The sequence below is a fragment of the Delphinapterus leucas genome, chromosome 7 (genome assembly GCF_059928025.1).
Source record: "Delphinapterus leucas isolate spDelLeu-1000000601 "Yukka" chromosome 7, BTC_Dleu_Yukka2, whole genome shotgun sequence".
In the NCBI taxonomy this organism is placed as follows: domain Eukaryota; kingdom Metazoa; phylum Chordata; class Mammalia; order Artiodactyla; family Monodontidae; genus Delphinapterus; species Delphinapterus leucas.
In genome coordinates, this window is record NC_143135.1 from 94,483,266 (window position 1) to 94,548,282 (window position 65,017).

Consider the following 65,017-nt stretch of genomic DNA (forward strand, 5'->3'; position numbering starts at 1 on the left):
CCTGCACACCGCAACTAAGACCTGACACAGCCACAAAAGAAAGAAAGAAAGGTCTGTCTCTACCCGGAGTTAAAAAGTGGAGCTGTGCAGCCTTCAAAGCATGCTCACAGGAAGACCCCACAGCAAGACAGGCATCAATATCTCCATTTTACAGATGAGGAAATCGAGGCTGCAAGAAGCAAGTGACTTGCTAAAGGTTAAGCAGCCACTAAATGCAGAGCTCGGACTCCAGCTCAAGTCTTCTGCTTCCATATTCTAGCACCCTGCTGAGGCACGTCCTCAGAAGCCAAGCCTTTGAGGGGACCTGGGACTGGCTGGAAAAAGTGTAAAAGGTACGGGTGCTCCCGAAGCCCCTGGCCTGTGATATGCTGTCCTCTGAGAGCATCTCCCCTCTCTGGGGCTCAGATTCCACTGTTCAGCAAAGGACGGTACTAGATCAATTGTTCCCAAATTCAACTAATCAAATGCACATATGCGCGCACACGCACACGCTCACTCACAATGGGGACAGGGAGACAGAGAGAAAGAGAAATTCCAGATCCAGAAGCAGGGATCTGTATTCTACATATCCCAGGTAATTTGAAGGTAAGCAGCTCAGCATGGGTCTTTGGACTGGCATTTGGGAAACACCAGACTAGAAGATCTTCTATGGGTTTATGTTCTGTAGTTTCATAAACAATTTCCACTCAAGCTTGTCAAAATACCTAACACAGTGACCGGCACATACCTGATATTTAAATATTCAACATATATTTTGCTGAAGTATACTGAAAAGCATGCAATCAAACACCCAACCCAATGAAAACCTTGGTTGACATTGCTTCATCCCACTTTGCAAACTCTTCTACACTGTTGGTGGGAATGTAGATTGGTGCAGCCACTATGGAAATTCCTTTAAAAATTAAAACTAGAATTGCATATGATCCAGCAATCCCATTCCTGGGCATATATCCAGAAAAGATGAAAACTCTAATTCAAAAAGATACATGTACCCCAATGTTCATAGCAGCACTATTTACAATAGCCAAGACAAGGAAGCAACTTAATGTCCACCGACAGATGAATGGATAAAGAAGATGTGGTACATATATACAATGGAATATTACTCAGCCATAAAAAAGAATGAAATAATGCCATTTGCAGGAACATGGATGGACCTAGAGGTTATCATAATATGTGAAGTAAGTCAGATAGAGAAAGACAAACATCATATGATATCATTTATATGTGGAATCTAAAAAAGAGATACAAATGAGCTTATTTACAAAACGGAAACAGACTCACAGACATAGAAAACAAACTTATGGTTATCAAAGGGGGAGGGATAAATTAGGAGTTTGGGACTAACAGATATGCATTACTATATATAAAATAATTAAACAACAAGGACCTACTGTATAGGACAGGGAACTATATTCAATATCTTGTAATAACCTATAATGGAAAAGAATCTGAAAAAGAATAGATATACATATACGTATAACTGAATCACCTTGTCATACACCTGAAACTAACACAACATTGTAAATCAACTATACTTCAATTTAAAAAAAAAAGAACGTAAAACTTTAAAACATCCACATTGCATTTCTGTAGCACTTTACGGCTTACAGATCTCCTTTACACACATGATCTCATTCAGTCTCTTTAATGGGCATTGTGATCCCCATTTTACAGATGAGGAAATTGAGGTTCAGAGACGCTAAGGGACTTGCCCGCTGCTGCCCAGCCAGTCAGTGGCAGAGCCAAGCTCCTAACCCAAGCCTGTGTTGCCCCACCTCCAATGCCTCTTCCACTGCACTATTCCTGCTTTTGCTTGTTTCACTGCGTGGTTTGAGGGGAGGAAAAACATCAGATCTAGAAGAGAATGAGTCCTCCAAAACTCCCTGGAGAGGGCAGTTTAAAAGCCCAGGAGCCCCCCTCCCTCTGCCTGGGCCCTGACTCTGCCCTCCAGAGGGGACATCCCACTGCCTGCACCCTGTAGTCTCTGGTCCCCTGCAGATGCCTCCATTCCCAGGTCTCTGCGCAGGGAATCTGGTTATCTGCCTCCCCTAGCATCACGGGACGGGATGGGGGTGCCGCAGGCTCAGATTCTCCACCACACACGCTGCCCCTCACCCCAGGCCATGTGTCACAGTGAAGCTGGGATCTGGGCTCACTCCCTGCCCCAGCTTTGTCCTTGTGTCTGTGTGTCCTCTAAGAATCACTGGAAGCAACAGACAATGACCTCTGACCCAGCCCCCATTCTCAGCTGAGGGGGCCGAGGTCCAGAGAGGGGCCCGCAGAGTGGAGCTGCCCATTTCCCTGGCCTCCAGACGCTGGGCCCAGCTTCTTGCATCCTCCACGCAGTCAGTTCCCTACCACCTTGTCTGTCCGGCTCTTCCCCCGTTCCAATGCACACACGCACAAATGCACATACATGTACATGGACACTCACACACAATCTCTCGCACACCCAACACACACACAGAAAGTTTTTCCACAGACCCTTCCTGGCCCCAGCACAGCAGCCATAGAGCACCCTCCACTGGTCTCAAGGGAGTGGGGGAGCCCATAGCCAAGCTGGCAGAGGGCCCAGGGGGCGGGGCCTCCCAGGATGGGCCAGACCAAGTCCCCACTGTGGCCCAAAGGGTGCTGAGGAGGGTCTGGGGCTGAGGGTGGACTCAGGAGCCCCTGCCTCCTGGCCGTGAACAGTGTCCTGAGAAGAATGCACTGGATGGTAAAACATTATGGTCAAGGGCTGGGATGCCTGCAGGGGTCCAGGGAAAGACAGCAGCATCCAGTGTCAGCACTGGGAGAACATTCGAGAAAGTAATCACAGCAGCCACTGGTCACCGAGGACTGGTCAGGAGCAGGAACTCCACGAGTCAGACATTGTTTCTCCATTTCAGGAAACTGAGGCTCAGGGGGGACTTGCCCACAGTCCCATAGTCCACAGCTGGCCAAGCCAGGGCTCACATCTGGGCCGGCTGATTCCAAAGCCGCTGATCTTAACTGTGATGCCAGGGACAAAATGCCGACTGTCACTGGGACAGGCCCCTGGTAGCCCCCTCCCCGTCCACGCTCCATGAGCTCCACCCGGCAGACACACTACCCAGCTACCTGCCCAGACTGCAACGCCCAGCAGCTCTCCCTGCCCCCTGAGAAGCAGGGCTGTGGTAGGTCCAGCTGTGGGTAATCACTCATTCATTCCTCTGGCCAGCCAGTCATGTGCTCGGTCAACAATAAACATTTTTTGAGCACATGCTCGGATGGGCGAGGCGCTGGGGATTGCTGGGTAAACCATCAGACGCCACCCCAGCCCTCATGCGGCTTGTAGGCCGTGCAGACAGACATAAAGGGACGGTCAGAATGCCAGGAGTTATGGGGCCCCCAGCAGGTCCCCTGGGAGGAGGGCGTCTGAGGGCTGAGGCCACTCCGGGATGATGTGAGTCACTGCGTCAGGAGCAGATGGTCCACGGACACGAGACCTGAAATATTACTTACTTCGGCAGGGGTGGTGGGCACTCAGCTCCCGTGCAGGCTGGGTTGGCACAGCTGTGTTACTGATTGATAGGCCTTTCAGGAAACAAAGACCACGAGAGAATTCAACACGCTCCTGGCCCTGGGCCAGGCCAGCCTCATCTCCTTTGCTTTGTCAAGTGTGTCTTTTTGTCTGCCTTCATTACTTGCTGGGCGCCTCTGTTTTAACTACTAGGAGGGAGCGAGTGTATATTTGTGTGTGTGTGTGTGCGCGCGTGCGCGCACACCCAGCCTCCCTGAGCGCTGCTCTTCTGGGGGCAGCAGGTAACAAGGGGACCAGCTACAGGTCCCCACTTATCCCTTCCCAGAACCCCTTGGCTTTGAAGCCAACACCTGGGATTTTTGTCCTGTGTTTGCTTTTCCCAAAGCCAAGTCCAGAGGCAGCCGAGGGCCATCTCACGGCCACACAGCGAGCTGAAGGCAAAGCTGGCAGTGATGCCAGTTCCCTACCGTCCGCAGCATGGATGGCACTGAGCTGCAGGCGAGGCTCCGGGGCCTCGAGCTGCTGCCCCCGCCCGGAGCTGCCCGTCTTCTACGCCCGCCTCACCACCTCACCTGGGGAATTCCTCTTGGTGACACCAAGGAAGGCCTTCAGGGAAGCAACAGAGAATTTCTTGGAAAGGGAACCGAGTTTAAGAGCTCTGGAGACCAAAAGCAGCCAGACCGCCCCAGGGCCTGGGGAGGGGGCTTGGGGGATCACGCAGGTTCAGGGCAGGCAGCCTAATAAGCCCCCCAAATAAGCTGCTGAGTCAGAGCCTGGGGAGCCACCACCCCTGCATGCAGTGGGTTCGAGTGCCTTTCAGGTAGGAGGCCCTTCCATACCTGGGAAAACCCCTCACCCTGCTTTCTGCGGCCGCCTCCTTAGGTCCCCCCAACCCCCAGTGTCAAGCTGAGGTCAGGGGCACCAAGGTCCCAAGTTCTAAACAGGGTTTCTTCCCAAGCCCTCAGTCACTCAACTGCAGACGACATTGAGTGTCCCCAGTGTGGGAGGGGGACACCGAGGCCAAGGGGAGCGTTTCTTCTAAGGCTGGCTCACTCGGGCGCCACGCTGGCTCTCCCAGCCCAGCCCCGGGCTCCGCGCTGCCCTCCCAAGGCCCTGCAGTGGGACTGCTGTGGTCCCGGCTCCAAGGCCCAGGCCCGATCCATCTTCCCAGCCAGGGACTCACTGCGAGGACAGGACAAGGCTGGGCGGCCACGGCATTGGCCTCTGATCTCCCCTGGCCGAGTGTACGTCAGGAGGACGATGAAGAACGAACGCCTGGCAAGGAGCGGGTCACTGCCGCCCGGAGGCCCTGCTGAATTGCAGTTCAGACCTCAGCTGCCTGGGGCCGCGGATCAACAGGGAGGCCATTAATCTCTCCAGCAGGGATGAGTGGGAGGAGGGCCTGGGGGAAGGCTCAGCACCCACCTCTGCCCTGGGCCCCTCTTCAGCTCAGCGCGCCCACTCCCTTGGGTGAGATAGGACCAGTGGCGTTGCTGCGGGCGGCGGCTGGGGGGTCTTGGGGCCGCCCTCTCCTTACCCACCTCTCTCTGGGTCCTGCTCATGACGTTGATTAACTCAAACTATGTGGGCGAAGGTCTCATAATCACCCTAAGGTGAGGAAGATGTGCAGATCACAGAGGGTCTCTCCCTTCCAGGAGTGAGGGCTCGAGATCCCACAGCCAAGAATTATCCCAGAGCAGGGCAAGTGATACACCTGAGGGGTGTGCAGACGGAATGAGAAGAGCTCAGGGCTTTCCTGGGAAACCAGAGCCCCTGGCAGACCGGGAGTCCCCTCCTCCCAGCAAAGGTTCCACCGGCCCTTAGACTGAGTTGAAAGCCTGTTTGAAAGGGATTTGGAGTAAGACACATGCTCCATCTGGTGGTGACAAAGGGAATTGCATCCCCTCAGACTAAGGCTGCTTTTGTTGCTGCTGTGTGATTAAAAGTTAATTCATTCGATCACTTCCCAGCCTTGGTTGTTATTTGTGACTTAATCTGTGTATGAATTGTGGAAAATCCCAAAGTAAAGTGAAAGTTCAGTAGCTCCCAGTCAACGTGACCTTAATGGAGTGGGAAGGGAAAGTGTTGATGAGGGGCTCCGAATGTCACCTGGATCTGTGGTTTCCACAATGGCTGCTCTCCTGGGAGCTGGTTAAGCATCACCTGGCATGGGCCCATCCCAAGGTTAATATTTGATAGTTCTGGAGGGGATGCTGGGTAGCTAGTGCTTTGAACAGCACCCCAGGTTCTGCAGGGTGACAGTCTGGAACCCAGTGGAGCCTCATGGTTCACAAGGACAGAGGGCTTGCAGCAGGGGCAGAGGCGGAAATGACTCACTCAGGACCATTTCCCTCCAAAGCAGCTGGAATTGCCCTCTGGGTTGGCAGCTCAGGGCCTGTGTATGGAACCTTGTAGAAATGTGACTCCTCTCCAAGGCGCTTACTTCTCCTCAGGCAGGCCGCAGGCCTGGAATACCCCTCTTCTCATTCACCTTGCTGCTACATCCAAGAAGCTTCAGGAGACCCCTCCTCCCAAAAGCCCCGCTGGCTGGACCTGCCCCATTCCCGTTCATTTCTCTCACTGTCGTGGATGGCTCCAATGTCTTGTGTATGGAAATACTGAATTCTATTTAAGGGTTTGGCCTCTCAGGATTTATTTGTCATGGGTGAGCCCACATTCGGAGCAGGGTGTCACAAAGACCTTAGCTCTGAGTTGTAAGAATCAGGCTTTCCCCTCTGTGTCTCCCTGGAGCTTCTCCTCCCAACCCACGGGGTCAGTGAGAAGGACTCTGAAGTGGGGGGGCCAGAGACCTGGGTTGTAGCTCTGGCTCCGACACAGGCTGGCAGGGTCGCCCGGACAAGTCACTGCCTTTCTCGGGACCTCAGTTTCCCTTGCTGAAAATTGAGGATTGTTCATTTTATTCTTTAGGGGCCTTTGGTGCTCAAGCATTCTGCGAGTCTGCGAGGGCTGGTGGTCCAGGCAGGAGCGGATTATGACAAAGAGCTCAATTCTCAAGCAGAATGCTGCCTACCCTGCCTCTGGTCCGCAAACACGCCCTCCCTGTTTGCTTTAAACTGTGCCAACTTGCTGCTGTCTTGGGTTCCCAGGCCAGTCCCGCCTCCTTCCCTGGCTGCTCCAGGACCCAGATGAGTAAACTGGACACTAGGTGGTGCCATGATCCCACCATCCCGTCCAGCCTCTCGCAGAGGCCTCTGCAGGGAAGGGAGAGAGAGGGAAGAGGGGCTCCTTCCAGGGCACAGAAACTGCCCAAGGGGAGCAGCGTGCTGGGCTGCCAGGGGGCCCCAGGCAACAGGAAGTCAGGCGCTGGCGGCAGGGCAGGCCTGACACCATCCTGGGTTGAAGCTGTCCTGGGTGAGTGCCTGCCAGAGCGGACAGGGGGCTGGAGGAAAAGGTTAACAAGGGGCCCACCCTCACCGTCCACTTTCTGGCCCCTGGCCCTGGGGTTAACCAAGTCAGCACCCAAATAGGTGGATGAGGTTAGGTCCAGCTGAGGCCCCCTGGCCCCACAAGTGGAAAAGGGGTGGCCGGAGCTTAGCACCAGGGTCAGGAAGGGGATAGGAAGAGAGCGTGTGCTGAGGCCCCCGCCCGGACCCCTAGACCCACCCACCCTGGCACGTTGGTGCACCTGGGGAAATGGCAGAGCACATAATATGGCCACAAACAGCTACAACGCTGGCAGCCCAGGGCATGGCTGCAGCTTCTCCCACTGGAGAGCTCCAACAGCCCTACCCAGGGCCTGGGTCGATGATCAGGCAGCTCCAACAGACCCAGCGGCTTTGAACCTGTGACCTTCACCTTCCCGGCTTTCTCTTTGCCTGGCATTTGGAAGGCAGGCTGAGCCCTCTGTCCCTGGGGTCCTTGGCATCGCTAGGAAAGTCCTAGAGGGGATGGTACTGAACTTCTTGCTTAAGTAGGCATGGGCACCTGAGCGAATAATTGAAAAACAAGGGACCGGGCTGTATGGACTCCGACCTGGAGGAACGGATGGTGGCAGTTACAGGAGAGAAGGAGGGAGGGATGCAGGCCAGGGAAGGAGCCATCTCTGAGGCCGGCTTTATTATCAGCACGGGGTGGGAGGAGGCGATGCCCACCCAGGGGTCATGCGGAGCCCAGGGCTTCCTTCAGCCCGAGGGCCTGGCAGTCCCGGGTACAAAGACCTATACCTCAGGGAGGGCTTCCCAAGCGGCCCCGGTGCAATGGTGGACACGACTGGCTCTGCAAAGACAAAGAGAGGATTGGGGCTGTGAGGGGGCAGAGGTCGGGACTCTCATTTCGTTCCTTATTCATCTTACCTCTCCCTGGCATGTCTCGGCAGCCTCCCTTGGCTACACGTGCCACGCCAGGCACTTGGCCATCATTTAAAAACATACGAGGGTGACAGACGCCCGGCTGATGGATGAAAGACCCTGACGTCCTTCCCAGCTCGTCCCCACCTCTTCCTTATTACCCACAGCCATCCCCGGCCACCCCCTTGCCTGCCCCTCGCAAACCTACCTCTCATTACAGCTCATCTTCGTGAACTTGCCTGGGATGGAGGAAAGCAGACAGGTAAGTTAGGGGGGCGGTGAGTTCAGGGGTCCCTGAAGTTGTAGACCCTCCTCACAGGCCTCAGTGACCAAACTCCTCAACCTGCTCCTCCCGCCCCCGCCCCGCCCACCCCATCAGTCACCCAGGCAGGCACGTACCGGTGCTTCTTCCTGCCCCCGCAGCGGAATCGTCTGCCTTAAAGAGAGACAGGAGGTTAGTTTTCCAAGGAGACCCTCTCTGCCCTGGAGGACTCGGCTCTGTATTCCCTCCTCCCTCCCACCTGCCTGTACCGCTTGGTGTCTGCCTTGGAGGCCACAGTTGACTGTCTCTCTCTCTATATAGGGCTGCACCATAAGCAATCAGAAGCCCAAGTCAGTCAATTGGTCAGTCAACAAACACTCACTGCAGTGGCTCCGTGGGGGGGCTGTGAGCGCCCTGAGAGTGGTGCTGAGCCTGGGCCATTGTGGTGCCCCCTGTGTGGTGCTGGGCATGCAGAGGCTGCTCAGTAAGCTCTTGGAGAAGAATGGCAGGAAGTCCAGAGCCAAGACCCCTGCTCCTGCCCATCTGCCTTCCACCTCCTACGTGCTCAACACTGCCACCAGGGAGCCTCCAGGGGAATCGGGGAGACTGGCCACGTCTGCAAAGCGCAGCCGTCAGGAGGGGGGCACCACCCATGGATGTGTTAGGATCGCAGGACACAGAGGTGTATCTGCTACATTCTCTCTCTTCCTTTCATTGGTGTGTTTCTGTGTATGTTTCTTCTGGTTGCACCTGAACAAGGCTCCTGCTGTGTGCCTGCTGGGGCTGGGGCTGGAGCCAGGACCCTTTTCTCCCCTAGAATGCCCCATGCCTACGCTGGATCCTTCTGAGTGCTTTCTTGGCTGCTGTGTCTTTGGCTGCCAGCCCTAACCTTCTGAGGCAAGTGGGATCATCCCCATTTAACAGATGAGCAAACTGAGGCCCAGAGAGTAGAGGATCCATGGTAAACTAACAGGGACGCCTAAGGCCTCTGGCTGCCAGGCACGGTTGCCTTCCGGCAGCAGGCAGGGGGTTGGCGGGGTGTGGGGGGGGCTTGCGGCTGAACCCGCTCTGCTTTCAATTCAGCTACGGAACCTCAGGCAGCTTGCTGCACCTATCAGGGTGGGCCTGGTTTTTCATCTGCAAAATGGTGACATTGGTGGCCATCCCTCAGTGTTGCCAAGAGGATTAAATGGGCCGAGATGTAGCTCAAGCCAAGAAAGCGTCCAGATCTGGGGGAGGGGGTGTCCAGTGGAGGCTGGTTTCCTCCCTTCGCCTGGCTCCAAGTGCACTGGAGCTTCCCTGGGCCGCTGGAAGCCAGCTCTCCCATCTCCACGGCCTTCCCCCCAGCATCCACTGGAGGGCTCCCTGGAGGAAGAAGGAACCTCCTGGGTGGTCTGAGGACCAAGCAATGGGGCATCCAAGACTCCTCTTTCCATCAAGGTGGCCATCCCCCTGCGTGGGGGAGGGGAGGGGATCCGAGAAACTCACTTCCCCCTTCCTGGATCTGGGAAGGGGGCGAGAGGGCTCTCCCCCGCCACCCCGCAGCCAGTGCGCTCAGTGATGTGTCCCCATCAGCGCCCCACTTCCCACACGAAGGCCCCACTTACTGAGGATGATGATAAGCCCCACGATGAAGGCCAGGGCAGCGAAGATCAGGCCCCCGTTGCGGACAGTCTCATAGTCTGAGGGAGGAGAGGGCAAGGAAGTGGGATGAGTGATCCCAGACCCCTCCCTGCAGCCAACCTGGCAGCAGCCCTACAGTAACTGGCAAAGGTGGGGGACACATAACCCAGGCCTGGGAGAGGCCAGGAACCGGGGTTACATGAGTGGGGGGGGGCTCAGGAAGGGTGCGGAGGAGGGGCCCACCAGGCTCACCATAGGAGAATGGGTCCACGTCCTCCTTGGGGCTGCCACCTGAGGAGAGAGCCAGAAGTGGGTGAAGGGTGAGTCACCGACGGTGGTGTGTTTCAGCCACAGAAACTGTGGAACTCCCATCCTTCCCATCCCAGCACCCTAGGGGTCCAAGGGTGCCAGGCGAGGCTGGTGGAGAGACATCCACGAGTGGGGGCTGGTGAGTCCCCACTGTCCTAGGCAGCTCCCAACCATCGGCTTGGGACCAGATACTGTGCCTCCAAAGCAGGGACCCACGATGCCTGTGGAGGCCTCTGGCACCTCTGGGAGGGGCTGGTTCCTTCCTTCCCTTGCTTCATACAAAAGTAAGAAAAGACCAACAGAGGCATCTCCCATAAGACTCACCAGCAACCTCTCTCCATATAACTAATCAACTACAAGGTACTTGGCAAATATTTGTGAAGTGAACGGATGAATAAATAAATAAATAGAAACTTAACGTTCACTGAACAGAAGGAGGAAACTGAGGCCCAGTTTGAAGACTTGTCTAAAGTCCCAATAAAAGTTGGAGGCAGACCTGAGTCTTGGACCCATGTTTCTAGATTCTTCTCTCCTACGTTGCTATCCTCAGGAGGAAGCAAATTTATTTCAGAAGCATTAATATATTGTGCTTACCATGTGCCAGGCTGAGGCTAACAAAGCAGTAGCTCATTTAACCACTGTAACAACCCTATGAGGCATTAATATTCTTCCAATATAATCCATGAGAAGATGGAGGCACAGAGGGGCAAAGCAACTCACCCACAGTCACACAGCTAGAAAAGGGTCGAGCTGGGAATGAACCCAGGCAATTGGTTGTTAAGAATCTAGGTGCTTAACCCCTTTGCTGGGCTGCCTGGCACATGGTCAGGAGGAAGGAGACATTTCAAGGCCAAGTGGTTTGGTCCAGTCTCCAGCCCCGAGCAGGTATCATGGCTCTGCTTCCGGCCCTGTAAACTGAGCACACTCACTGTTGGGCATCTGGAGGGCACCTGGCCAGAGCTTTTCTGCCACGGCTAGGGGTGGCCCCTTTTCTCTGCCCTACTTGAGCCCCTTCTTGGCACTAGGGCAGCAGTGCCCAAGGTCAAAGGAACGCACCAGTCGGCACCTCCCAGACTGTGCTGAACTGTGCCTGGGCCGTGGGGCCTGGTGAGCCCAGCTGTCCTGGCGGTACACCCGCCCTAGGCCAGGAGAGAACAGGCTAGAGGGGGTCTGCTCCTGGGCCTGTAGGGCCTGAGGCCAAGGGAGCCTATGGGGGGCCCAGGCACCCATCACCATGCAGAAGACCTCTGAAGTTGTCTCCCCAGATTCGGTTCAGGTCTTGTTCAAGGTCACATGGGGCGTTAGTGTCAGAGCCATGAGCAAACTCACAGCTCCCCTCGCCATACCAGGAACCCGTCTCCTCCCTGACCACCGCATCTTGAGCCACTGGATGAGCCAGCCCTCACCCAAAGGCCTCATCTTTTCTAGATCTGGCTCTAAGACCACCACAGACAACAGAAGGCCCACTGGATTCTAGGCCTGATCACCCTCGTTCGCAGGATGACTTCTGGGCGCGTGTCCTGAACTTGGGGGCGCTCACCCCAAAGCCAGCCTGAAAAGGCTGAGCAGAGGGGCCCACTCCTGCCCCAGCCAGCCTGACCCCCATCTGCCTGCTGCTCTGAGCTTAGATAGTCCCAAAGATACATGGAACCAGGACGGATGCATGCCAGAAAGTCAAGATAGAAGCTCACCACTCCCCCCACCCCAGCAGCTCCTACTTGGCGCCCAAGGTTCCACCATTCAAGCTAGATTTCTTTGGAGTTAAGGCAGGATCCTCTTTTAAAAGCATATTTTCTTAGCGGGAAGGCTGGCACGGGATGAGGCAGGGGCGGTGGGTACTCTTGGAAGGCAGGGGTGCCAGGAGACAGAAGAGTGGGGTCCTGCTCACCCTCCAAAGATGGTCCGAGGCACCTAATGTTTTACATGCACACACACACTCACCGTCATCTGTCGACAATCCTGCCATGTCCCCCCTCAGACGGGCACGTCCCACTGCCCTCTTCCCGCGGCCTCTGCTTCGGGGAGAGTGCCTGGCTGTGGGGTGGCCAGGGATGGGGGGGACATTAAACATTAACAGTGCCAGGTAATATTTACCCTGGTCACAAGAAAGGCCCTGCTGTGGGTAGTGGGGCTCCTGCTAAGGCATGAGGAGGCGCAGGGGCAGCAGGGGCAGGGAGGAGTTGGCTGGCTTTCCAAACCCTCCCCAAGGAAATTTCCAGAGAAGTGCCGGGGACAGATCAGCCGTGGTGTCCTTCCCCCAGCCCGAGAGGTCACGGCTGGGGCTGTGACAATAGGGAAGTGGGAGTTTCGAAATATATTCCGTGTATACTACAGCCTGGGGGGCAAGGTCGAGGGTCCCATGGAGACCCCTGACCCTAGCAGCTGCCCACCTCACCCACCGCTATGGAGATCGCTGTTTCGGCTGATGGGTCTTGTCTGGCACTCAAGGCTCCTCTGCGGTGGTCCCAGGGTACCCGGCCCCTCCCGCCTCACAGCCCACCTGAGCCCCCCATGCACGTTCACACCTCCAGGCCTTCGCTGCCTGGGAACGCCCTTTCCTCTGTTATCTTCTTCATCCATCCAGGCTGCATCTAACAGCTCACACCTCAGTCAGTGTCATCCCTAACCAACCCCTCGTCTCCTGCAGCCTCCGGCACTCTCCTTCTCCAGCCGTGAAGCACAGCTTCCGTGCCAGTTTCCCACCGTTACACGGTAGGCTCCCTCGGGAGGGACCAAGCCCTGCCACAGGGAGAGCGACTTGTTTTCATGATTTGCAAAACACGTTCCTATTAGTTCCTTGCACTTTGTGTTATTTCCCCATTTTACAGATGAGTCATCTGAGGCACAGAGAGGGTAGGGCCCTGGCTCAAGGGCACACAGCGGTGAGAGGCAAGGTGGAGACTGAGAGCCACATCCTCAGCTTTAGGAATCAGTTAATTTCCCACACTTCCAAGGCCTCCTCCCCCCTCTACTGTGACCCCACTCACCTTGGGGACCGCAGCGCTGGGTATCCCATGGATGCTCACATTCCTAGCTGAGTTCTAATCAATCGAATTGGCTTCCAGTAGAGGCTGATGCTCAATTGTAGCCAAAGGGCCAAGGTCAGCAGTCAGTGTCCATCAGGGGTGGGTTAGTCCTTCAAAAGGACTCCATCTATTAATCTTCCTGGAGCAGTGGCAGTGGGATCAAGGTTTGAGTTCACTTCCTGCCTCCTCCACTTGCTCAGTATATGGCCTGTGTCAAGTTACTTAACCTCTGTGTGCCTCAGTCTCCTCATCTGTAGAATGGGTTGTGATGAGGAGAAAGTGAGATAATGCAGTAAAGGGTGTGGCAGGGGGCCTGGTACACAGTAAGTGTCATTATTGTTACTGTCATACACTGTCAGACCCAGAAAAGCCAACCACCTTCCAGCAAAATGAACATGAGGGTGAGATGGAAAGAGGAAATGTCACGGCATGGAAAGAGGAAATGTCACGGCCTGCAGACCAGGAGCCGAGACACCCATTCAGCTCTTCTGCTTTCAGGGCCAAGTGATGAATATTCATGAAAATACAACAGAGCTAACCTTTGGTAGGGGCTGAGTGTGTGTCAAGTTCTTGCACGCATTTTCCTGCCGAATGCACGTTTGCTCCATTCCACAGATAAAGAAACTGAGCTGGTCATTGACTCCACAATGACCCTGAAGGTGGCCAGGGCAGCACCATGATCCCCACTGGGCAGCCCAGGAAGACTGAGGGCAGGGAGGTTGAGGGATTTGCCTGAAACACCCAGTCAGGGACAAAACCAGAGCTAGAAAGCCCCCATGGCTGTACTCCCAAAACTCCTGGGGCCCTCCACACAGACACTGGTACCTCCTTATTATACATTATCTTGGTATCTTAGTACATTTTGTCTATCTTTGTAAGCCACTGTGGATTCTTTCTGGAGTATAAAAATAGGTAGAAAGTTGATAGATAGATAGATGATAGATAGATGATAGAAGACAAGAGAAATAAATCAGTAGCTACGTTTTTAACTCTATATGCAAGGCACCGTTCTAAATACTTTACAAAAGTTAACTCATGTAATCATCACAGCAGCTCTATAAGGCAAGGAAGGCATTATTATCATCCCCATTTTATAGATGAAGAAACTGAGGTACAGAGAAGTAAAATAACTTGCCAGAGGTCAGGCAGCTACGAAGTGGGGGAACCAAGCTCTGAACCCAGCAGTCTGGCTTCAGAGTTCCTGCAGGTGGACAGACACACAGATGGACACACAGACAGAAAGGGGGCTGTTGCACAAGTTGCCTTCCCAGCTCTTGCAGTTCAGAGATGCTGGGAGCAGAGATGACGGCACGCCCAGGACCCATACCGAGATGCCCTTGTCTAGAAATCCCGCCTCTCCTTGTTCCTGCTTTTCCTGTACTCCTGGGGAGCTGGGGGTGCACTTGAAAGTGATGGGGTGGACACCTGCGTCAGAGTCTGAGAAGGTGGGGGGATGGGGTTCAGCGGACTCACCCAGGTACCACCTGTCCATGGCAGGAGCTGCTGGCTGTGTCCTCAGTGGAAGAGAAAGTTATGAGGTGCTAGTGACCCAGGGCCTGGATGGGAAGAGTGGCCCTCTCTCCCTCCACACCCGAGCCGAGCTCACGGGCAGGAAGAGACAAAGGCAGGGAGGAGGCACTAGCAAGGGAGCCCTCATCTCGTGCCTGCCCGCCTGCTTGCCGGGGCAGGCTGGGCCAGGATCCATGTGAGAGTGGGGGAGATTCTCTGACCTCCAAGGTGACCTGAGGAAGGGGGAAGCTGTGAACCACAGCAAACAGTGGGAGTGGGACGGCAGAGCACTGGGGAGAGATGCCACAGCCAGCAGCCCCCGTGCAGCCCCAGGTGTCTGCAAAGGTCACCAGGAGCCAGGACGGCACTGGCCGGGGCCACAGCCCGTGGAATCAGAGCCCTTGCTCTCCACCTGCCCCTGAGGCGGCTGAGGGAGACACTCAGGGGCACGTGTGGGTCCCCCCGGGGCCTTTACTCAGCGACACCTCACTGCTCCAGCCCAGTCAGGCCTTAGCCCTGATGATCCTGCCTTGAGGGCTTGTTCTCCAGCTAGGAATCCCCTGGGACTGGGCAGAACTGCAGCAGGTCCTTGGAAGCTGCCCTGGGTGAGAAGGGAATGTGTCCAGGCCATGGCCCGGGGCACCAGCTGCAGCCTCCTGTGTCACCCCGGGACCTGGGCAGAGATGGGGAGCCGCTGGGGCTGGGAGAGGGAGCCGGTGTGTGACCCGCCCTTCCTCAGCTGGGAACCCCCACTTAGCCCCCAGTGACTTACCTGAGGCTATGATGTCAGATCCCCCCAGCGGCCCAGCAGGAGATACCAGCAGCTTAGCGAGGCCTCTGAGGGGTGCTGGTTGGTGCCACAGCGCGGGGAGGACGGAAGACAGCACTTCCAGTGGGAAGGCAGGTATGCAGGGCCGGCCTCCCAGCTGGAGCCAGGAGCCAACCATGGGAGCAGGAAGGCAGAGCAGCCCCTGCCCTGGCTCAGCCAAGACCCTGTTCCCTGGCCGCTGAGGCCCCTGACAGGACCTGGAGCAAGGCCTCTGACCAAGGGGGAAGTGGGGCGGCGGGGGGATGAACTGGGAGATTGGGATTGACACATATACACTATTGATACTATGTATAAAACAGACAGCCAATGAGAACCTACTGTACAGCACAGGGAACTCTGCTCAGTGCTCCGTGGTGACCTAAATGGGAAGGAAATCCAAAATAGAGGGGATATATGTATACGTATAGCTGATTCACTTTGCTGTACAGTATAAACTAACACAATATTGTAAAGCAACTATGCTCCAATAAAAAAAATAAAATATAAGTGGCCACAGAGAAAGAAAAAAAAATAAGCAGTCTGTGTGGCTCACTGGGACCACAGGATCGTCCTCAGGTCCCTTCCTTGTGGGTCGCCCTGCTCGGCCATGCCAACACAGACACTGAAAAGCAGGGTCTGGCAGGTGCTGGTCTGGCCCCAGACACTGACCCTTGGCTCTGGTCAGATGACACCCACCACTCTGTCCCTCCTTAGCAAAGCTTCCTGCCCTGAGGGGGTGACTCATGACACCCCTCAGAGCTGCCCGGGCTGGAAAACACTCTAGAAATAGAGACAGGCAGGCCTGGAGGGGGTTGTCTGACTGGGCTGAGATCTGTCCTGGGGGGCCACCCCCCCCAGCAGGCAGCCCTGCCTCCAGGCTCCTCGTCCCATCCCCACGAGGCAGGGGCCCACCTGCCCGGGGACCCAGCTTCTCACAAGACCAGGCCTAGTCACACGTTCCCAAGTGGAAACCTGCGTGCTCACGGCCCAGAGCGCCAAGCAGACATTCCCCAGGTTGGGCACTTGGAGAGGTTCCTAAATCTTGGGGCTAGATGGGCCTTTAGTCCCAGTCTAGTTACCCGTCCAAAAATGTCAGTGGTCTCAAGAGTGGAGACCTCAGCCAGAAATACCCCCATCACACACACACACACACACACACACACACACACACACACACATTCCCAGACACTAACGCTGTGAAGAAAGACATCTCCATCCCAAATGGAGACCCTGCATCATAGACTAACCAGAAAGGACCTCCAAGGTCATCCCACCCAACGCCCTCACTTCACTAAGGGTTCCCTCTCCTGCTTACACTCTGAGGGCTCGGAGTGTAAGCCAAAGCCCTTTCTGTGTCCTGGAAGCCCATCTTTATCTGGCTTCTAGATACAGGGCTGACCTCTCTGACGTCTCCAATGACTTCCCTGCCCCTTCTCCCCACTCCAGCCATACTGGTCCCCTTTACGGTCCTCTAATCCTCCAGACACGCTCCTGCCTCAGGACCTTCACACGGCTATTCCCTCTTCCTGAAGACTCTTCCTCCAGAGGACTTCCTGGCTGAATTTGCTCAGGTCATTCTTCAAAGACTGACTCCAAAGACCCTTCCTTGCATCCCCGCCTAGTATTTACACACCCACTCTGCAACATTTCAAATTCAGGGTTATTTTTTGTAGCACTTACTATATCTGATTAAGTACATATTTTCCTTATCTTGTTTCTCATTTCTCTCCTAAGTAAAACTTAAGCTCCAGGAGAGCAAGGAGTTTTGTTGGTTCTGTTCATTCCTAGATCCCCAGTGCGTAGATCAGGGCCCGGCACTTAGTGGGTCCCTAGTTTCGTTAAATGAATGGATTAGTTCCAGAGGTGAAATAATTTTGCCAGCTGCACAGGCAGACCCACAACTTGCCTAACGCAGCCTCTTCCCATGAAATCGCCTGTAATAAGTAGCAAGAACTAGTTTGTCCCCACGGAGAGACAGCACACCCCACCCCCAGCCGACAGCTTCCCCAGAGTCCTTCCTGGGGAGTTCCCCGGCCCCGGCCCTCTGCTTCCCTCCAGTGCTTCACCTGGAGCCCTGCAGCAATTTTCATAAAAGTGTTCGTTTGTCCCTCCAGGGGAAGCCAGATGTTAAGAGTCAAGGAGGTCCTGCCCCTCTCACCTCACCCACAACCAAGTCCTTCCTTGTCCTGACTGAGGTCATCAGCCTGGCTGACACTGGGGACAGGGACCCCGCCCCCCTCAGAGACACTCTACAGCCTTCCAGGGAGGCCCTGGCTCCTTCAACCTGGATCATGGCCACGATCCCCCGGAGAGAAGCCCAGGGAAGCCTCCCCCCACGCATCTCTGCGAGCAGCACAGGGGTCCCTTGCAGATAGATGCACCCACGCTTAAATCCTGTTGCATCCTGACTCCTCACTACGGATTGCGTGATGCTGGGGAAGGTTACCTCTCCGAGTCCTCTTCTCCCATCTGTAAAATGGGATGATAGCACCTACCTTGCAGGGCTGTCGCAGGAATAGATGTGATGTAGGTAGAAGGCCTGGCCAAGAGGGTCCTGATAAGTGCCAGCTTCACTACCCTCACCCTGAGCTGACCCTCCAGTGTCCTTGTGGACACTTGCGGTAATCCCTTGCCTGGGCTCAGTCGCCAGTGGGGTGATCTTTAAAGCAGGCTCTTGGGGCACCTTTCTGTCCCGGACCCTCAGCATGATCTCTGCCAGCCAACCACCCATCCGGCATCCCCAGCCTTCCCTTCTTCCCCCGAAACCCCATGCAAAACGGCTGTTCCCTGCTGGCATCTGGCCCTACCTCTTGTTCTTCCAGTCTTTTCTGAGATATGGGGGCAACTGGGGTGGGAGCACCACTCTTCCATCCTGGAAAGACCACAAGGCAAAGACCCCCAAGCCCTCCTCCTTTGCCTGTTGTTCCAGGCTAGAGCCAAAGAGGGGCGCACTCTGCTGTTTTCCCCAAGACCCAGAAATCAAGGAGCAATTTGGGAGGTATGGAGAGGCAGTCCCAGCCCCCAGATCCCTCCTTCAGTGCTGCCTGTCCAGAGGGACAGTGTCCTCAGTTGCCGTGCCTCAGCCTCTCCTGTCTTCCCCCAGCAGGCCTCCTTTGTCTCCGGATTCCTCAGCCTTGGGCAACCGTCTGGGGTGGTCATGGTTGGGCTCGTGAGGTAGGGAGTTAACAGACTGGGACATCGGCTGAGCTTTGTCTCCCTGGTGCTCAAGAACCAGCAATGAGGCGAGGGCCCTCATCACCAGTCTCCTTGAGATGGGATCCTCCAGATTCACCTGCCCTGGGTGTGGGGGGCTGCACGGCAGAGGGCACAGCCTTGGACTCCAGGCCCCCAGCCAATCCTCCTGGTGCTGGCTCACAGCTGGAGAGAAGCCAGAAGCCCCTAGAGAGCCCCGATTCCCGGCTCAGGTCCGTCTTCAGCTGCATGGCATGTGTGGTCACTCGGCAGGGAAGGTGGTGACTCTCAGGCCCCATCTGTGTTGCCCAGATGTCCCGAACCCCAAGGAACGCTGTCTCCTATCTCCTGCTGTGGCTGTGGATGCCAGGGTCCCTGGGGTCTTATAAGGCAGGGCTGGGAGGGGGTGGGCCCTAGAGGGTCCATTCCTTAATTGTTGGCTTCAAGATGGCGCAAGCCATGGGGCACACAGGTCCTGGGAGCTGCCAAAGGGCAATGTACTCAGAGTCAAGGTCGCCCAAGTCTTTCTGCTCCCTGAGCAGGCAGGAGATGGGGACGTCCCCTTCTGCTTCTACAGCTGGTGACAAGGGCAAAGCCGTTTGACCCACCTCTCCCACAGTGAATACCCTGGAGAGAAATGCATTCTTGACTTTTCTAAGTCACGTCTGGGTTTGAACTAGAATGGAGGCTGTTTCTCTCCAGCTGCAGCCCTTCTCCTTCCAGTAACTACATCCCTCCCTACCTCTGAAAGGCAGGTCCCAACTCACTACCTCCAGGAAGACCTCCAGGATCAAGCCTGCCCCTTGCCGCTCCCACCCTTCCTCCATGACCTTCTGGATTCCACTGACATGGCCCAAATGGCTCACACCTGGCTTTGTAATCATCTTTGGCATTTATTTCACAAGACTACCAGGTCTGTTCCGGTTTTTTCGAGGACACAGATCATGGGGTCTGTTAAATGTCTGTCTTCACTGAGTCTGGTGCCCATCTCGGATCACTTGGTAACAATTCCATCCATTTTATGGTTCTTGATTGTTCCAAAGAACTCTTGCCTGTTTGATCTGCTTCGTTCTGTCCAACGACTTAGTCAAGCAAGTTTTGAGATACCCATCCTACAGAAGAGGAATCTCCCATGGTATGTGGACAAGTCAAAACTTGAACCCCAGTTTAAAAGACAGAAGGGGAACCCTGCTATCAAAGAAAGAGCACATAAGGAACTGGCTGGTGATATAAATATTAATAACGTGGACAAAAAAATGTTGCCTGCCATATTTTAGGAAACAATGAATGTTGCCCACCATCAAACCATTGGCCACTGCTGGTGACAGTACACCCTGAGGGGGATATAGGGTGAAGAAAAACAGGATACTGGCCCTAGGCAGTTAAGATAAATATCAAAGGAATAATTTCAATGAGCCCAGACTCATACATCTTCCCATACGTAGAAAGGCACTAAAATCCTTAACTTGGGCTGCCTGGTTTTTGTGATTAGCAGTAATCTTTTCATGTTTAGCTGTACATGGTTTTTGTTTGTTTGTTTTTCAGTAAAGACTCCTATATATCCTGGCTTCTCCCTTACCTCTTTGGAACAGCTCCGCAGAGCTATCTGAGAGGCTGTCTTCCACACCATAGTCCTCAGTAATACCCCTGAATAACACATAATTCTCAACTTTTAGGTTGTGTGCTATTGTCGACAATAACATAATATCTACACGTAAAATTTTCAGTGTTTTTATGTCCATCGTGTCACTCTGACCCTGTGAGGTAACAGGAAAGATATTGATAGGCCCACTGGACAGTTGAGGAAACCAAGGCTCCCAGGTGTACACAGGAGCCCAGCTTACCCCATGGCTAGGAAGGACTTCATTTTGCAGAGAAGGAAACTGACAAAGATGCTGGGGTCTGCCCCGGATCACACAGCTGGAGGGAACACAAGGAAATGTCCTGAGCCTCTTTCTGTTCCACCAGGCCACCCCCAAGCCTGGCTGGGAGGCAAGAACCCACTCATCTGGATGATACAGGGGGCCCACCACCTGGCAGCCCCTAACACCCCAAGTCCTTCAAGATACCTGATCGTGCCATCACCTGCTCTGCGATCCCTGCCTTGGAAAGTGCCCCGCTATTGTGCAACCAGGCACGGGGCTGGGGCTGGGGCTGGCTCCATAAAGTCAGCAGCCGGCTGGCTTGAGCTGGCTGATCCTGGCCCCCTGGAGTTCAACTGTGACAGCAATGAATCACACTAATGGTGAGAGGTGGCCGCTCTCCCTCTCTGTGGCCTAGAGATAGGTATTTCCAAGGCTCCTCCCCTGGCTCAGACAAACACACCTGACCTACCCCCCACCATCTGTCTCACTCTCTCTGGGCCCGGGGTGAGGCAGAACTACCAGGGACAAGGTTGGGTGAACCAGACAGAGCTGGACCACTCTCCCACCCTGGCTCTGCCAGCCCATGATCCTGCGGAGGGCAGAACCCTCCTCCCCACAAGAAGAGAAGGAGCCCGCTGACCTTGGGGTGTGCTTCAGCCTGGCATCCCCCTCACCCACCCCTCTCTCCCTGCTGCTTGCACTGTGCCTCTGACTCTCTTCCAAGAACAATTTGGCAAGTTCCTATCCACAACCTGCAAAAAAAAAAGGGATGGGGAGGGCCACAGCCCAGGCGGACAGAGAAGGCAGACTGACCTTTTTTTATGTGGTACTAAGTAGCACCAACAGCTCATGCAAATAGACTTGAAAATCTTTGGAGTGAAATTCATGGGGAGGTGGGGAGCAGCGGGTACAGCCAGGAGGTGAAACGTGCAGGACACCTGAGATCTCTGAGACCCTTCTGGGAACTGGCACAGCACGACAGCTTTCCTGTTCAACCGAGTTACATCTGCTATATTCAGCCAAATCACAAATATAAGTTGTGTGCCTAGAGGCTGAGTGGACAGACGCGGTCCTGCCTGCACGAAATTCTGGCCCAGAAGGAAGACACACATTAAGCAGTGACCCATGCCTGGATTCCGGATTCTTCTGCCCTGGCCCTGCAGTGCTAGACCAAAGAGGAAGAAGCAGCTCATCCACTGGTTGGGAGGTGAGGGGGTCGTCAATTCAGGCCCGGACACTTAGGTCATTCTGGGTAGGTTCTCAGAGTCCATCTTGCCTAGGGGATCCTATCTGCTGGTTATTTTCCCTCACCTTGAACACTTCCAGTGACTGGGAGCTCACTCCAGTTTGGGATCACCGTAGCCTGGGGACTAAGCACTCACTCACAATAGGCCAAGTTTTACCTCCTGCTCACGTCCAGCTGATGGGCCTGGGTCCTCTCCTCTGTGGCACAGGGTCACACTGTCTTGGAGCTGGATGGGCCTGGGCTAGACCCTGGCTTTGACACCAGCAGTGCAAACTCGGGCAAGATCCACCAAGCCTCAGTTTCCTCATCTGTAAAATAGGGATGCCATCATACAGAGTCGTGAGTTCTGAATGAGTTGGTACACGTGAAGACCTCAGCCCAGTGTTTGGCACATAGTAAGTGCTTGATAAATGTTAGCTGCATCCATTCATTCGTTATTGTTATTATTTTGATCGCCAGTTTCTTTGACTGTTCTTTACGTGTCTTGTTTCCAGACCACTCACCTCTCACAGGACTCTCCTCAGAGCACAGTTCAGCTAGTTTATGCCCTGAAGGGACCACCAGGCTCCGGAAGCAGCCTCACCAGCCCCCGGAAGCAGCCTCACCAGCCCAGATGATCCTCTTCCTCCATCTGGATATCAGCCTCCTTAAGAAGGAAGCCAGGCCACGTGTGTACTATAAAGAGCTCTGGAGACAGGCAGCCTGGGCTCAACTCCTAGCTCCTCTACCTGCCAGCCGTGTGGCCCTAGACCAGTTACAAGTTTATCAGAGAGAATCTACAACGTGAACATCTAGCTCAGCGATGATGCTGGATTACCAGCAGGAAAAATAGGTAGGTTCTCAGAGTCTGCCAGAGTAGAGGTAACCATCTTCTATCTATGCTAGAGATGAGAACTACCATTCCCTATTGTTAACATAATTATTATGAGAAAAATCAGAACCTCCCCACTGGACTTCCTTACACTTATTTCTGTAGTTTGTTTTCTTTTCAATAATGAATGTGGGGAGGTACCCACCAACTTTTGTGTGCCTGGGGCCTCTAAGGATCTTCATCCAGCCTTCCTCTGGAATCGCTGCAAAGCCTACCAATTCCCCGACACAGAATGAGCGTTCCATGACTGGGGGGTCATTAGCTTATTCCCAAAGTTTAAGCATGACCAGAGATGTTTTAACCATCATGATCTCTGGGCTGACAATGCCGAGCTTGACCTCAACTATAAGCCTCAGTCTTTTCAAGGACCTGGGGGACCGAGGGCCTAAGCAGTGGAGAAGGAGGACAGGCAACACGGATGTCCCAGGGGTGGCCAGGCGTGAGTGGCTAGACCCCCAAGTCCCTCAGGACCCATGCCTTGTTGAGTCTGCAGCTCCAAACAACTCAAGAAATCTAGGCAGACCCTATGAAGACTTTTTTGAGAACGTAAGGTGTTGCAGGCATTCTTAGGTCAGAACAAGACATAGCCCTTGCCCTCTAGGATTTGGGTCTCACGATAAAGACACATAAGACACGTAGAGGTGGGGGCCACACATGGGCGTCCTCCAAGGGAATCAGCTCACAGCTGTATTTGTTTGCCCAACAGTACTTTTTAAAAAGCTGAATTGGAATGTCTTTGGGAGGATGCTCGAGGTGACCCCAGGTCCCTATGCTCCCCATCTATTGTGTCACTACGAGACAGACATTATCCAACGGGCCTCTACAGTTGTGATCCAAGGCATAGAGCATTAAACATGAAGATAAAGGCAGGAACCAGTGTGACTGGAGCATAGAAAGAAGGGACTCATCTACCTTAAGTCCAAGAAGGCTTCACAGAGGAGGGGGTATTTGGGTTTAGAGAAAGATGAAAGGGTAAAAGGGCTTTGATCATAACCCAAGTAACCCACCCACACCCCTCTTTGTCAGGTCCTTAGGTAGTGGCCCCAGACTTGACCAAAGGGACAGGTGAGAACCTTTCCTTCCAGGCCAGCAAGCCCTCAGTCAAGCCATCGTGATTCCCTTCTCTCCAGGGCATGTGGGAGGCACAGGTCCAGCTATGGGGTGGAGCCTGAACCCACTGACTGGGGGCAGAAGCAGAGGGAGGAAGGAGTGAGGACGAGGGGTGCGGGTAAAGGAGGGGAGAGGAAGGGGAGGCACGAGGATAAACAGGGGAGGAGCTCAGTGGTCAAGCAGCGGAAATAAACCCACCCCCGGAAATAAAACACCTCCCAGCTGGCCCTGCAGCTGCCACCTCCTCCCTCTGACCGAGCACACGGTCCCTTTAGCCCTTCAAGCACCACAGACCCTACAAATATTCAAGTTCTTTCACAGAAAGGAAAGCACCTCAGAGCCACTAGGAAATAAGTGGTATTTTATTCCTTTTCGTCGCTGTTGAGGAGAGGTCACGACACAGAGAACAGCAGTCCTGGTCACAGCGGCACGGTTTGGTTAGTTTCCACGAGAACACGATGAGCGGGAGGGGCGGGGTCTGATTTTCCACTCTCTTCACGAGCTTCACCCTTGTGCTGTTCCCCCTGCAGCAGGGCTGTGCGGAGCCCTGCCGGGTCCCTAACCCGCAGCACTGCCGCTGCACTTGCCGTTCTGGCCGGTGACAGGCGAGCAGAGGGTGCAGGAGCCCCCGCTGCTGCCTGGCCAATGGGATGTGGACAGAGAAGCAAAGGACCCCTGCTCTCCCAGCTGCCCCTCCCCAGAGCACCGGCCCCAGCTGAATGCACCCCTTCAGCCATCACCTGCCAGAGCCCCAGTCCAGGGGCAGGAGTCTGAGTCCAGACGAGCTGGGCTATAGATGGGCATCTTGGGAGCAGGAAAGGCTGGAGAAGGGGGTGGGGTTCCAGAGCCCACGGGGTTATTGCTGAGAAGATATGCAAGGGGCACGTTCCCCAGGGGCGGAGTAAGGTGGGGCAGATGGGCACCAGGGAAGGGGTGTAGCTGCCCGAGGGCAAAGCGGGCTTATCAGCTCCTTGCTGGGAACCTCCCACTGCCAAGAGACCTCAGAACAGACTCGGTCCAGGGACAAGTATGGAAGCAAGGTTCTTATAAAAGGAGTGAAGACGGGCCGTGTAGAAGGATCACGAAGGTGATGTAAACCTTCCCAAGTCCCAAGCCAATCGGAGACTCCGCCCGTGCCCAACCCCTCCATCCACCCCTAAATCAAGAGAAGGAACTGGCCTCTTAGGGACAAAGCAGACTCCCGGGAGTGGAAGGTGATGGGGCCATGGAGACCAGAGACGAGCTGACAGCCACGTGGCTCAGCTCCTGCCCAGGAAAGTGGGGCCAGGTTCACTAAGATACAATGTCATCCACGAACAAGCAGCCACAAAGACCACATCATCAGACAGACACACACACACAGACACACGTCACAGGAGGGGGACGAGACCACAGGCTGCAGGGAGGCAGGGGTTGCATCATCAAGTTGAGGACAGGTGTCGAGGGGTTGGGGAGAGGGTGGGGGACACACAAGTTCTTGGCTTCTCCTGGGGAAAGATCTGTTGCTGAAGTGGCCGGTTTTCTTAAGCATCAGAATTTGCATCTAAAGGTTCAAGCAGCTGCCTTCAGGTTCTGGAGGTTAAAGTGAGAGAGAATTTAAATTAAAACGAAACTCTGGCTTCCTTTCAAAACTCTTTACCTGCTCGTCTCCCAGCCATTAATTAGGACAGACCCTCTGCCCACGGAAACTCCCAAGATGAGACCCACTCTGAGTGCCTTGTTCTCAGCAAATCACGGAGGACGAGCCTGAGAAGCAGGGCCAGGAGATGAAGGTGGAGGAGGGTGTGGAGCTCAGGAGAAGGGCTCTCTCAGGGGGATAGAACCTGGTAGATGTGGAAAGGAAATTGTTAAACCCGGGATTTCTATCTCAGGACACCTCCAAGAATCGCTCACAGTCCTGAGACTCAGGAAAACAGGGTTTCCGAGGAAGTTCTAGTAAAAAAAAAAAAAGACAACTGCTGGCTCAAGGCTCTCTCCCTGGAGCCTTCCCACACCGCTCCCCAGATTCCGAGCTGGCAGCTGCCATGACATAGACAGAACACCGAGCTGCAGCTGGGATGCCTGCCTCCTGGATTGGATCTATGGCCACGTCAAACTGAGGCATCTTTAACCTTCCCGAGGCCCAGCTAGAAGACAGGAGGTAATGAGCCCCACTCTGCCCACCCTTAGGAAAGAATTCAAATGCTCCACAAGTACCCTGTGTTATTACCGTGATGGTAAAAGCTGGTGTATCAGGCATTTTACATCCAGAAATCTCCTTTAACTTACGATTTAGGATAAAGTATATCCCTTATTTGTGTGGAAAAAAAGGCAGAAGTGAGCTGATAGAAGACTGATCCCCGCCACGCCCCAGTATATTTCAGGGTATGTTACAAAGGGAGACGGGCAGGAGCAGAGGGGGTGTAGTGAAATGCAGCACTCAACTACAAAGCTCTGAGCTCGAGTTCCAGCCGGTTACTTACTATATGTATGGCTGCTCTGTCTGACCTCAGTTTCTTCATCTGTAAAATGGGGCTAAACCCTACCTGTCCTTCTTACATCTTCTGGCGGGCTTGAGTGAGTTTGTGTTTGTGGCAGCATTTTGAAAGCTGTAAAGCATTTATTACTTTCCTGCATTACTGTTGATATAATGAACAATGGAAACGGATACTAAATAGAACTAAAAACAGTGCCCCTAAACGTCAAGAACTGATAATGCTGGTATGGGGGGGTCATATACTATTCTCCCTACTTTTACGTAGGGTTGGAAAGTTTAAAAATAAAATGTTAACTTTAAAAAGTGGCCTGAAGGTACTCTCTGAATCATCACTGAAAGCCATTGTCTTTATGCTACTTTGATATTAGGAGTATTCCACTGACTCTAATTCTCTTCCAAGTCATGCCCACGTGGTAGCTAGGATGGCACCCTATCAACTTGACCACTGGGTTGGTATGGAAGCTCTATTTCCCGACTGCTCATTCTGTGTGTGTGTGGTACACCTGGGAGGTTTCAATCCGTCTGCCTCATCACCCTTCAGACGTGAGCCTCCTGAGAGCACAGCTCATAATAAAAGCTGGGCGTGTTGCAAGAGCTAGCCCAGTTCTTCCCTGATGACTCCTCGGCCGGACTTCAGTCAGAACAGTGATGGTGACAGGAAGATGCAGGCAGACAGTATCTTACCTTTGTCCTGAGGGCTGCACTTCAGTTCTCTGCTTTCTGGGGCTCCGTTGCTGGAAAGAGAACCAGAATGGAGGGTAGTACATGAACCCCTCACCCCAGCGGGCCACCCCCTGCCACAGCGATGACTGTGCCTGTCTCTGGGGGAACCTGACCCACACAGCAAAGGTGACTCATGTGGATTTCGAGTCAGACAGACCTGGGGCAGATCCTTGTCCTGTTATTTGCTTGTTAGAGAACCTGGCACGTTCCTTAACTTTTCTGAGTCGCTTGGTTGTAAAATGTGGAGAGTGACGCCTACCCCAAGGGGCTGTGTGCCCATTAAATGAGAAGTGAAGCACTTTGTATCATGCCAAACACTAAGAAGATTCCCTGTAAATAGCAGCCGTCAGGAGCATCAGCCTGTTGGTGGAGGGGAGGGAGTGATGCAGAGCAGAGGCCCCGGGGACCTCCCACTCTGGCGGCACTATGGAAGCACGTCTGACCGGCCAGCTCTCAAGAGACGACGGCACCTGGCAACCGTCCCCGACCCTCAAGCTGTAGGAGAACCCTTGCCCATTCCCTCCATCCCACCTGGGCGGGTGGTCCTGACACTTACCATTTGCAGTGACGAGGTTCTCCACCTGGGCCTCCTCGTCCCCTGGAGCCCTGCAAGAGGATGAAATGCCAGCCCATCAGAGGTCTCCAGGGCAAACCCAGAGAGCATCGCCACTCACCTTGCTGGGGCAGGGCCCTGGGATCCGTCTCCTCCAAGTCATGGTGGATCATTCTCCACCATGGGGCTCATGGGGCGGGGGGAGGCCAGGGCCAAAGGGGATGTAGTCAGGGGAACTTACAGGCACCCTTCAATGTCGGCCCCTGAGAGAGCTAAGTACTGGGAAGAGATGGCCTAGGGCTGCGTGGGGTCTTGGGTTGTGTCCTGCCACAGACTTTGGACTCCTGAGGTCCAGCGCTGCCCTGGGTTACCATGGTGGGCTAATGGGTTGTGCCCTTAGGTGGAGGTAGAGGGTGGGCGAAAGGAAGCCCAACATTCCACAAAGCTCAAAGAACCTCATGAACAGGTGACCACAGGACAGTGTCACAAGTCCTGAAGAGAGGAGACAGATCTCAAGAGAGGCCCGGAGGCCCTCTGCTTCCCTTCTCCCAAGCCCAACTCAAGGGCCTCCAGACAAGGATCCAGCATCTTCTCCCCCTTCCCCCACCCCACACATACATCAGAAAAAAGAAGGATGGGCTAACCCTTGATGTTTTGACCTCTCCTCTGCCCCAAAGACTGCCTGACAATCCTCAAAACTTCCACCTCTACCCCAACACACACAGCCTGTTTCTGAGACAAGAATCCAAAAGCACACTCATTTGGGGTCACACACCACAGGCCCCTCCCTGTCCCCTCTTAGCGTCATCACCCCAGATGTCCACAGCCATGGCATCCTTACCGCGGCTTCTGGTTAAAACCGCACTTGCATCTACGACCTGAAAGGCAAAGAAACCATCCAAGGTCAATGTCCTGGCTTAGCCACAGCAGGGCTGCCCAGTGAGTCTGTGAGACTGTGCGAACAGCAGCCCCGGCTCCTGGGCACTGCACGGTTTGCACAGCTGCATGCGGCGATCCCTGGTTGGAGCAGGGCTCTTCGGCGGCCAAGGTTCAACCGTCAGCAGTTTGGATGGCTACAGCACCATTGTCTGCTTGACCATGTAAACGCAGAGAGCTCCATGCAGCCCAGGCTCACGGGGGGAAACACACGCAGGGGCACAACCCTTGGAGCACTCTAAAGACAGCCCCTGTCTCCTCTCCTGTGACTCCCCCACTCGCGCCCTGATGGGGACGGCAGGGGGACAGCCACCTCCGCCCCTTCGTATCTGTGCTTGTTTTCATCGAGCACTTATTTTGTTCATTCTTCACTGTTTCACTGAGCACCTATTATGTGCCCAGCAGTGTACTAGGCCCTGGAGATAACTAGGAAGACAGACAGCCTCCTTCCCTCTCCAGGAAAGAGAACCGCCAGTCTCTTACACTGTTCGCCACTCACTTCACAGCTGCAGACACTGCCCTTAGAGTGAACAAAGGAACAAACAAACTTACTTAGGATAAGCAGGATCCCCACCGAGAAAAGGACCACAGCAAACACCAATCCCCCGATCCTCAGGGTCTGGTAGTCTGCCAGAGGAACAAGAGTGAGAGATGGAAGAGGGGAAGGGCCAGGGACAGCACGTCCATCCCTCCCCTGGACGGGGCTGTGCCTCCCCCTCCCCACCCAGGGTCGCTGTCCCTGCTCACCATAATGAAAAGGGTCCTTTTCTTTCTCCTGCTCAGCTGCTAGAAAAACAAACAGGTGTGGTCAAGGGGGAGACAGCTACACATCCTGATTCCCAAATATCCTACCTTGTCTCACAGGCCTCACTCCCCACAAAGGAATTCCTGGGAAACAGGGCCCATGAAGCAGAGATGCCCGGAGAAGCACGGAAGGGTGGGCCTGCCTGCCAGGGCCAGCCTAGAAGCCAAAGGCAGGTGCAGCTCAGAGCACCAATCAGAGTCTGCATTCACAGCATCCACATTTATTGCTCCTTTGTATCTTACGTCATCATCAAAAGGCAGGGTCTATTTTCCTCTTGTTATAGGTGGGGAAACTAAGACCACGGAAGGACACGTGACTTGCACAATCTAGAGACTGAGGTACAAGTCTGACTCCCAAAGTTCAGGTTAAAAGTCTACAGGGACCTGGTGGGCTTGAGGGCTGGAGCCCATGGGGAGAGGTGGGCAGGCTGGAATAGGGGCTGTGTTAGCTGCTGCCTTCCAGGACTTTCTTTGCTGACTAAAGGCGGGACAGCTGGTCAGACATGTAGAATCTGAGAGCCCCCCAACCCTAGTGTCCCAAAGGGCCTGGACCTTCCACCAGGAAGGGGTACTTACCATTGGCCAGGACCGCCGGAGCCAGCAGGCCGCACAGGTAGAGCAACACCACCTCCATGGCGTCTGGGGACGGAGGGAGGAAAATGACTCTCTGGGTAGGAGACTCCCCACTCCAACCCTCAGCCCGGCGAGGGCCCCAGTCGGATTCCCACCCCGACTCTGAGCTCTCTCCACACGGTGTGAGGTCAGACAACAGAGCCAAAGCAGCTGACGTTTATAGACTCCTTACGGAGTGCTCTGCACGCATGAGTTCAATTACAACAGAATCAGTTCAACTAGCAGGCACTGTGACTAACCCATTTCGCAGGCGAAGAGGCTGAGGTTAAGGAGGTGAAAGGGCACTCATGGTAGCGAGCAGCACAATCTGGATCCCAACGCAGCTCAGGAATGCCTCTGCCCGGCTGCCTCTCTGGTGCCAAAGTCATGAAACCCGCAAGGGCTTGGGAGATCACATCACCTGTGAACTCCTCTCTGGGCCACCTAGAGATGTGGCCATCTCTAGCTCATTAAGATGTCTGGGACTTTCTGACCTGGTTCCCTACAACTGAGACCCACTGGCGGAAGTTCTTCTTTCTATCAGATTAAATGGGGCAGGTAAGCCAGGGGTTGGGGAGGAAGGCCTGCTGTTTCCTGGACTCTTTAGAGTAAACCCTGAAATGCTGACAGCTCTCCATCAAGGTACCCCTCACGCTCTCACCTCCAGAGTGCCCAGGTCAACTCTTCCTATAGACTTTAGTTCATAATCCTCCAGATAGGTGGTTTGATTAAACAAAGGGAGCACGGAGACATGCTCTCTGAGCATCAGCGCCCTGGTCTCTCCTTCCCCAGAAAGGGCCTAAGACTTCTGCTCATGAGCTCAAGCCCCTGGTCTCTGGGGTCAGTGGCCCCTGGATGGAGGCAGAGGGCAGGGCCGGTTGGTCCCTCCCAAGGATGGATTTCGGTGCAGTTACACACACCTCATTCCTCGGCTTAATTAAAGGAATGTGGTAAAGAGCCAGAGAGGAAAGGGGAATGAAACCCGAAACACGAAAGCCCAAGGCTGCTTCTTCTTTCTTAGTGGGGTGAGGCTGGCAGCGGCCTAACCCCCTGCACACTGTCTAGGGGCCAGGACCGTGCTTGCTCTGCCAGTTCACGCCCTATTCCGTTCCGGCCCCCGCAGCCAGCAGCCCCCAGCTGCCCTTCACCTCCCAGCCAGCAGAGGTCACAAGAGCTCCATCCAGAGTCAGGCCAAGGCACAGACCCAGAACTCTGAACTCCCAATTCAAGGAGCGTTTCTCATAAGGCAGTCATTTGCCTTCAATGCTACTTCATTTAATATTTGTATTTCTTTTAAGTTTCATATTACATTTTATATGTACAAAAATATATGTGGGCTTCCCTGGTGCAGTGGTTGACACTCTGCCTGCCAATGCAGGGGACACGGGTTCAAGCCCTGGTCTGGGAACATCCAACGTGCCGCAGAGCAACTGGGCCCGTGAGCCACAACTACTGAGCCCGCACGTCTGGAGCCTGTGCTCCGCAACAAGAGAGGCCGCGACAGTGAGAGGCCCGCGCACCGCGATGAAGAGTGGCCCCCACTCGCCGCAACTAGAGAAAGCCCTCGCACAGAGGCAAAGACCCAGCACAGCCAAAGATAGGTAAATAAATTAATTAATTAAATTTAAAAAATATATATATAACACACATGTAATGAAACATAAAGGAAACACCCATTAAGTAACTTAAGAACTAGAACTTTATACATACTGCTACATTTACTTCTATTTTCCTCCAACCCATCCCTCTGCTTTACTCCCAAAAGTAAACAGTACCCTGAATATATATTTTTAATCAGTCCCTTGCTCTTCTTCAAAAAAATAATTTTTAATTAAGATACCATTCACATACCATGAAATTCATCCTTTTAAAATGTATGATTCAATGATTTTAGTATATTCACAAAACTGTGCAACCATCAGCACTAAGAAACATTTCATCGTCTCAAAAAGAAAGCCGGTACCCACTGGCAGTCATTTCCCATTTTTCCTTTCTCCCAGTCCCTGACTGGGAGACTAATCTACTTTCTGTCTCTATGGATTTGCCTATTCTGGACATTTCATATAAAAGTATAATAAAATACATGTCCTTATAGGTTCTCTGAGTTTATTCTATTGTTTTTTTCTTTAGATTTATCTTATGTTGGATGCCTAGTTCATTAATATCTAGCCTTTCTTGTTTTCTAATATCAGCATTTAAGACTATATAACCAGGGCTTCCCTGGTGGCACAGTGGTTAAGAATCCGCCTGCCAATGCAGGGGACCGGGGTTCGACCCCTGGTCCAGGAAGATCCCACATGCCATGGAGCAACTAAACCTGTGTGCCACAACTACTGAGCCGGTGCTCTAGAGCCTGCAAGCCACAACTACTGAGGCCCACGTGCCACAACTACTGAAGACTGCACACCTAGAGCCCATGCTCCACAACAAGAGAAGACACCGCAATGAGAAGTCCACGCACCGCAACAAAGAGTACCCCTGCTCGCCACAACTAGAGAAAGCCCGCGCACAGCAACGAAGACCCAACGCAGCCCTAAATAAATAAATAAATAAATAAATAAATAAAAAGACTATATAACCCTCTAAGTGCCACTTTCACTCCAAATATAAGCTTTGAAATGTGGCTTTTTGATTATTGTTTAGTTCTTAGTACTTTAGACTTGCATTATAATTTATTTGACCTGTGCATTAAGAAGCATGTTTTTAAAATGTCCCAATGCATAGTGATTTTTAATTTGCCTTTGTTACTGACTTCTAACAAGTGCACTGTGGTCAGAGAATGTGGTCTGTAGGATATAGATACCTTGAAATTTACTGAGGCTTGCTTTATGATCTAGTATATGGTTATTTATTTCAAAAATTATATTCTATGTAATTCCTTCACTGTTGGGAAGAAAGTTCTAGATGCCCATTAAATTAAGATTATTAATGGTGTTATTTAAATTTCTATATATTTTCTCAGTTTTTGACTGTGTGACCTTCCAAAAACTGAGATAGGTGCTTTAAAATCTGCCACTGTGAGGAAGGATATATAAATTTATTCCTGTGTCTCTCACAATATTGTAACAGAAAGTTTAAAACTGTTATATTGTCCTGTGAGTTGGACCTTTTAGGATTATATAGGGATCCTGTCTTAAATTCCATTTTACTTTCTACTTGTCTGTGTCTTTATGCATTGTATCTTACCATCTTATAAATGTACAGAGCTAGATTTTTAAAAATTCAACCTGATTATTAACTGTCAAGTTTACTCCATTCAACTTTATTGTGACTATTGACATATTTGGTCTGATTTCTACCATCTGTTCTTCCCTACTTTTCTTATGTGTATTTCTCTTTCGACTATTTTTTTTTTCTTATTCATTTTCTCCCTCTACTGCTTGAGAAATTACACAAGTTATTTCTAGTCTTTTAGTGGTTACCTTTGGAATTTTACCATTTGTATTTTCCATAGACTGAATGTTTGTGTTCCCAAAATTCATATGTTGAAACCTAATCCTCAATGAGATGGTATGTGGAGGTAGGCCTTTGGGAGGTGATTAGGCCATGAGTGGGGGGAGCCCTCGTGATGGGATTAGTGCTCTTCTAAAAGAGACCCCAGGAAGCCCTCTTGCCCTTTCTTCCATGTGAGGGGTCCGTGAGGAGACGCTGTCTATGAGCCAGGAAGCAGGCCCTCATCAGATACTGAATCTGCTGGCAACTTGACCTTGGACTTCCCAGCCTCCGGATCTGTGAGAAATAAATTGCTATCGTTTATAAGCCATCTAGTCTACGGTATGCTGTTATAGCAGCCTCTGAACAGACCAAAACAGTATTCAACTTAACAAAGATTTTAAAAGTCTAAAGTTAAAATGTATAATAGTTATTAGGGACAACACTCTTCTTGAAAAATACAGATCACCCCCTTCATGATATATATGCTATTACTGTACAAATTTTCAGTTCTTTTCTTAATCCTATGAAACAGACGCTAGTGTTTCTATTTCTTGGAAAGAACATTTGTTTAGATTCACCCACGTGTATAGTGGTCAGCCTTCAAGCGAGCCCCCAGTACCTCCTGGTATTCACATCCTGTATACTCCCCTTCCACAGTGCACCAGGGTTAGTCTGTGTGACCAATAATATATGGCAGAACTGATATGTCACTTCCAATATTAGATCATAAAAGGCACCACAGCTTTCTTTTCCTGCTCTCTCTCTCTCGGATTGCTTGCTCTGGGGAAAGTTACCTGCCATGTCTTAAGGATGCTCAGGCATCCCTGTGGAGAGGCCCACGTGGCAAAGAACTGAGAGCCGCAGTTCAAAAGCCCACTAGGAAGTAAGGCTGCCACGAACCACGGAAGTGAGCATGGAAGCGGGTTCTCCAGCCTTCACTGACTGCCACCCTGGCTGCCAGCTTGACTGCAGCCTCATCAAAGACCTCGAGCAAAACCACCCAGCTACGCTGCTGCCTGACCCCTGACCCTCAGAAACTGCGTGAGATAACAAATGTTTGTTGTTTTAAGCCACTGAGTTTGGGGGTAATTTGTTATGTTGCAACAGATAACTAATACAACTTATTTACTAACTCATTTGTTCGTGATTCCTTTTGAATCTCAGACGTCCATCAAGCCATTTTCTTAATTCCCAGAGAACATCTTTTAGAATTTTCTTTAACGAAGATCTATTAGTTGTAAACTCAGTTTTTGTTTATAATTTCACCCTTCTGGTGGACAGACTCTAATGTGATCCCCAATAATTCCAACCTTCTAGTATTCAAACCTTTGTGTAATCCCCTCCCCTTGAACAGGAGTAGCAGCTGGGACTTGCTTCTAGCCAGGAGAGGGGTTATTAGGTGAGCAGGGCCCCTCCTGGGAGTAGGAAGGACACATATCAAGGGTTCCAGGCCACTAGTCACTGCTACACCTTCCCCTCAGCTCCCCCCAATCACCTCCATAGATGCTCACGTTCAAGTTAATCCCCCCCACACATACACACTGAATTCCTAGATGGAGTTATACGATCGTGGGTTCTGCAAGGGATAAACAGGTGAACAGGACAGGGCGGCAAGGTTTGAAAGCAGAGGGCTCTGGTGTATCAGCAAATGTGAAGAGAGCTTCACAAAAGGCAGAGACTACATTCAAGTTTCAGCCAGCAGGGCACGGAAAAGGGGAGCAGGGAATACAACAGGAGGCCTGGGACGTTTCCATGGAGGAGTTGACATTCCAGCTGAACCTTGAAAGCAGGATGGGATTTTGATGGACAGGGGTAAGAAGAGAGAAGAGGAAGGGCATTCTGGCAGAGGACACAGCATGAGCAAAGGCAGTGAGAAGGGAAAATGGGAAGCGGGGATAACAAATAGTATTCAAGTTCAAGTTCGGTTCAAGTGGAACCTCAAGGTACTTCATTCAGTAGTGGCCACCTGGGCTTCCCTGGTGGCACAGTGTTTAAGAATCCTCCTGCCAATGCAGGGAACATGGGTTAGAGCCCTGGTCCAGGGCTCTGGTCCACATGCTGCGGAGCAACTAAGCCCGTGAGCCACAACTACTGAGCTTGTGCTCTAGAGCCCCTGAGCCACAACTACTGAGCCCATGTGCCACAACTACTGAAGCCCGCGTGCCTAGAGCCTGTGCTCCGCAACAAGAGAAGCCACCGCAATGAGAAGCCCGCGCACCGCAATGAAGAGTAGCCCCCGCTCACCGCAACTACAGAAAGCCCACGCGCAGCAACGAAGGCCCAATGCAGCCAAAAATAAATTAAAAACAAAACAAAAAAAGTGGCCGCCTTTAGTGGCTTCCTCAGAAGGATTCTGAATGAAGTGGGGCAGGAGAGAGGGCCTTCATCCATTAGTAATGTCTACATAGCGCAGGAGGGGGCCGTGACAGCCATCTGCAAAGTATTTGCCATTTCTAGAGTAAGATACCTTCCAAAACAGTGAATAATCGGGTTGTGTAAAGCATGAGGGTGTGGGTGGTGAGAATTCTGGTAAGACAGTTGGGAGACAGCCTCTAGAGGATCTTGAATGCCAGGCTAAAGAGTAAAGACCTGTCTTTGTATTCTAAAGAAAACATTCCTGATCAAGTTACAGTGAGCTGAAAGAAATACTGTTACAGATTTGAAAAGGGACCAACTTCGCTCGGTCAAGCTGCTGCCCAGGCCTGGACTATACCAGCCACACCTCAGCACAGGCTTCCTCAGGGTGCCTCTTGGACCCCCACACACACCCATTTTTTAAAATCCCGCTGGTACCCCTGGCACTGCCCTCGAGTCGAGTGGCCAAGTACACATACAGAGCCTCTGACGGGACACAAAACGCCTTTCTCTCACTGATCCACCAAGAGACTCTCTCTCTGCCTTCCCTCCCTCCAACACAGCTGCCCCTCTGTGTCCTACACCCTCCCAGTTCCCACACATTCCTTTATCTCAGAAAGGAAGCTGGGCTGCCTGGGGCTGACTAGGGGGAGGGGGAGATTAAGAGGTGGTAGAAGTGGTACATCTCATTTCCAGGCCACAGAGTTTAAGAAGTAGATGGAAGAAAGGAGGGAGGGATCTTCGGAAGATGGAAAAGCAAGGCAGAATTGGGTGGAGCTGGGAGAGGACATTCGGGAATATTACCTTAGCTTCCTGTGCATGTGAGGTCATGGACCCCCTACCTGGGGGTGCCTGAGGACCTGGTTCCCTGGGAGGGGGCTCTAGCGAAATCATCACTGTTAGATGGGGAGTCTTGAACTCTAGATCATTCAGATCATCCTCCCCATGTAGAAAATGGAACCAGTCACATTTTGCTTCCTCGGCAGCATCTCCTGAGAAAGGATTGATTTTCCATTCATTTTTCTGCTCCTTTCCATGCTCTCATTTATCTCTACATTGGTAAACAGCTGACACGTTGGGCGGCAATAGCACATCCATGTTAATTTTCCTCCCTGATCTTTCTGCTGTCTGCACATTTGCTTTTCTGCATGTGCAGGAGAAAAGCAATCAGGAGAGTTTCTCCGGTGATTATCTTTCCATCTGAGTCACATAATTTCACATAATTGCTGGGTAAAAGCTGCTCAGAAAGAGAAGCCACTAGTTGATGATCTAGCATCATGCTATGTTATTTTTGATTACACGCAGCAGCGAGGTAGATCAGAATACCCAGTTCTATTGTGAAAATAACTCAGAAATGACCTCCCTTTAAAATGTATAGGCTCCAAATTACAGTGGAACATCATTATCTCATCCTCATCTCTGTCTCACTCAGCCCCCAAGGCCTCACCTCCCATCCCTTCCATCCCACCTGCTTGCCTTCCTTTGGGTTCAGCCCATCAAAAACATGCCCAGGGGTATCATCAAGGCCTGGGTACTGGCAGGATCCCCAGAGAAAGATGAGGCCCCCTCTCCAGACAGGACATGCCAGAAGGGAGCCTTTTATGGGGTCACAGAATGCCCGAGCCCCAATGTTTAGGCTAACAGGTTACCCTAGACACGTTATTGTATGATTTAGCCTATGACGTATCCAAACCTTTGCGACAAAGAAGCTGGTTAAAAGAAAATTCCACTGTATATAAATAGGATATAACCAAGATCTGAGGTTTACCAGACGGAGTTAGAATCACAGAATGCCAGTGAGTTAGAATGATTGAGATGAAAGCTCTTACTTTTTATTGAGGAGACTGGGGCCCCGAGAGGAGTGCTGCAGCCAATTCGTCCAGCTAGTCAGGGGCAGAGCCGGGCCCAGAACCCACGCCTCCAGCCCCTGCCTACTGCTCTGGTCTGCTGGGATTGGGCAGTGGGCAGGCCAGGGCTGGAGGAGAGGAGCACAGTGACGGCAGCAGGGAAGGCTGAGCAATGCCTGAGAGCCCTCGGGCAGCCCAACCGGAGCCAGGAAAGAAGACACGGCACCTCTAGGAATGCGGGTGACGAGGGCAGTGAGGCGGGGAGCAGAGAAGCACTGCCAGGCTCCTGGGCTCTCCATGAAAACACCATCTTGGGAGAATTCCCTGGCGGAAATGAGAGGAAATGAAAACTCTGGGATGGGAAGCCCATATTTGAAGCCTAGCTTGGGGCCTGGATTGGATATAAGAAATGATAATAATAATCACGATAAACAGCATACAGGTCAGGTGCTATTTTTACTACTTTAAATATTCATTCTCATTTAATCTTTAAAAGGAGCCTATGAAATATGTGTTACCATCAAATCCATTTTAAAGGGAAACAAATTGAGGCAGAGGAAGAGCAGTCCCCTGGTGAGTGAGAGCTGGATCCCAAACTTCTGCCCAGCTCAGTCTGCTTCCCTGCTGGGGGTAGGAAGGGTAATCTTCCTGCTGTGAGTCCTGGATTCCAGCCCGCCCAGCCCCACATCCCAGGGGCAAAGGGCCATGATGGGCCAACTGCACTGCTGCTCCCAGAGGGCTTACCTCCCAAGCAACAGCCACTCTGTTCCTTACTCCTGTCCCAGTCCAGTGGGCTTAGGCTGCAAGGCTCAGCCCGCTGAGAGAACCAAATGAACTCTGCAAAGAGGGGGTTCCTGCCTCTGGGTGAACATTTACCAACCAAGCCCTCTAACATTGTTGGCTTCATACATACTCACGAGAGAAGGAGACAGCAGCATGGACAGTGCCTGCCAGCTCACCCCGAAAAGAGAATTTCTATTCCCTTGTTGGATAGAGAGCTGTTCACTGGAGAGGGTGATTTTTTTTTGTAACAGATTATGGGATTTATGCTGTTGATTAGGTCAGAGGTGAGAGCATGGTGTCGGGGGCAGTGGGGGATCAGCCAACTCCCCTGCCGACTTTCCAAGGCTATTATAAAGGTCAAGTGAGATAATATATGTGAAGGTTCTTTGTAAACTGTGAAGCTCTGTGATAACAATACCTAATATTTATTAGGCATTCATGGCATGCCAAGTACTGTTCTAAGTGGTTTACGTGTACTAACTCATTCAATCCTTACAGTAGTTCTAGGAAATGGCTCTGATTATGATCGTTCCCATTATACAGATGGAGAAACTGAGGCCAGAAAGGTTAAGCAAGTTGTCTAAAGTCTTTGCTCCCGAGTCCTCGCTTTTTTTTTGAATTTTATTTTATTTATTTTTTTATACAGCAGGTTCTTATTAGTTATCTATTTTATACATATTAGTGTATATATGTCAATCCCAATCTCCCAGTTCATCCCACCACCACCACCACCACCACCACCACCCCACCACTTTCCCCCCTTGGTGTCCATACGTTTGTTCTCTACATCTGTGCCTCTATTTCTGCCCTGCAAACCGAGTGCTCGCTTTGAACCACTCCACCATCCTGCCTCTCTGCCACCTGGTGGCGTTGGGGCCTTGAACAAGTCACTCTACCTCTCAGAGCCTTTGCTTCTGAAACTGTAAAACAGGAATAATAACAGGCATCTCAGGAGCTGTGAGGATTAGATGAACCAGCCTCTGTGCATGGGCAGTTATTTGCCCACACCTTCCCCTCTGGAGGGGAGACAGCTCCTCCCCCACTCCAAAGCTACAGGTCTACTGGGGGCTGCCAATCGCAGCCCCTCCCTCGTTGCTAAAAGGACTGGGTTTGAGACTTCGGTATTCCCCCAGGGGCTGTCACATCGTCCAGAAGCAAGGGAAGAAGGGTCAAAGCAGCCAAGCTGTGAAATCTGGGGGTGGGGGGATCTGGCGGGGGAAGTCAGGCAGCAGCTCACAGGTGAAGAGCCCGTGGGAGAGAAGCAGGGAGAAGAGATGGGGACAGGGTACTGGCTGACTGTGCTCCAGCTCATCTGTTTCCAGCCCAGCGCTGCTCTGCCCATCCCACAGGCCGGCTCTATGAACCGGTAATCCCTGCCTTGCCCCCAGGCAGACGCAGTGTTCTCTGGGTCATTTGCAATGAAGAGATACCATGTCACAGCCGAGCACTCTGCATGGCAAATAGCAACTGCTTTTTAAGTATCAACTGTTGATTCTATCATCATCCCCCCAACTCTTTCCTCAGCTTTCACCTTTATTATCTAGCTTCTCTTGGGAAATGGGGAAGAGATACAGAGAACACAGCTGCGGAAAGGCCCCAGCTGCCCCCTTTCACTTCCCAACACAGGCGGGGGACAGGCCTCAGCCCGCAGAGGAAGCAGGCAGAGGAGCGCTCTACAGATGCAAAAGGCTCCCCAGAGCCACTGCCCTCTCTGGCCTCCAGAAAAACAGGCTGCATCACCCAGGGCCACCACCAAGTGGCGTGGGGAGCTCAGATCTGCCTGGGACAGCAGGGACGGGGCCACATGGGTGAGCCCCTACCAAGAGACACAGAAGCAAGACAGGACCTGAGACAGAAGAGGAAAGAGACCCCAGAGGAAGAGCAGCTGAACGGGGAGGGGCCCAAAGAGAAGTGCGAGACAGGCAGGAAAAGGGAAGAGAAAGGAAGAGTCTGCAGGACAGAACTGGAGGCTGGCCAAGGGGAGGGGCACCCAGCAGAAACTGAGCAAGAGATGCACACGGTGACAAAGCAAGGAGAGGTGAAGACTGCTGAGAAAAGAAATCGGCTTTGTAGAAACATCAAGCAAGGCTCCACGCTGTCGCCCTCCCCATGAGGCCCCAGCTGGGCCTCCATCCTTGGCTGCCCGTGTGCCTCCACCATACCCTGCCTGCCCCAGTCACACGGGTGCTCCGAAGAGCAGAGAAGGGAAAATGCCCCTGGGCAGGGCGTGGGGAGGAGAGTCCACGGACAGCTGCAGCTCCTGGGAGAAGACATTTCATCCCCCTCCCTGACTGTAGGACAGCTGCCCAGTGGAAGACACAGGGTCTCTGCTGTCCAAGCAGCCTGCTGGGCAGGGCCGAGCAGACTTCTGCTAGACTGGGATGGTACTGTGCACCCTGGTCCTCCTGCCTCTTGGATTTAAGGGAGGTTGAGGCAAGATATATCAGCACAGAGACTCTTGTCCTACAGCCCCAGACCCTCGAGTGTACCTGTGGCTGTCGTTAAGACGAAGCGGGACCGATGGTGTTGTGTACGCTCCACCCAGCCCTGCTCCTGCTACCTGCCCACGGTGGCTGAAGGGAATGACGAGGGCGATGGTGGTGATGTTGATAACAGCAAAACATCTGTAAGACACCCGACTCACCAGGCAACTTCACAAGCATTAGCTCAAAGGAACATCACAACTGCAGGCGATGTTGGATATCATTGCCATTTCACAGATTAGAGAAGGTGAGGCTCCGAGTTACGTTGCCTCGTTCAAGGCCCCGCAGCTAACAATGGCACAGCTGGCATCGGCTCCTAATTCTGTGGATGCCACATGCTAGGCCCTTTCCACTCTTCCTTGCTGCCTCCCTGGCACATGTGGCAATGCATGGGGACTAAGGGAAATCAAAATGCTGACCTTGACCCAAGTCCATGCAGGGCTCATTGGACGGGAGTGTTCTTACCCAGGCCAGGGGAGAAAAACCAGCGTGAGAGAATAACCCAAATAAAATTAAATAGCTTTATTTAACTTTGGCATGTATTGTGTCATTTTTTCCCTTTCACAGTTTCCTGCTCAACTCTATTCTGTCCACTACGACTGATGTGAAGGCTGGGACCCTGGAGCCGCTCAGGAGGTGGGAGGAGGCCTGGCATATCCTTCAGCCATCGCTGGCCCCCAGCTATTCACAGGTCTTCCCGTCGCTCCCAGCTGAGCTTCAGCACCACCACGGGCTCTCCTCTCTCCCTCCCCAGTCTCCGCACAGCAGTTGCTGGGCACCCTGATGCTCTCTGCCTAGCAGAACATCAGTGTATTCATGCGGGGAGCTACACAGCATCCCAGACCAGTTGTAGGGCATCCTGTCCACTGGAGCTAAGCTCACAGCGGATGCCAACAGAACTACCAGCCCAGCAACTGACAGCCTTTCAGAGCAGACTGCCAAGCTGCAGATCCCCTTCTTTTCTGGTATGGTTCAGAATTAGATTAGGGTGTAGAATTGAAATAAAGACCACCCCTACTCAAAAATATATCCACACCCACAACATTCTCCCAAGGAGAGAGTTCTTAATTCAACCAAATACTTCATTTAAAAGGTAAATACTTACATTCCTAACAGTTATTTATATCTCGGCCTGAGTTATTTAATCAGATTGCTTTCCAAAGAGCTGAGATCTGCCTGCACTTAGGTGGAGAAATTGGTGGAGAAGAGAGGATAATTTTGGAGCAAGGTGTAATTTTGGAAAGAGTGGCATCATTATCCTTCCAGTAACCAAATTAACAAACATTTCTTGATGGCCTACTGCTGCCCAGGACCTTAGTCATCACTGGGGGAGCTGCAGCAACACAGTCCCTGCCTCATGGAGCTTACAGTCTTAACTGAGTTCACAGGGTTTCCTCCCCGCCTGCCGAACTCCACGTGGTGTCGGTGGCAAAGTCCCAGCCACGCTGACTCCGGCGCTATCTCTATCATCTTCTCTCCCGTTGCTCGCTCCATAGTTCAGACCCTCATCATTGCTCCCCTGGGCTGCTGGTATGATCACTTCCCTCCCAAGCTCAAGTGTATCATGGTGCTTCCGTATTCTATTTATTTTTTAAAAAATCAAAACTTTTTATTCTGGCATATAAATACCTCTAAGTCTATCCCTTTTCTACCCTTTCAGTATTTTCTCCCATTACTTTCAGCTAAGATGGTCTACTCCCATCCCCTGCCACACGTGTTTTGATCTCCAGGCCGTTGTATATTCTGTTCCCTCCACTTAGAATGCCCTTCCCTCTCCTGTTTATTCCAGTTCTCAGCTCTGGCTGCACCTCAGGATCACATGGAGAGCTTTTTCATAATAATAATAATGGGGATCAACTATGTCCCATCAAATTCTAAACTCTGGGGGTGGGACCAAGGCATCAGTAATTTTTAGAATCTCTCCACTCATTCTAACGTGTAGCCAAGGTTGAAAAATGCTGTCTTTGTCCAACTGCCACTCCAGCCCACGGGCTGACTTTCTTTCTCCAGCCTGTGACCTGTCATTAGCACTGATTTGCCACACAGCACATTCTGGTTTAATGCTCTCTTTAATAAGGTTCTCCTGCCTGGAAACTCTCTGTGCTACTCCACAACTTGTAAGACCTGGGGCGGTGCAGACAGTCAGCGAGTGCTGGTTGACAGATCGATGCTTGTCTCGAGGAGTGGAAAGCACAGCTCTGATCACCAGGCCCTGGAACCCTGCTGAAGTGGGGGCACTAAAAGGGACTGGAAACCCAGCACTGTCAACATCGACAGTGATGAATCGTGCTGAGGGTATGTACCCTTGATCTGATGTGATAAAAGTTGCACTTTACCTTTGTGATTTTCCTCCACCAAACCCATAAGCCCAGTCTTATCACGAGAAAAACGTCAGCTAAATCCCCATTGAGGGGTATCCTGCGATATACCCGACGAGTCCTCTTCAAAAACTCTCAAGATCATCAAAAACAAGGCAAGTCTGAGAAACTGTCACAGCCAAGAGGACCCTAAGGAGACACGACAACTAAATGGGATGTGGTTAACTGGATGGGGTCCTGGAATAGAAAAAGGACCTTAGGGAAAAACTAAAGAAATCTGAATAAAGCATGGTCTTTGGTTAATAATAATATATCAATATTATTTCATCAATTGTAACAAACGTACCACACTAATGTAAGACAGTAATCGGGGAAACTGTGCAGGAGGGTTATATTGGAACTCTCTGTACTAGCTGTTCTGTTTTTCTGTAAATCTAAAATTTTTCTTTAAACGGTCTATTAAAAATAACTTAATAAATTTTTAATTCATTTTAAAACAAAACAGCTCCCCAACCACACATGCTCACCTTCCTGGCAAGCGGTGTGGAGCCCTGCGCTCTGCTGGTGATGTCTGATGTTTCTGTAATAGGGGCTGGGCTTCTGTGGTTCAGACCAGAGCCAAAATCCAGCAAAGGCTTTTAGAGCTGCCTTTTCAAATAAGTGCTTTGGGTCCAACCAGAGGTTGCTGATGGATCTGTACCCTTCAGAGGAACATGCAACGTGTTCCCTTGATCTGCATGTTAAACGCTCATCAAATAAGCATAAACATAAATTATTCTCTTTAATAGCCTAACTATAAAATTCCAGAGAAGGGCTGAAGAGCAGAGAGAACTCAAAGCCTGGGACTCAGGAGAGAGCAGAGGGTGGTGACATTCTCATAGGCCGAGGGGCTCACAGTGGCTGCTATCACTTTGCTGAATTCCCTGCACTGCCCCAGGGCAGCTGGACCTCCTTACAAGCAGGGCCGGGCCTCTGGCCCCCATCATCGCTGCTGACACCCACCAGGGTGGCCCCTTCCTACCAGGCCCCTCTCATCACAAGGGCCCTCAGGCCTGGCAGGGCCCCCTTGTGTAGCCCCATCCCTGGGTCTGCCCCACCGTCCTTCCTTCAGGGAGGAGGGCACCCCACAGCTGGGAGGCTGGAGGCTGGGCCCACCGGCCCCCATGACTCAAAGCTCTTCCCATTCCGTGAGCCCAGACCCAATCCAGCCCGGCTGCACAGGGGGCATGGGAGGGACAAAACTCCTTTATCACGCACAGAGAACTTACTATTTTAACTCGGAGGCAGCTTTATCTTTAATGTGGGATTACTTCTGAGGCAAAGGAAGAAAAGACCTGACCACAAAAAGAAATAAGACCCTTTCCTTAGAAGCGGACACACCGAATTCACAAATCACAAACACAGGCCTGGTTTCTAAAAAGATTCCCTGGAGAGACCTGAAGCTGGCCCACCAGCAGGGTCAGAGGGCCTTGCTTCCCCCCTCCCCCGTCACTGCCGACTATGACCGTCTTTGCAGCGCCATCCCAGACGTCACCCTGTGGGCTTGTCCCAACGGCCCTCAGAGGCAAGCACACAGGGCAGCGCTGTGCGGCCAACCCCAGCACAGGCCGGTGATACAGTTGTCCAGAGTGAGTAAGGGAGCGGGACTATGCCTGCCTCCTGCCAGCCCAGGGGCCCGCGCCCCTGCCCCCCGGGGGATCTCAGTCCAGTTCCGGGGAGTCTGGATGGTGGGCAGCCTACTGACAAAGGCCCATTCAAGAGAGGCCAGACGAACAGTCCTAGCGGCAGAAACAGAAACTCGGAGCAGCGGCCAGAGGCCCAGGGGCCAGCCCGAGTAACCCTGCCCACAGCCAGACCACAGTCCCTGCCCCTTCCAGCCTCTGCTCAACAGCCCGCCTCCTTTGAAAGCACAGCTCCGGGCGGCGCGTTTGAACCTACAGGGCACTTTGTCTATGCTCACATTGTCTTGAGGGTAGAAATGACACAGGGATGCACCCTGACCCATGGGCCTGCATACTTGGAAACCTGTCCAACCTGGTCCCGTCGCAAGCGTGGAGGTTTACCCGACCTTGTTTGTCTCTGCTTCGGGAAATGCACTGTCCCCTCCCTCCTGCCACACGCCTCATGGCCCCAGTTCCCACAGAGCCAAGGCCCATGCCTGTCTCCAGGTACCACCATCACGACCATGTGCATCTCTCCCATCAGACTGTGAGCTCCTTGGAAGCAGAGGCACATTCTAGGCATCTCTGAATCTCCAACACTTTGCATAGTAGCTGCTCAGTAAATGCCCATGACTGAATAAATGGATGCTTCAGCGTCATTATGCCTTTAGTCATAATCCAATCTAAGCCCAGAACAACCTGAGGATCTGTGTGGAATTTTAAAGGAATTTTAAAACTTTCTCAGTGCTCCCCTGCCCCCACCTCCTCCAGCCAGCTCTCCAGGTCTCCGTCAAGTCCCATTCACCAAAACGCTGTGATGAATCAGCTTCCTTCCATTGCCTTCAGCCCTTAAACACCTCCAGACCTCCGATAGGGTCTGACTCTTAGTTTTCAGACTCTACCAAAGGAACAGGCAGACTGAAATGACACATGGACATAAAGGAATGTATCCTTCAGGTATGTGTGGTGGGTACCTGGGTAGGAGTGACAGGTGGGAGAGAGCTTAGAGGGACAAGTGGGCTTTCACCATGCCCTGGTGGGTGAGGACTTTTTCCCACATATGTTCAGTTCACAGATGCTCTCTGGGCTTTCTCCATGTCTGACACTGTGCCAGGCCCTGTCTGGGGCAAAAAACAGACCTTGCCTTTGAAGAGGTGGGAGCGGGTATGGGGAGCAGGTGTGGACATGAGTAGCTAAATGAAGGCTCAGTAGGCGTGTACTCTAAGGGAAGAATCAACCGAGCATTTCAGGGGTACCAGGAAGAGGAAAGCTTGTCTGTTTACTTGGAATTAGGAAAAGCTATTTGAAAGAATGAGCACTGGAGAAAAGCCTCAAAGGATGCTATAACAACAATAATGTCATTTTAATAATAACCATGTGTCATTATTATTACTATTGTTATTATTATAGCAGCTAGTATCTACTGAGTGTTTACCATATGCTAGGCACCAAGAAGCATTTGACATAGCTTACCCCTGGCTCAAACCTCATGCCCATTTGACAGATAAGAAAACTGAGGCTTAGAAGAGTTAAGAAAACTGGTAAGCATCAGCACCCAGATTACACCCCAAGTCTGTGCGTCTCCAAAGGCCACTACCCCCTACTCAGCTGGCTGGAGTGAGGCAGCTCATTCCTGTTAGGGCCTGAGTGGAGGCAGAGGGTAGGAAGTGCAAGGCTCAGGATGACCATCTGGAGAAGGGGCCTGGAGAGGTGGCTGCAGCCGAGTTCCTGAGAGCCTCGAGGGCCAGTGCCAAGTACCTGTCCTCATTAATAGGCAATGGAGGGCTTCCCTGGTGGCGCAGTGGTTGGGAGTCCGCCTGCCAGTGCGGGGGACACGGGTTCAACCCCTGGTCCGGAGGCTCCCACATGCCACGGAACAACTAACCCCACGCGCCACAACTACCGAGCCTGCGCTCTGGAGCCCGTGAGACACAACTACTGAGCCCACATGCCACAACTACTGAAGCCCATGTGCCTAGAGCCCGTGCTCTGCAACAAGAGAAGCCACCACAGTGAGAAGCCCGCACACCGCAACGAGGATCCAATGCAGCCAAAAATAAATAAATAAATACAACAAATAAATTTTTTTAAAAATTAAAAAAAAAAAAGGGCAATGGAGAGGTCAGACATATGGGCCCACAAGATCAGTGGTAAAAGGATGGGGGCTGAGAAAGTGGAAGGGAAGAGGCGTTCACAATGGTCTGGGTGAGAGACTGCACCGGGGTGAGGTGAGAGGGTGCTCGGGAACCTGTGAGCTCATGCCTGTGTGTTAGGTATGGAGATTATGTATGTGTGAGAAGGGGAGAGTGTGTGCCAGTGTGAGCGACACACGAGCAAGCGTGGAGCCCTGCTTGTTGAAGAAGGACGTTGCAGGGCCTTCCCAGGGGAGGTGCGGGTAAGGTCAGCTGGGGAGAGAGGGAGGGACAGGGCTAATGGATGGATCTACCGGTGCAGGAGGGCTCCGGTGAATGAAACCAGCATCTGACTTTCTCACAGCTCCGTGGGTCCTGGGGAGCCCACAGGGCCTGGCATAGGGGAGGGACTCAGTTAACATTTGTTCAAGGGATGGCTTGTATGAATTTAAGACCTCGCCTCTTGTCCCTTCCCAGGCCTGGCTTTGCCCTCCAGCTGCATGGGGGGCACTGTCATTCCAACTAGATCCTCCCTCATCCCTGGCTTCAGATCAGATCTTCTGAGCTCAGCAGCCACCTTCCCATGGTCCCAGCCTGGTTCCCAGGGCCCCAGCCCCGCTCCCCCGCGCATCTTTGTAACAAGTGTGTTCTGTGTGAGCTCCAAGCTGACTTCTACTTTCCCAGGTCAGAGGGCCCCTCCTCCTTCCCATTCCAGAGAAGAGAAGATGCTGCCAAATTGGTTCCAAGCTTTTGTCTTGGCCAGAGACACCCTGCTTCTCATTAGAGACAGAAAACCCTGATCGGCACCTCCCGTCATGCTCTCCAGCTGGTCCAAGGCTCTCCATCCAGAGGATTCATAGAGCCAGCAAATGATGGCCTTGGACCTCATCCTCTCCAGAGACCACATCTCCCAAGACTCCACCCAGCCCCAGTTTTCATCCTGGCAGAAGAGACCAGGTGCACATGGTGTCCAGGGGGACCGGCTACAGCAGCCTGAGAGAAAGAAGCCCAGTCTGAGCTTCCTGAGCATCTCCTGGCCCACGGGGTGAAAGGGGAGGCCTTCTCCGGAGTGACCGGAGACCAGCCCCTTTCCTGCTCAGCTTAGCTACAACCCTGTGTTATGAAATCATGAGTACAGTTTGGCACCCGGAGAGAAAAGGGATCTCTTTCAAGACTGTACAATCTATAAAAATTAGGAGGCAGAAATGCCTTAGAAATCATGAAATCTAGCCCCTCTGCTGACGGATGTGGAAACAGAGGTCTAAAATCGTGGAGGCTTTCAGTTGCTTGAGATCAGTCTAAACCATTTCTGACTTTTGCCAGAAACCCAGTTTGCATCCTAATGGATATCTGTGGCATGAATGCACTTCCCCCTGGAGCACAGGCAGGACTACAGCCTGGGTCTGTGTCTCCAGTTCACAGCCTTTCTGCTACAGGCTCTCTGCCTCCAGGGGCTGTGCCTGTCATGACTGGTTTGCTTCCTCCAGGGTATTCAGGCAGAAGCTGGTGGGTGATTTGTCAGACAGTGAGTCCTGGGGGCTGCCTGGCACAGTCTGCCACCCAGCTGGCAGCCAGCTAGGTCCAAAAGGGCTGGGCTCTGACTTACGGGGGGTCTGGTGGGCTGGCTTCCCTATGGCTGTGGGGAGTTTCCAGGGTCTAGGGAAGTGCTCCTCCTGGCCCCTCTCCGGGCCACATTCTCCCAGAAAATAGGATGGAGCAGGCTCTCCACCCACTAGGGCACCCACACTTTGGAAGGGATCCTGGTCCCCAGAGGATTGCTGGCAATAAAGAAAAGAAGGCAAGTGATGTGGGACAGGAAGTATGGGGGTCACAAATCCTGGCTAAAGAGTCAGAGGCCTCAGCCACAGCTGGGTGTGTGACCCCAAGCCTCAGTTTCCCCATCTACGTGATGTCCTGATTGGATGTTCCCCTTCCGGCTCTGAGAAATCTAGGACTCTGAGGTCAGGGACTGTGTCTTCCTTCTCACCCTCATGGCCCTAGCAATGAACACATTGTAAGTACTTAAAACAATTCCTTGAATAATTGAATGAAATGGGGCCTAAGTCAGTCCAGAGATCACAAGGCGGCCAGGAAGGAGACCCCTGCCTCCGGTGACTACCATGAGGACCCCTAGAGAAGCGACAGGTCTTAGAAAAGCCCTGGCAATCCAGGAGCCCTCTGCAAACCCACTTCCTCTCCTAGATGCACAGATGTGGCTGGCGGAGCCAAGGAGAAAGCAGGAAAGTGTACCTGGGGGAGGGAGGATAGCCTGGGCCTCCTCCCTGCCATCACCCTACCTACACTTTCTACACTCACCTGGCTCCTCTTTCTGGCTCCCCTCTCCTCCCAGCCCCCATCCAGGCTTTGTCTCCTCTCCCTGCCCTCTCTGCTTTCCGCTCTCCAAACACAGTCACACTTTTCCTCCCTCCTCTGGGGGGGCTCAGAGCCTTCTGCTGGTCCCAGAGCTGCCTGATCCTCTGCTAGGCAGGAAGACCCAGCAGCAGAGTCCAGACTCCTAGGAGGGGCCAGGAGCCCCAGGCTTTCTCAGGGTCATGGAGAGATTTAAATTCTGGTCCACGCCCAGCCTCTTGCATCTAGCACCTAGGAGAGGGGCTGCCCTCTGAGGGAATCTGGAAGTGCATTCCTCTCCACCTTCTTCTGCAGGGTTCTTGGGGAGGCGTTTCCTTCTGGCCTTCTTGAGCCTTCCCCTACATGCTCCTTGGCATAGAGCTAGGAAACTGCCCTCTCTCTTCCAGCCAGACCTACTGCGAAGAAGTACTGCGTGTGTGTTGGGGAAGCAATGGGATGTTATTGCTGGTATGTGTGAAAGCACACACAGTGCGATGACAGGGTGTACGTGTGGCACTGGGGGTGATGTGTTGTGGTGTGGTATATGTATGGTGTATTTGGTGTGTTATGTGCTGTGCATGTGGTATGATATATGTGTGTGTAGTGTGTTGATGCAGTGTGTGTGGCAAGTAGGATGTGCGGTATGTGTGTGAGTGTATAGGTGGTGTGGCAAGTGTGCATATGTTTGGGGTGTGTTTGTGATGCGTACTGTGTGTTGGGGGGCCTGGATGGGGTAGGGACCACATCACTTTGAGCTGGGAGCTAGCTAGCTCTCCAGGGTCTCCTACTCTGAGAAGTCAGGGATAACCAGTATCTAGGCAACCATGTTGGGGGGAGGGGAGGAGATATGGAGGTAAAGAATGGGCAGGAAAAGGAGGGAGGCTGAGAATTGAAGAGGGGTTTCTATGGCAACTACCGGGCAGGTCACGTGAAAAAGGCTAAGTTGCGGAAACAGATATACATATCCACACATACACAGTATGAGGGTACTGGGCCCTCACAGAGGGATCCTTCAACAGAGGACGTGGGCTGCCCACTGATCCATCTCCAAACCTGGAAATCTGGGCCCAGCCAGAGAGCACAACGCCAAGGAGACAAAGCAAGTGGAGACAGAGGCCCCATTTGTGGCGAGAAGCCCCGGCAGCCACAGCCCACCGTGTCTGGAGGTGGGCAGCAGGGGCCTAGCCAGGCCCATTGCTCCAGTGTGGCTGCTCCCTGCTCCCACCGTCAGGTGCTCCCTTTACCAGCCACCACTTGTAAGAGCCCAGAAGCGAGCGCCAGTAGCCCCAGGCGGCCCTTCCAAGTCTCCATGGAAGCCCAAGAGACACAATGGGGAAGGCTGTGCCAGAGCCAGCCCTGCTGGGGAAAGAGGGCTGGGTACCAGGAAAGGAGGGAATGGGGGGGGGGCGGTCAGGGCCCCCTGGAAGAAGCTAGGACTGGTTAGACAAGAAGAGAGGAAAATTGATGCAGACACTCTCATGAACCCCACGCCCTGGAATCAGCCTTCCTTACCTGCCCCCATTCCCAGTGCCCCCTGCCCAGCCCCAGCTCTCCCTGTCCCCCAAGCACCGAGCCAGCAAGTTCCATTTTGTATGGTTATGTGTGCACACACACAGCCGGCCCCCTCCCTCTCTTCACCTCCGCACACTCCACTTAAACAGTCCAAGCTTCCAAGTAACAAAGGAAAAACCCCTGGACACAGCGGAGAGCAGCCCTTTCCCCTTCTCCCAAAACCGTAGCCCCAAGCTCTAGGTAGCGGCAAGCCCCTTTCCAGAACACCTTCAGTCCCACCGCCACGGCCTGCCTCCCCTCGGCAGCCCCTCTTCTCTTCCGACGACCACCTCCGGGTTTCCATCTCCTGCCCGGTTTCCGCGGCCCAGGCGGCAGCTGCCTGGCGAGGACCGCTCACACCCACCGAAACAAACCAACCCTGGCAGCATCCCGGCGCCCCGCGATCTGTCCCCACCCCAGCCTCTCTCCCTCTCCGGAAGAAGAACCCAACTTTGCCACCACCGCAGCCACTTACCTGCACAGCGCGGTCCCCTCCGAGACAATCCCAGGAGGATGCGCGGAGTCCGGAGGAGCCTGGGAGCGGCGGGGCTGTGGGCAGGGCTGTGGGCGAGGCTTTCGCTTTTTTCCCGCCTCCCTTGCTGGGAAGGGCTGGGACTTGTTGGAGAGGCGCGTCGTGCAGGGGTGGGGAGTGGTGGGCGGGAGCTCAGCCGGGGCTGGGCTCCGGGGACCGCGATGTCACCGTCCGCCGACCTCCTGTTGGCGTCCGCGCGCAGACCCCTCTCCTGTTCGCCGCGCGCCGCCGGCTCCTCGGAGCGCGCCGCCGCTGCTCCCGGGTGCGGGAGAGATTCTGTTTCAAAGGGCAGGCCGCTCCGAGAAGCAACAGGAGACCGCCGTCGAGGGCGCGGGTTAGCGCCGGCGCGCATTCGCCGCCAGCTGTGGCTTTCTGGTTTTCCTCTGCTGAGGGTGGGGAGGGAGCGAGACAAACACGATGACAGAGCTAGTGTCTCTCCGAAATAGTAAACTCGGGGAGGGGGGGAGGGGGCGAGGGGGGACGGAAAAATACGAGAAAATAACCCAGCACCAGACACAGCAACCCACGTTAATTGGAAGTCTTGACAATGAAGTGGGATGCGCACCTAAAGCATGAATGGCTGTGTCGTGGGAGCGCGAGCCGGTTCTGGCCGGAGTTGTCATTTTCAGCAAGAGCCAGGGGGGCTGCTGAGGGGCTCGCTGGAACCACAGATTTGCTGCCCAGATCCCCCTCATCAGGGCCCCTCGTCCCGCTCCTGCCGGGTCACAGTACCGCCCCCTCCCCAGTCCACTCCTCAGGTCCAAATTCGAGACGACAAACTTAATGAGAAGATTTAAATCCTAGCTCCGCACCCGCACCTGTGATGTGACCTTGAGCACAGCACTGAAGGGAACACTTGAGCCTCAGTTTCCTTCCATGTGAAACGGCGGTGAGAACCCTGACCCCCGGGAGCTGAGCCCAGCGCTCAGAGCGAGTGCTCCGTAAGCCAGCAGTCGCTGCGAGGGGCAGGGCCTGTAGCAAGGGCCCGAGGCCAGGCACTGGCAGAAACCACGGACACGGCAAGGGCTGGCCACTCGGTTGGTAGCCAGGAAGCCATGCTGCCGGCCATGAGGCTGCCCAGCCTGAGCCAGGAGGGGGATCGACAGGACTGGGGGTGGGGGAGAGGGGGCCGGTTCCTGAGAGAGGCTGTAACTGTCCAAGCCCGAGAGGAGCCTCAGGGACTTCCTTACAGACCCGGAACCCTAGTACGCTGGGTACTGCCAGGAAGAGACCCAGCCCTACCTCAACACCCCAAGCCCTGGCCCTCAGTTTTCTCACTTGTGAAATGAAGGACATGGGCTAGATAATCCAGAGGCCCCTTTCAGCTCGAACCCTAGATTGAATTATTTTAATAAATGGTCCAGTCTCAAAACCCCAAAGCAGGAAGTATACATGGATTCCAGAAGGCTTCGCACGGATGTGGAAGCCATAAATGGCCACTGAGAAAGAGTGGGGAACCCTCGAGAGGACAGGTTGGACTCCATGAGCACAGAACCTTGGACAGAGTGGACGTCTCTCTGGCCCAGTCCCGAAGTTCCTTGGGTGCCTTTGAAAAATCACTCGCTAGGCCCATGTCCTTGGGCAAGTAGATTAGTCCCTCGCAGACGCCCTTGAGGGCTGCCTGCCAGCATCTCACTGTGTTGCCTCTTGGAGTTCCTCCCGGTGAGGACACTTCAAACCCAGGTCTGAAAGTCTGTTTGAGAATGACAGGCCAGGGGTCAGAACTCCAAAGCCGAGTCACCTGTTAATACCAGCCCTTGTCTTACCAGAGAATTCCAAGGTGTTTGGCCAAATCACTCAGATGCCCCTTAGCAGTGAAAGGCCGCAGAGGGGCAGCTGGGGCTACATTCACGTGCGGAAGGACCTTGGCTTTCCCCTCAAATGTGCTTCTCCCCAGTCCATCCAGAGGCACAGCTGAGGGAGTTTGGGGTGACACAGCTATGAAGTCACACACAAGTTTGTTCTAGCGGGAGTCCTGGCTCCCTCCTAGGGGAGGAATAAACACATCTAGCCCCTATGAAACATGTGGGCGTCAGTAAAAAAGGTCACCAGCTGCCTCATTCTTGCAACACATTTATTGGCATGAGGAGCTACTGGGCAGTGAGCCCTGGGCCAAGCTCCAGGCTCCACAGTGAAAGGATAGTCACGGTCCCTTAGAGCTAATTGGCAAGGCAGAGATTGACCAAATAATCCCATGGAGAAGTGTGTCATTAAAACAGCGTTCAGAGCCCTGAGGGTGTAGCGTTTGAGAAGCGAGCCGAAGGGTCAGGAGGTGTTAAGGAGATGAGGTGAAGGAGCCAGGAACGGGAGTGACAGGCAGGGTTGGGAAATGATTCTGACACGGGAACAGAAGCCACATGCGCAAAGGCCCTGAGGCAGAAGGAGCATGGCGTGAAAGGAGCCACAGTGGCTCTGGAGCAGAGGAGACAGGCTGGAGAAGGAAGCAGATGCCAGACCGGGCAGACCTGGTGGTTCCTGGGTGAGTCCAGCTTTTATTCTCCCGACAATGGAAAGCCACTGAAGGGCATTAAGAAAACTACTGCAAGCAAGAATTGGGGAGTTGCTGGCTCCATAGTGTGGGGGACCCTACAGTCAAGAATCAGGAGCTGTCAGGAGAGCAGTGCTCATCTGAAGCTGAGAAATCGGCTTGGATCCCAACTGAAGGGAACCCTGCTTCTCTAGAGGCCAAGGAGCAAAGAGAGAGAGCTGGGGCAGGTGTGCCCAGCCACGGTGGGCATAGGGCGCGAAAGCACAGAAGCCATTTCTAAAACCCTCCCCACTCTCAACCCCCATCCATGCCCAGAATAAGATCCATGCCAGGACGTAGGGTTTGGAAGGATAGTGTAAGTGTTGGGAGCTTAAGGGACTTGTGCTGAGCTAAGTATCTTGCAATTGTTCAGCTAAAACTCCATCTGGATAACACTTGCCCCAGTTCCCTTGTACTGTGGCAAAAACAGACCTGCAATAAGTCAGTACCCAGGTCACACAGCTACGGACAGGAAGCAGAGGGCCTGCAGGGAAAATTAAAGGGGCAAGACCAGGAGTCACCCGAGGAGACCCTCGTCCCTCCTAGCAGTTCCTAGTAGAAACAGCAAGCTTTGGGTGCTGTTTCATCCTAGGGTGCAGACTGCAGAAGCAGAGCAGACCTTGCCCACCAATTGCTACCTTGGGTCCATTCGTACTCATTTTACTTTGTAGGGTTTTGAAAGCGTGTTCTCTCCCACCCTCGGCCAAGTGCTAAGCCCCTCGCTGAAAGAGCTCTTCTCACTTCAAAAGCACTCCTTGGTCCTGATCCCTTCCCAACTCAGTTATTCATCCAGAAAAGTGTGTACCATCCTCATGCCTCTCCCCGCACTGCTTCTGTTCTAGGTACCAGCCTCCCGCTGGTGCCTCTGCCTCAGTCTCCCCACCCCACACTAACTCTTGTTTGGTAATAATTTTCCACAACACAGATGTGATTCAAACCTTCCAAGGCTCCTTATTTGCTACAAGTTAAAATCCAACTTCTTAAAATCCAACATTCAGTCTTTACCACCTGACACCCACCTACCTTTTCTGCTTCTTCTCCGACCCATTCTCTGCCCTGCCTTCCCCATCTCATCACTCTGGTCACCCCAGTCCTTGCAAACGCCGTCCCCCAGCTCAAGAGGGCCACTCACAGTTATCCAAATACATTGCTTGCTTTCCCACCCCAAAACTTTTGCTCATATAATCCTCTCTGCTTGAGATATCCTCTCCCTCCCTTCTCTACTTACATGAGTCATACCTACCATGCAAAGTGAAATTCAAATATCACCTTCTTGAAATTAAAGCTGTCTTGTCCACACTGTCATGAACTGCACTGTGTCTCTTCATCTGTGCTTGTACATATCATAGTCTGAATTTTACTGTGTTTAATTGCATGTGTGTGTGGCCCAAGTAGAATGGGAACTCCTTGGGATCAGCCAGGCATCTTACTCCATTTATACGCCCTAGTGTCTTGCATGGTGACTCTCTTATAACTGGTTGAATTTAAGTGGATTGCAGCTCACAAGACTCTGCATGATCCTGCCTCAGCCCACCTCTCCAGGTGCATTTCGAACACTTTCTTCCATGCTCTCTCTCCAGCCAGCAACCTCTCAGCTTAACCAGAGGGTCTTCATAACTGGTTCCCTGGGCACGGGTGCCCTGGGCCCAGACCACGCCGGCGAGCTGCAGCTGCTTTGTTCTCTCTTCCCAAGATGAAGGGATGAGGAAACCGGTGCTATTGAGGCCCAAGGCAGAGGAGAGAATGGTTCCCAGGCAAGACTGCCTGGAGAGGAGGAGCAGGGAACCCTGACACTGACATTGGGGGCTGAAAAGCAGGACTTCTCTGGCTGTGGCTGGAGCAGTGGGGGCTGGCTAGGATGGCAGACATCACTGGTTCCCTAGACCAGGTCCGTTCTCTTCCTTTGCCCTTCTTTTTTTTCCCCTTAGAATGTAATTTATTATTTGATTTTAGTTAATTCACTTAATTCTTCATTTCCTCATCGATGAACTCTTTTCTTTTTAAATTGGAGGATAGTTGATTTACAATGTTGTGTTAGTTTCAGGGGTACACAAAGTGAATCCGTTATACATATACCTATATCCACTCTTGTTTAGATTCTTTTCCCATACAGGTCATTAGAGAGTACTGAGTAGAGTTCCCTGTGCTATACAGTAGGTCCTTATTAGTTATCTGTTTTATATATAGCAGTGTGGATATGTCAGTCCCAAATTCCTAATTTCTCCCTTCCCCCCCTTCCTTTTCCCTTCTGTCAGAACATTTTTCTAATTCAGCTGCAACGTGTTCAGTTTAAACTACTGATTTTCCAGCAACTAGCGGTGTCCATATGATCCATTTCTGGCCAAGGAGATGGGAACAGAATTATACTCAGGAAGAATTCTAAGAAAGACACAGTAATATGTCCCTTTTGCCCTTTGCCCTTTGCCCTTTTCTTTTTCTCCCTTCTTCTGTTCCTTTTCTTCTTCCTCCTGTCCTTTCTCCCCCTCCCCCTTCTCCTTTTTTTTTTTTATTGAAGTACAGTTGACTTATAACTAATTTATAACAGCTATGCTGTGTTAGATTCAGGTGTACAGCAAAGTGATTCAGTTATACATATATATATCTGTGCTCTTTTTCAGATTCTTTTCCATTATAGGTTATTACAAAATATTGAATAAGGTTCCCTGTGCTGTACAGCAGGTCCCTGTTGTTTATGTATTTTATGTACAGTAGTGTGTATCTGTTAAGCCCAAACTCCTAATTTATCTCTTCTCTCCCCTTTCCCCTTTGGCAACTGTAAGTTTGTTTTCTATGTCCTGTCCTTTTTTTTTTTTGTCAGAAACATGGATGGGATGCCTGAAGATGAAACAGCCATGTTGCAACCATGAAGAAAGAAGTCTGCAGCTAAGGATGACAGGGCAGCAAGCTCGAAAGAGCCATCAACAACATCTGAATTACCTCATTTCAGAGTTCTTGTTACATGAGAAAACTCAGCTCCTAGTACATAATTTTTTTTTCCAGGCTGAGAATTTTTTTTTTTTAAAGATGAGAACACAGGGATGGGGGGGCAGAATTTTGTACAGGCCAGGTCACCCCTCCCTCTGTAAGCTCCTGGGCCCGAGCCCCCAAGGAGTGGGGCCGCCGGAGGCTGACAGTGGCTCTTCTTGCTGAGTCTATCGGAGGTGGCACCGGCTGTACCCCCCAGTACATAGATTGACTGTAGTTGGTTTTCTGTCCCAGGCAGCCAACACACCCCTAAGGGATACAAGTGGGGAGAGCAGCCTTTCATCATGAGAAAGCAAAAATTCAGCACAAGCCTTCCTCCCCTAGAAAACCTACACCTGCCACTTACAGCCCCACTGGCACACACTTGACACACACCAGCACATCAGAAACACAAATCCCAGCATCACTCTTTGGGGAGTGCGTCCTGCATCGTCCCTTTCCTTAGCTCTCTTTATCTGGGTCTTGATTTTTGGAAAAGGAAGAAAGCAAAGGCAGTCAGGGCGGGGGAAGTCTGAAATAAAATCTCTCCCTATCTTCCCACAGGAAAACTATGACGTATGTCAGGAAGCAAGGCATGCCAAAGCATGGATGAGATTTGTTTCTAAGTGAAAAATTCACCCCAATCCCAGTAGTCTGGAAAACCCGTTGCTGCCTGATTAACTTAAACTTGTAAGCGTGTAACGTCACCTCAAGGTGCTGATCTCTAATTATAAGCACACTTCTTCCAGAGCCGCTGGTTATCCAAGTTAGAGCACATGACCACTCCTCCCCCCACTCAGCCTTTCCACTCTGCAAATATGCACCCATTTGTCTTTTCCCAGTGAATGCAAATGGGAGAAAACTGAGTGGTGTCGCCCTTTGGAGATAATAACGTTGGAAATTCAATACATAATGGCTCCCAAACAAGACCAGAATAGCTTCGTGTTTCTGTTATCCCTATGCACAGAGAAGCTGACAGCCTGTTAGCATAAGCAGGCATCTGAACTCCCCGCCCCTCCCTGAGTGCCTGGAGCCAGCGTTCATGGAGAGAGACACCTGTTTATCATCATACACTTTCTTCCAACCCACTGGATCCAGGCTCAGAACAGAGGCTGTAGCTGAGTTTGGGGGCCAGGAAGAACTATAGTGACCCAGAAGGCACCTCCATTCAGTCTCTAAACCAGCTTTGCAACTAGACAATAACCCATTAGTCTAGGCACATGTGCTGGGCAAGTAAGGCTGACCTGAATCCACTTATTATTTCTCACATCCCCAACTTCCCCCACCACCACCCCAAAGCCCAAGCTGGAGTTCAGGAAAGAAATAAAAATGGTTTGGGGCTGGCAGACTGTTGAACTTCTGTAGAGAGAAGTCACATGAAGCCTGCAGATTAACTACCATGAGGGGAGGAGCTTCCCTACAGAGCAAAATCGGGTGCCTAGAGACAAACCTGCATTTTTCCCGAGGCGGGCAGGGCAGTAGCCAGAAGCCTGGCATCCTGGGCAGGTCAGCAGACCCCTTGTGGTCATGGAGGCTCTGCCTCTCTCTCTGTTTATGTTGGACTCCTGGGACCATTGACTGCTCTGTCCCTCTCAACCCTCCTGTAATTCATTTGTCTCTTTGATGATGCTGTTCAAGTAATTGCCTCTCAGACCATAGGCGTATTTGATGTCCACCATTTCAAGCATTATCTCTATTGATTTTCATTTTTCAGGCCTTGTATGGAACCTTAGATGTAGCTGGTGGGAGGTGACAGGTATAAAACACTCACCATTCTAGCCACTCACTCTAATTGTAAACATTTCCATAGCCCTTGGCACACAACTCCTTCCCGAGACCTTGTTGAAAAGAGAATCTGCAATCATCTTCCTAAATTTAACTCAGGACTTTCTTTTTCAGAATCAGGAGAAGGGATGCAATGATTTCACCCAGGGAATAGACTAAGTTGTTTACTTTTACATGGTGAGTAATTTGAAGACGGGAGGGGTGTCTGGTTTATGTTTCTAACCCTCTCCCCACTCACCAATATAATTAGTGTACGGTCAGTATTCCCTGAATGCAAATGATAGGAATGATATTGACAGAGAAAACCACTACGCGTCAATAATTAGCCCCTATATCGGCGCTGTGAGGCAGTCTGAAGCTGTGCCTTGTCTGACGGGAAGGAGAAAGGGAGAGATGGGAAGCAGGCTCCCTGAGACGCGGTTTGCCGACACTGGGTGCAGCAGACTCATCTGGAGACTTTTTTTTCCTTTTTGGCTGTGCCTGGCTTCATGCAGGATCTTAGTTCCCTGACCAGGTATCGAACCCGTGCCCCCAGCATTGGGAGCATGGAGTCTTAACCACTGGACCACCAGGGAAGTCCCAGGAGACTATTTTTTAAATTATGGTAAATTGTGTTTCCAAAGATGGCCTCTCCCATCCCACAGGCTCTTCTACAGTGAAACTTCACCACTCTTCCCACTGAGAGGTGGGGTCTATTTTCTCCCCCTTTCAGTCTGGGCTGGCTCTATGTCGTGTTTTGAGCAACACTGTGTAACTTTCTAGACTGGGCCTTAAGAGACCTGCAACTTCTGCCTTAGACATTTGGAATGCCACTTCTTGGAGGCCACCTGCTTTGGAAGAAGTCAGACTCCCCCTGGAGAGAGAGGGAGAGAGAGACAGACAGACCACGTGGACATTCCCAGCCCAGCCGAGCTGAAGGCAGCCCCTTGAGTGATGCTGACCACAAACCACTGAGTGGCGCCTGAATTCCTGCTCCTCGGGTCATGAGTAAATGAAACGGTTGTTGTTTTAAACAGAAAATTTGGTGCATAGACTGCCATGTTGTTTTCAGAAGACCTGAAATGCCAATGATAGTTTAAAAACTGTACGCCTGATGAAGGAAGACAAGTTAATGTTTCATTCGGATCCAGAGGTGCATCAAATTGAAGGACAGCTCCAATCGGCAAACAGGTGTTTCATGATGGTATCCAAGAAGAAATGGTTGGTGATGGACAATTCAGAAATGCTTCCCCAAAATGTGGATGGTTCTTTAAAAAGTTTCAGGTCACACTGAGGCCCAACACGCTGATTCTCAGTCCAGGAAACGTGGGCCTTCCAGGTATTAAAAATAATAAATCTATAAATAAGTATAATAAACAAACAGAAAATTTGGGACCATTTTGTTCCGCAGCCATAGCTGACTGGGCCCCCCGCAGGCCCATGGATCAGACTCTCCAGGGATCGACCTGGGCATCTGTATTTTTACAGGCCCTCCCTGGCACCGAGAAGGAGAATTTGGTCTCCCCCTTATTCCTCCCATGGCCGCTTCATCCATGACCCCAGACTCAGCGGGTCAAAGCTGCAGGAACCCAGGCCAGGGACACAGAGTAAGAGAGATCAAACAGACTCAGAAAGGCAGAGGCTTGAAGAAACAGGGCACAAGAGATTTCTGTGTGTGGAGCTCTGAACTAGACACAGGAGGAGAGTCAAAGGAAACAGAGCTATGGAATATTTGAGCCAGATGAGACCTTAGAGAACATTTTGCAAATTGGGACCCCAAGGTCCAGAGAGGGGAACTGACTGGCTCAAAGTCACAGAGCTTATTAGTGGCCCAGTGGGGACCAGAGCGAGGTCTCCTGAGGACTGGCCTATCCTTCTTCCCTTGCCCCACCCATCTCTCGGGGTTTCTGTGTCCTAACTGAGCAGTTGAGAAAACTCACGCTTTCCTAAATGCATGGAAAATATTTTAAAATATTAACCAAGCTGTGTACTTGAGTGCCTATTATTAATGTCCCAATCCAAGAGAAGGATCAGAATAAGAGGCGGGACTAATCAGGGGCATCTTCCTGGAAGAGTTGGGCTTTGAAGGAGGAGGGTTGGGGGTTGGGATGGGAGAGCAGGCTGAGGCTCAGAGGTTGGAATAAGATGTGAGGGAGGTGCAGGCCATCTACTTGGCAGATTTAGAAGCCCTGCCAGGAAGGCACCGGGGTTTCTAAGTTTCCATCTAGGGCCTGTTTTTCTTGTCTGGTTCCTCCACCAGTGGAGGAGAGATAGGACTGCCTGGCGTGTGCCCAAGTGGGAGGACCTGGACACAGACTTCCTGAGCCCCTACCTAACCCCCCGCTGTGCTGATAAGAAAGCTGACTAGGTCCTGGGAGAGGGAGGGCGAGCCCCAGGAGCTAATTCAGTGAGGCCGTGGGCTTCTGAATTTGGTGTCAGAATTCCATTCTCTGCCCTCCTCTCCCCTGAAAGTCCAGCCCCCCCTTCATCATTAGGGGAGACCTCAGAGACACCACCCAACTGAGTTTCTTTACGGTTTCCCATTCTTTCCTAAGAACTGCTAGGCACGGAGCACACAATTTATATGTTCCCGACTGCCCTTGGCCCAAGATTTTACAAGAGAGAAGGGATTTTGCTTGTAGTAGGAGAGGTCAAGGCCCGAAGAGGGAAGAACTCCCCTGTGATCAGAGTGGGCAAACTGAGCGAGGCTGGTAAATTTACTTCCTTGGTAAATAATTCCTGCTCATTGGAGAGATTCACAACGCCATGCCAAAGAATAGGTTCTTCTGGAAGGCGGTGAGCCGGTCGTAGAATAGACATGGATAATCAGTGATTGGAATCGAGTGCTGTTGGTCTTAAGCTACTTAACTTCTCTGGGCACCAATTTCCTCACCTGTGAAGGCATATTATTGATAGTCTCTATTGCATGGGATTATTATGAGGATTGGTATAGAAAACACGTGTAAAATACCTACCACAGTGCCTGGCAATGACAATTGCTCAACAGACTTTCCTGTACTATCCAAGCCCACTTTGACCAGCCCCAACAGAGAACTGTAACTGACACCTATCACGGACCTACCGTGTGCCAGGCAGGGAACTAGGCACATCCCACTCCTTCTCACGCAACAACCTTGAGTGACAGGTGTTCCCGATTCCCAGTTTCCTGTGAACTCCACCCTGTAGCAGACCATTGTGACAAAAAGTCCTAGCAGGTGCAGAGATGCAAGACAGCAGCGACTGCAGGGTCAGAGGGACACGCCCCCTGCTCTGACCTGTGGACCTTTGCACGTCGCCAGGAAACTGGGTGCTCCGCGAAGGATGAAAGTGCCAAGTTCTGCTAACCCTGTCCATATCTGGGGGACGCTGATTGATCCAATTTAACTCATCAGGCTGGCTCGGGGAGTGACCAAGAGAACTGAATACCATTCTCTGGTGGGGAGAGGCTTCTGCAGGAGATACAAATGCCAGCAGCCACCTCTGAGCATTTACCACGGGCCTGGCACAGCACTGATGAGTTCATGTACATCCCCTTCTTTTCGGGTGCACGCAGTCGGGAGCGGCAGCTTGCAGTAAGCAGCAGCTGGAAGAGACCTTAGTTCCCTGACCGGGAATTAAACCCTGGTCGCCTGGGTGGAAACCAGGAATCCTAACCGCTAGACCATGGGGGCCAGCGTCTAGGGTCTAAATCCCCAGTCCTTGTCTGCCTTGAGAGGAAAAATCTGACAAGGAGGCGGAAGGTATAGATGAAAGTAAAGTGTTTATTAGAAAAGCAGATTACGTGGGGAAAGACGCATGGGCGAACTCAACGAGACAGTAGCTAGAGTCATGCCTTCGGGAAGTTTAGATCCTTTGTAAGGGGGCAGTCTTCTGGGTCTTTGTTCTTCTCTGGGCCAATCGTCTTGCTTTGACCCCATGGCTAATTTGTCTCAGGGCCCTCCCCTAGGTGCGCAAGAACCCCTCAGCCAAGATGGATTTCAGCGCAAGGGTGTCTGCGGGGGATGGCAAGACTAATTATGGTCTGGCGTCCCCTGTCTTTTTGACCCCACGGAGCCTTTCTGCACATGTGTCGTGTCTCCCTTGCCCCAAGGATGGGAAATAAGTGACCTCTTGATCTTTTAAACAGGGTTTAGTCCGTCTCTGTTCCTGCTATAAAATTGTTCTATGTCTGGCTAGTTACCCTATTCCTGTTGTTTTTATATCAAAGTGCAGATCTCAAAGTGAGGACAGGAGGCTGGTCATAAATATGTTGCCCGGAGCCCACTTGTCTCTTGCCTCAGGAAATATAAACAGGAGGCTGGTAATAAGTGTCCGGCCTGGAGTCCATCTTTTTCCAGCCCCAAGAAGTGTGAACAGGTGGCCAGTTGTAAATGTCTAGCCTGGAGCCCATCTATCTCCTGCCTCACCCTCATTTAATGCACACAACAGCCCTGCGATGCAGATCCTATTTTTGTCTCCATTTCTCAGACAAGGAAACTGAGCCTAAAAGAATAATGCAATTTCCCAAAGTTGCTCAGTTGATCAGTGGCAGAGCCAGGACCCAAATCCAGGTGCAAAGCAAGTACTTGTTTGGGGTTTGTTTGGTGAAGATGCAACCTCGGCTCACAGCTTCCAGGGGTTCTGCACTCCTGGCCCCTTCTTCCCACGAGAAGACCCCGATCCCCAGGGCTCCCATAATGCATGATCCTGTGACACAAGGACACCCTCTCATAGCCACCAGCCACCCCTGACCACTGCCCTGTGTTGGGCTGAGGCCCTGGCACCCACCCCTTCCCTCTCTGCATTCCAGAAGCCATTAGCCAGGGATAGGCAGGAAATTGCTTTCTTTGTCCCAGCAACCTGTTTAGGGGAAGTGCTGGGAAGTTTTTTCCCCGCTGAATAGGCCATCTCCCTCGGTCTCCCATCGTAAACTTCCTGCTTTCTCTGTTGTTGAGATTAGATTTCTGTCTGTGATCAAAGAAGGGTGCCTTGTGGCTGCTCTAGCCAGAGACTGGTAAGAAATAGATGTTTGGCTGGAGACACATCTGGCTACTGTCATTATTGTCATCATTTGGTATCTGCTAAGTGCCCCAGAGCACCTGCCCTAGACTCGGGAGTGCTCTGAGAGGACATAGTCAAGAAAGATGGAGTGAGCTTCCTGCTGTCAGGAGGCCTACCTGCAAATCTCCACCTGCAAGTCAAATATCCCAAGCCTGGCGCACACAGGTGTGTTCAGACAAACAGGTCCTCTAGGAGGGGTTCACGGATGTAAGCGAGACTCGAGGCTCACAACCACCAGAAGGGCTTGTTAAAACAGAGTGCTGGGGCTTCCCTGGTGGCGCAGTGGTTGAGAGTCCGCCTGCCGATGCAGGGGACCCGGGTTCTTGCCCCGGTCTGGGAAGATCCCACATGCCGCGGAGCGGCTGGTCCCGTGAGCCGTGGCCGCTGAGCCTGCGCGTCCGGAGCCTGTGCTCCGCAACGGGAGAGGCCACAACAGTGAGAGGCCCGCGTACCGCAAAAAAAAAAAAAAAAAAAAAAGAGTGCTGGGCTCCGCCCCCAGGGGACGGCGCTTTGAGAACCAGCCCACTAATAATGCCTCTACCAATAGCACTGAGATACTCACACGTGTGCTCCAATGCATGTACACGCACAGACATACGTGTTCAGACACAGGTCCTGCCACCTCTTAAGCATCCTCTGGTCCCACTCTCCCCCTCAATCTTTGGGCTTCAGTATCTCCAGTCTTCTCTGCATTCTTCAAGCCATGGTCCTCCTGCCTCAGGAGGAAAGAGAGGTAGGAGAGCAATAAATTGAGGCAGAAAAGCATAAACGCTCATGTGTGGACCAAGAACGCTGCCTGCTGAATCAGCAAACAGAGGATGTTGCAGTCATCAAGCCATCAGCCACTGCAGCTACCTTGACGGTGCGCCCTGAGGGAACTCAGGATGGAGACAAACAGGCTGCCTGCCACCACACCACCAGCTACTGTAGCGCCCCCAACGGTGTACACTGGAGGGGATTCAGGATGGAAAAGAACAGGATAGCGGCCCTAGATAGTGGAGGTGCATATCAAAGGAATGATTTCATTAAGCCAGACTTTTGCATCTTCCTATACATAGAAAAGTGCTAAATTCATTAACTTTAGTTATTTGTTTTTTCTTTAATTAACAATAATCTTTTGGTGTTCCAGCTGCCTGGGTTTTTTTTTTTTTTTTCAAAAACTCCTATATATCCTGGCTCCTTGCTGTCTTCCGGGCTTAAGTCCCCAGCAAGTCTGCGGAATAAAACATAATTCTCAACTTTTAGGTTGTGCTTTTTTTTTTTTTTTTTTCAGTCGACAGTGGGAAGTGGCAGTAGATTCTCCTGGCAAGATGGTTCTCACTGAGGCTGGAACAAGAGACAAAAACTTTCTCTGCCTGGAACACACTTTCTCCTACTGAAACTGAGCAAAGGCTTGTGTGTCTGTGGTGCAGAAAGCCGAACTCTGACAGTGGGAGTTTGCATCAAAGTAAGGATTTACTGCACGGCACTGAGCAAGGGAGTGGGAGACAAGCCTCACATCCACTTCCACTTGACCTTTGAGCTAGCGGTTTTTAAAAA

At 52.3% G+C, this 65,017-nt stretch overlaps 2 protein-coding genes across 3 annotated transcripts; both read right to left on the minus strand.

The window, feature by feature from the left end:
* Positions 1-4,733: 4,733 nt before the first annotated feature.
* FXYD2 (FXYD domain containing ion transport regulator 2) lies at positions 4,734-11,987 on the minus strand. Its single transcript, XM_030759592.2, has 6 exons — positions 11,948-11,987; positions 9,950-9,988; positions 9,682-9,756; positions 8,212-8,248; positions 8,021-8,051; positions 4,734-7,741 (listed from the first exon to the last, which is right to left on the minus strand). The coding sequence occupies exons 1-5, from the start codon at positions 11,970-11,972 to the stop codon at positions 8,027-8,029; spliced, it is 201 nt and encodes a 66-aa protein (XP_030615452.2). The 5' UTR covers positions 11,973-11,987; the 3' UTR covers positions 4,734-7,741; positions 8,021-8,026.
* Positions 11,988-23,977: 11,990 nt separating this feature from the next.
* FXYD6 (FXYD domain containing ion transport regulator 6) lies at positions 23,978-52,586 on the minus strand. Of its 2 annotated transcripts, none has more exons than XM_022559187.2 (8): positions 51,127-52,586; positions 29,702-29,764; positions 29,069-29,104; positions 28,874-28,948; positions 28,227-28,263; positions 27,389-27,438; positions 26,794-26,843; positions 23,978-25,205 (listed from the first exon to the last, which is right to left on the minus strand). In XM_022559187.2, the coding sequence occupies exons 1-7, from the start codon at positions 51,533-51,535 to the stop codon at positions 26,815-26,817; spliced, it is 699 nt and encodes a 232-aa protein (XP_022414895.2). In that variant the 5' UTR covers positions 51,536-52,586; the 3' UTR covers positions 23,978-25,205; positions 26,794-26,814. The 2 variants fall into 2 exon arrangements, with proteins under 2 accessions (XP_022414895.2, XP_022414896.2); XM_022559188.3 differs by having other exon boundaries at positions 29,069-29,107; positions 51,127-52,578.
* Between the last annotated feature and the right edge of the window lie 12,431 nt (positions 52,587-65,017).

What these genes read in the sequence shown, in the direction of transcription:
- FXYD6 (XM_022559188.3), bottom strand. Translation starts at nt 51,535, where the DNA reads ATGCGCGCCGGCGCTAACCCGCGCCCTCGACGGCGGTCTCCTGTTGCT. An exon ending in AAAGGACCCTTTTCATTATG is followed by an intron (nt 28,949 to 29,068) that starts GTGAGCAGGGAC and finishes TTCCTCTGGCAG; the next exon opens with ACTACCAGACCCTGAGGATC. An exon ending in GGGGATCCTGCTTATCCTAA is followed by an intron (nt 28,264 to 28,873) that starts GTAAGTTTGTTT and finishes TTTGCCTTTCAG; the next exon opens with GTCGTAGATGCAAGTGCGGT.
- FXYD2 (XM_030759592.2), bottom strand. Translation starts at nt 11,972, where the DNA reads ATGGCAGGATTGTCGACAGATGACG. An exon ending in CGTGGACCCATTCTCCTATG is followed by an intron (nt 9,757 to 9,949) that starts GTGAGCCTGGTG and finishes CTCCTCCCTCAG; the next exon opens with ACTATGAGACTGTCCGCAAC. An exon ending in GGGGCTTATCATCATCCTCA is followed by an intron (nt 8,249 to 9,681) that starts GTAAGTGGGGCC and finishes TCTCTCTTTAAG; the next exon opens with GCAGACGATTCCGCTGCGGG.